This window comes from Callospermophilus lateralis, unplaced genomic scaffold, assembly GCF_048772815.1.
Source record: "Callospermophilus lateralis isolate mCalLat2 unplaced genomic scaffold, mCalLat2.hap1 Scaffold_63, whole genome shotgun sequence".
Taxonomy (NCBI): Eukaryota; Metazoa; Chordata; class Mammalia; order Rodentia; family Sciuridae; genus Callospermophilus; species Callospermophilus lateralis.
The window spans coordinates 10,194,067-10,266,155 of record NW_027514713.1 but is presented as its reverse complement, the minus strand read 5'-3'; the positions used below and the strand labels follow the sequence as shown (position 1 = coordinate 10,266,155).

Genomic DNA, 72,089 nt, shown 5'->3' with positions numbered 1-72,089 from the left:
CAGGTGTGGGCTGTCCCACAGTGAATTGGTCAGCTAAGACCTGTGGAATATGTGCACTAGGGCGACTGCAGTGTCTACACTTAGGGACACAACTTATACAGTATGGGCGTGCCTTCCAGTTCCCTGGACTGATATTCTGTCCAGGACTCTTCCTTAAAGAGCTTTTCTCCTTTGCTGTTTTATGATCTCGGATAGATAGGTCTGGGACATCTTGAATGCTATTCCAGACAGCTCACATGTGTTTCTGTGTTTGTAGGAGCCCTTCCAGTCCTGAACCCCAAGAACCCAACTATCTCAACTCACCTGACGCAGTGCAGCTACTGCCTGTATACGAAAATGGTAAAGATTCTCAAATGACCTGGGCCAAAGTAGGCATAGCATTTGAGTCAGTTTTTCGTCACTGTGACCAAAAGACCTGACAAGAACAATTTTAGAAGAGAATAATTCATTTGGTGATTGCAGTTTCAGAGGTCTCAGTCCATAGATGGCTGGCTCCATGCCTTGGGCTCAAGGTAGGCAGAAAGAACATCATGAAGAAGGGCGTGGTAGAAGACAGCAGCTCAGGACATCACATCAGGAAGCAAAGCCAAAGTCCCCTCACCAGGGACAAAATATATACCCCAATGGCACAGCTTCAATGACCCACCTCCTCCAGCCACACCTTTCTGCCTACCGTTACCACCAGTTAATACCCAGTAGAGGACTAATGCACTGGTTAGGTGAAGACTCATAACCCAGTCATTCCACCTCTAAACTTTCTTGCATTGTCTCACACATGAGCTTTTGGGGGACACCTCATACTTAAGCCATAATAAGCTAAGGAGCTGAGCCATGAGCTAACCTCTGCTGGCCAAACCAGATCCTGCTGTATCCCCACCTCCTCTACAAATAAACATTCAACAGCCTCCAGGGCTGGGACAGGCAGTAGACACACAGAGTAAACTGAATGATAGGAAGAAGGGACTTTGTCATGATGTCGAAGCCATTTATGGTCCTGCTTCCTGGGCACAGCCTAGCAGTTGGTGCTATAGAACTCTTTATGTGCTAAACTGGATAATTCGCCTGCAGACTGTACTGGAAATTATTACTAATCAAACTGCTACAGCCTTTGGCCACACAACAGACCCAAATGTGAGTGCCTATCTATCAAAACCACTTGGCATTAGATTACCTACTAGCTGAGGAAGGGGAAGTACGTGAAAAGTTTAACAGTTCAGACGGTCGCATCCAAATAGATGACCATGGACAGACACTTAAAGACATAGCCAGCAATATCAGAAAACTAGCGCAGGTGCCCATCCAAACCTGGAAAGGCATTAAAGATTGGAATCCAATCTCACTATTTGCAGGATGGTTTTCAGCCCTTGGTGGATTTAAAAGCTTAATTGGCAAAGCAGGTCTTCTGCTGTTAGCCTATTTATTACTCCCACATTTGACTTCCCTGTGCATTAAAACTATTGGGTCTACTATAAAAATAGCTGTTAAAAGAAAGAAAACAACTGAGATCATGACATTATATAAAGCTTTAAAGCCAAGAAGAAGATGATGATCTTTGATTGAAATAAAAATAATCAAAGGGGAGAATGAAGCAATCCAGAGACCTTCCCCACATCCAGAAGACCCTTGCCATAATAAAGCTTCTCCTCTTGTCAGATCAGCAGGATGCCTGCAGAGGTTACTGTGGTGGGTATTTCCTCTTTCTTGTATATGTCAGGTTTGCACACAAAAGCTGTGATAGTCAAGTCAGCAAACTTGTTGTTAAAAAAAGATATTATCTCTGTTTTCTTGGTAAGAAAAAAAAATTTGTGAAACCTGTGTCTGGTCTCGGGGATGAAACAGAGAGAACTTGTACTGTGAATCTCCAAGGACCTCCTCCCGCCACCACTGGGTATAAAGCTCAAAGAATTTCCAGCAATCTTTGCTCAGAGAAAGAATTCTTAGGCGAGAGCCACCTCTGAACCCTGAAGTCAATAAACCTGCTTCCTGAAAATTCCTTGGGTGTCCACTCTTCTGTCCTACTTCAAAGAGTCCTTTCTTCTCTTGCAGTGAATGTCATGCATGGGGATGATGTGTACTCCCTGGTCTATCATGTCCAACAGGAGCAGGAATCGGGACCAGGTGAGACTTGAGGCTGGGGATGAATTTGCCTCTGACCTTTGTCTCTCATTCTCTTGGAACCAAGAAGATAATCATTTTTTTCTTTGGATAGTAAGGTAGTCATACTAGATCGAAAAGCAAAATAATAATAATAATAGTGATGAAAATCAATCTAAGGGAAATACCCAGAAGATGAAGAAGCCTTTATTAGTGGGCATTTATTGAAAGACTCTAAATGTAAGTGGAATCTCACAGCATGCACTTTTTCTTTCACAGCTGAACACATGAGGACACAGGTGGAGAATAAGGTGAGACGGGTTCCTATTGTTCATTTCTCCATGCACATTCTCTGTTTCCCCTGAGGACAGTTCGCAAACTTCTTAAATGATAGACACTTAGAGGAAAAAAAATGTCATGATCTCTTATCTACCATCACATTGGAGGAATTTCTGTACAAGGAAGGAAGTTTTGGAGTCTTACATGTTCACTTGCTTTAGCAATAGGCATATGGGTGATTTGTAGTTCAATTGCTGCTATTTCAGCCCTGTAAACAAAAGACCTGACAAGAACAATTTTAGAGGAGGTAAAGTTTATTTGGGGCTTATGGTTTCAGAGGTCTCAGTCCATAAATGGGCTCTATTGCCCGGACCCAAGTGAGGCAGAACTTCATGGCAGAGGAAAGCAGCTCACGATATGGCCATCAGGAAGCAGAGAGAGAGCTCTGTTAACAAAATATATGCTCTGAAGGTACCCCCCTCCCCTATGACCTACCTGCTCCAGCCACACCCTCCTTCCTACAGTTAAAATTAATCCATTGAAGTGGATTAATGCAGTGATTGGGTTAATGCTCTCATGACCCAATCATTGCATCTTTAAAATGAAATTGTGTTATATCACACATGAGCTTTGGAGGAACACCTCCTATCTAAACCATACCGAATTTTTAAAAATTCTATTTATTTGAAAATATTTTTCCTAAATTACTGTTGGAATTCACACACACACACACACACACACACACACACACACACACACACACATATATATCACTTAGTGCTGTTAAGGTCAACAAAACAGTGTGCGGCAAAGTAAATTAATATTGAACAAAACTAAGCTCATAGTGATTTGTGTTATGAGATATCAATGATTTGCAAATCTCAAACAATTCAAGTTATCACTGATGACACAAAGTCACTTTCAGAACATTGTAGGGTATCCCAACTGCACAAAGAGTAGGTGCTTAGCATTTTTGTGCAGTGCACTCTGGCAGCCAGATATCTCAGGACAGAATTCAAGTCCTTGGGAAACTCTGGTGCTATGCTAAATTTAGTTTCCAATTCTGAAATCTTTAAAAATGATAGCCCATGACAGTGGCCCGTAAGGACGAGGGAAGGCCTTATCGGTTTGGATCACTTTGCAGCCCCTCTGTAAACTTCCAGTGGGCAGCAGGCCATCTGAAAATGCTCATGGGTAGTCACCATCTTCTAAGAGGCTCTTATTTACATGCTGTGTGTGCACCATGGTGGGAGGTATTCAGATGACTGGGGAGGAGGGTTGGTAGGCTTCTGTTTTTTATTGCAGAAAAATATACATAACACAAAATTGCTGTTTGTATGTTCTCCTTGTCTGTTGTCCTCTGATCCTTTCCATGTGACTTTGCTTTCAGGTCTCTGCAGACATCTATTCTAGGCTGAGGAAGGCAGACATTGCAGATGTGGACTATGACGACACTATGTAAGGTGATGGAAGACTCTGCTCTTCAAAACCCACCCCTGCCCCGAGCCTCAGATCAATAGGATCTTCACAGATTCTCAGGAGTCAGATTTCCAATCTACCTCATCCACATTATGCTTTTTTTTTCTGTGAGAAAATCCCTTCATCGTCTGTGAAGTGAAGTTGGCACAAGTCAGGAGAACCAGCATAGACCAAGGACAGGGAAGGATTCTGTTACCAGAAACTGACTCCTGTTTTTTTTTGGGGGGGAGGAGTCAAATTGTGTATTTGTCTCTTTTTTGCAAGAGGAAACAGGGTGAAATAAAAGAAGTGAGCTATTGTAGAGGAGGACAAGGACACTGAAATTGGACGCCAAGGTGAGCAATTTCGCATGACTGCTCTGTAGAGAGAGCTGGTCTGTTTTATTCTGTACAGGAGCACACAGTACCAAGCCTCCATAGTGCTGTTTGCCCCAACCGTCCTCTTTCCACCTAAAATTATTCAGTGCATTTTGAAGCACCATTATCCAATTAGAATTAAAACATTTACATAAGAATTTATTGCATTTGCACTAGATTTTAATGCCATAGTTTGTGTAACAGGCCAATCTCAACACCTCCATACTCATAATAGTCTTTGTGTCATAGTCCTGAGTTCTGTCTTTGTTGAAGTCTCTAGATGATTTATGAACACAGTGCTACTTCTTCCATCTTCACACTCTTTGAAAACATGGTAATATACCTTGGAACCTGTTTCAATTTTTGAATCAAGCATGTGCTCATCCATAAATTTAACCAATATAGAGATATACAAAGTAAAACAATAGAATACAATGAAACTTGCTCTATAAGCCAATACCACAAATGGCAAGTTGTTTTTGTTTCTTTTTATTTTTGTCTGTGGTTCTGGGGATTGAATCCAGGGCTTTGTGCATGCTAGCCAAGTGCTCAAGTCCAAGCCACATCTTCATGCCCACAAATGGCAAGATTTTTTTTTTTAAAGCTTATGTATGGGCTGGAAATGTGGCTCAAGCGGTAGCGCCCTCGCCTGGCATACGTGCGGTCTGGGGTTCGATCCTCAGCACCACATACAAACAAAGATGTTGTGTCCGCCAAAAACTAAAAAATAAATACTAAAAAATTCTCTTTCTCTCCCTCTCTCTTAAAAAAAAAGAAAAAGAAAAAGAAAAAAGCTTATGTATTTCTCCAGTTACATACATATAGATACCTAAAAGCATGTCTATTTAATAAGCTATGAAATACTTCAAAATCTGTATATAGAGATCCTTATGCCATTTTAAAAGACTTTATAGTATTCTGTTGTATAGCTAAGTCATAATGTACTTTGTTTTTTGTTTCAGAAAATATACATAACACAAAATTGATCATTTCAACAATTTTTAAGTGTATAATTCAGTGGCATTAAGTATTATAACATCATTTAATTCTTTTGCTTGATGAATATTACAGTGGTTTCCAAAATTTTATATTATAAACACAAAGCTCAAATGTCTTTATATAAGCATACTGATATACTCCTGCTAGATTATCTAAATTTGTAAATTTGGGATTACTGCATCTTAGATTATATGCATTAAATAAATATTTTTGTCTTCTTAAGTTTCTTCCAGTGAGGCTACACCAATTTACATACCAACCAACAATGTATGTGAGAATCAATTTGTGGGGAAAGGTATCATTGTTAATTCAATTTATTTTTCAAAATTATTTATGTGGTTGGAGACCATACCATAACTTCACTGTTAATTTGTAGTTCTTCAAAGGCTTTCTTGTGTTTAGTCTTTGCCCATTTTTTATGCATTGTTTCTTCTTATAGCTGTTATAGGAACTATATATCAAGGCATAATTTATGTGCAGTGAAATGCACATATTGTATGTGTATAATTTAATAGACGCACACATCTGAGACTTCCAAACCTCTATCATGATATGGAATTTTTCGTATAGAGAGTTTCCTCATTCTCACAGCCAGTCAATTTCTTCTCCTCTCAAAAACAATGACTGAATTATGTGTCTTTGGTCCATTTCCCCATTGTGTGTGATGCAAATGTTTATGTCTCAATATTCATTTTATTAGAAATATAAAAAATATACAAGGCTAGTTTTCCTACAGCTATTCTTCACAGAACTAGAAAAATCAGTCCTTGCGTTCATTTGGAAGAATAAGAGACCCAAAATAGCCAAAACAACCCTGAATAAGAAAAGTGATGCAGGAGACATTATAATACTTGATCTCAAATTATACTACTCAGCTATAGTAACAAAACAACATGGTATTGGCATCCAAGTAGACATGGAAGTCAATGGAATAGAATAGAAGACTCAAAGACAAAGCCACATAATTCCAGTCATCTGATACTTCACAAAAGTGCCAAATATATATGTTGGAGAAAAGATAGCCTTTTTTTCATTTGTTCTTTTTAGTTATACATGACAGTAGAATGTTTTTTGACTTATTATACATACATGAGTATAGCTTCCCATTCTTATGGTGGTACATGATGTGGAGTCACACTGGTCATGTATTCACATATGAACACAGAAAAGTTATGTCTGATTCATTTTATTGTCTTTCCTATTCCCAATCCTCTCCCTTCCCTTCATTCTCCTATGTCTAATCCAATGAACTTCTATTCTCCCCTCTCCCACCCCTTATTGTGTGTTAGAATCTTCATATCAGAGAGAACATTTGGCCTTGGGTTTTTTGGGATTGGCTTATTTCACTTAGCATGATAGTTTCCAATTCCATTAATTTACCAGCAAAGGCCATAATTTCATTCTTCCCTATGACTGAGTAATATTCCGTTGTGTGTATATATATCACATTTTAAACAGCCTTTTTAACAAGTGGTGGTGGGAAAACTGGGTAACTATATGTTGAAGAATGGAACTCTGTCCCTGTTTCTCACCCTGCACAAAGGGCAAATCAAAATGGATCAAAGACTTAGGAATTAGACCATAAATTTTGCAACTGCTAGAAGAAAACATAAGGTCAACACTCCATCATACAAGTATGGGCATTGACTTTTTCAACAGGATCCCTAAAGCTTAGGAAATAAAACCAAGAATCAATAAGTGGGGTGTCATCAAATAAAAAAAAAAACTTTTGCACAGGAAAGAAAATGATTAAGAGAGTGAAGGAAGAGCTACAGAATGGGAGAAAATCTTCACCAGCCACTCCTCTGCCAGGAGGTTAGTATCAAGAATACACAAAGAACTCAAAAAACTCATTGCAAAACAAAACAAAAAGAATCTAATCAATAAACGGACAAAGGAACTAAACAAAAGTTTCTCAAATAAAGAAACATAAATGGCCAACAAACAAATAAAAAAATGTTCAATATCTCTAGGAATCACAAATCAAAACTGCATTAAGATTTTGTCTCTCTCTAGTCAGAAAGGCAATTATCAGGAAGATGAATAATAATAAATGCTTGGTGAGGATGTGGGGAGGAAGGTACACTCAGAAATGATTGGTGGGACAGCAAATTAGTACGACCACTTTGCAAAGCCGTGTGGAGACTCCTCAAAAAACTAGGAATGGAACTACCATGTGACCCAGCTATCCCACTCCTTGGGGTTTATTCAAAAGAACTGAAATTGGAATACTGCAGTGATACAGCCACAATTCACAATAGCCAAATTATGGAATCAACTCAGCTGCCTGTCAATAGCTGAATGGACCAAGAAAATGTGGCATATATACACAATGGAGCTTTACTCAGCCACACTAAATATAATGCTCTAATAAAATTAAAGCATAAATGTAATGCTCTAATAAAAAAGAATAATAAAAATCTGAGTTAGGAATTGAACCATATTTTTTTCAAACATATAAATTGTCCACTATTATTTATTAAATAGTGTGGGTTTTCCCCCTTTTATTTTTATGCTTATTCATCTCATTCAAATTAAACACAAGTCTACAACACACCCTCTTACATAAAGCCCTTCAACCACATTTGCCCCAGTTTCCTAAACACATCAGTGTGGTCCCAACTCTGTACTTTCTCCCATGCTTTAAATCTTCCTCTTGATGTTCTTGATCTTTTTAATTTTCATTTCAGTTGCATTTTCTGTATTGAGTTTCTGTTTCTGGCCTATGGAAATTTTTTATTGTTCTATTTTAGGACATTTTGTCTGCCATTGCTTATGTTTGGAATTAGGGTGGAGGGGGGAAAAATCAAAGAATGAACTTGGACCATGGAGTGAGTAGAACTTTGAACATCTTTGTATGAGCATCCCTTTACCTCAGTACTTAGCATTAACCCTAAGCATAACTTTGTACATTTTGGTCTGTAGGTGAATTCCTTCTTCATGAACTTGGAACATTCTAGAAGTATTCCATAGGGCATATTACTTCCTTTGTCTAAGAAGTCCAAAAGTAGAATTTAAGATGTATAGCTTAGTTTTGTTCTCAACAGTTTTAATATTCTATGTCATGAGTTTCTGGCTTCTAAGTTGCCTTTGAGAAATCTCTTCGGTTAATTATTCCTTTGTAATTAGTTGGTCTTTTCTCTCTGGTTGCTTTTTAAGATTTTCTGTCATTGGTATTATGCAGTTTCATGTGTCTAAACCTGAATGTTTTTTTGCTTGAAGTTAGTAACTATTAAGTCTCGGGATACATTTCTTCATGTTTAGAAAATATTTGATTTTTATCTCTTTATTTTTCTGCTGTCCCAATACTGTTTTAATTCTCTCCTTCAGAAATTCATATTTCTCATTATATGCTCTTAACTCTTAATTAGTCTCCTGAGTTTTTCATTTCTTTATTTTCCTTGTAGCATCCTGGGCAATTTCTTAATCTCTATCTTGTAGTTTACTAATTCTCTTCATCTGTACATAGTTTATGCTTCAACCTATCTCTTTCCTATTCCAGAAATCACATTTTTCTTGTGTGACATATTAATAGCTAACTGATTAAATGCATGGTCTGTATAGAAGGACTGTCTGGATTCATATTTTGCCTCCACCATTTACTGGCCCTGAAGATTCAGCCAAAGAAATCAATCCTTGTTCCGTGCTGGTCATAGCAACTGTGGCTACTCTGCGCCTGGGTCTGAGAGCGAGAGGAGTAGTGGGGCCTCTACCGAGCAGTGAGCAGGGATTGGACCCAGGGGAGCTCTACCACTGAGCCACATCCCCAGCCTTTTTACTTTTATTTTGAGGGTCTCACTAAGTTGCCCAGGCTGGTTTTGAACTCCTCCTGCATGACTAAGACTACAGACATACACCACCACACCTGGCTTCTGCTCCTGTTTTTTCATTTATTCAACATAATTGATTTGAGGGTCTTCAAAAATGCATACCAGGTCATTGCTGCCTCTGATTCCCTGGGGCCAGCCTGAAGTTGCATGGGGTACCCAAAGGACTTAAAATCAGTGTACTATAGTGACCTAGCCACATCAATGTTTATAGCAGCTCAATTCACTATAGCTAGACTGTGGAACCAACCTAGGTGTTCCTCAATAGATGAATGGATAAAATAAATGTGGCATATACACTTAATGGAATATTACTCAGCTTTAAAGAAGAGTAAAATTATGATATTTGCCAGTAAATGGTTGGAGTTGGAGAATATCATGCTAAGCGAAATAAGGCAATCCCCCCAAACCAAAGACCAAATGCTTTCTCTAATATACAGATGCTAATTCACAATAAGGCAGATCTTATTCATCCTTTCTAAATGAAACTTTGTACAGTTTGATCAGTATCTCCCCATTCCCATCCTGCCCCTAATGAGGTGGGAAAGTAGATCACCCATAGACAGTCGGGATAAAGACCTCAGAGAAGGGAAAGAGGGAATGAGATGATGCCACCCTAGAAGGAGACATCAGACCTAGGTAATATCCTGTCATTGCCCTTGACAACTTCAACCATAGCACCTCCTCCTTGTTAGAATATATTGTTACTGTTACTGACAGCTTCAACCACAGGAGCTCTTCCTTAACTACCCCACCATAGCGTTAGATTAGGTAGAGGGGAGTAATAGGAAACATAATAGGATGAAACAGACATTATTACTGTATGTATATATGTGACTGCATGACCAATATGATTCTGCAATGTGCACACTCAGAAAAATGAGAAATTGTATCCCTTCTATGTATGATATATCAAAGTGCATAAATGCATTCTCCTGTCATGTATAACAATGGCTGGCAATAGCAATAGCAATGGCTGACCATCAAACCTACTTTACCTGACACTTGCCAAACCACAAAGTTGGACCCATTCTCTTAATTACATAAACAAAGGATTAAACTACACACTTCTGATTGGCTTATTAAACTCCGATATTGAAGAGCTTGATTGGTACCTGATAGTATCCCTCACCCCTAAGATGGGCAATCAGATATGCTAACAAAGGTGGGTTGTAAAATTTTATATGTGAATGTATTATTTATTCCAAATAAGTCAATGAATATAATTTTTAAAACTAGAAGTACCCTTTTTGATTATATTTTTTTTTTTGGAAAGCAATTTTAGTCTTATCCTTATTATCTAGGTTTTAATCAGGTTTAAGAAATCAGCATATTTTAAAATTATATTTTATATTTTTCTTCATTGGATTACACCAATATTCTCTTTCTAGTACTTCTAGTTTTATTTCTCATAATATAATTTTTCACAGGATTTACATACATTTCCTTCTTTCTGTTCTAGATATTGAGGAAAATTCTACATTATCCTATAGATCAATATTATTGGTGTTTGTGTTCACTATAGGATATAGCATTTTCTGTTGAGTTTGATTTGGGAAGCAAATTTCTAAGACTTGTATTCTATTCATGTTTTTTTTTTTTAATTAGTCTGATCATGTTTTATATACAATTCATATTTTCTATGTTTTTTCTTCCAGGATCATTTCTCTTTGTTCATCATTGCCATTTCAGTAGATTTTATTTCTTTAATTTTTTAAGTTGTAGTTGGACACAATACCTTTATTATATTTATTTAGTTTTATGTGGTGGTGAGGATCAAACCCAGTGCCTCTCACATGCTAGATGAGCATTCTAGTACTAAGTCAAAACTCCAGACCCTTCAATAGATTTTAAAGAAAGAAAATTAGGAAATAGTTGTTCTTGTTTCCTACTATACTGAAACATGAATATAAATCTCATATAGAAAACTTATATAAAATATTCACTAGGGCTATAAGAACAATTCATTATGAGTTACAGATGATCTTGCCTTTCAGAACAACATTTAGAAAATATTTTTAACCCATTACCACTTCAAATAAGAATATGACATAAAGACCCATGACAAGAATTCAGGAAAGCATATGTTCAATGGACAGATTATATAATTAAGTCTCAGCAAGCTTTTCTGTATAGAGTTATACCAAATAACTGGATTTTAAATTTCTTTAACAATTTCCTTGGGAGTTAATTCAAACCATATGCTTAAAAAACTCTAAAAACCATCTTGCAAAATAAAAATAAAGAACTAACAAGAACTAAATAATGGACCATAAATAATCAAAAAGCTGAAGAGTTTGAGAGCACTTTCCTAACCTGCAGCTCCAAGGTTGTCATTCTGGCAAGAGTCAAATCTAGGGCCAGAGCAGCGTGGGACCAATCATGACAACGACCAATAATATAGGTGAATTAGAGATAAAACAGTCCTCTAAATAATCTGTTACAAACTTTGTATTACCTAATGGACCACAAAAATATCCAGCTATGAACACAGATTGATTATAGTGGTTCCATTAGGTACCTGCCACAGGCAATCAAAAATCTTTCTAGAGAATGATAAGAGAAACCTACATCTCAAAAAATACAATAGCATCTATGAAACATTTTAAATGAAATTTTATGAATATTTTGCCAAATAAGCACTATAGTATTCTTACATTACACTAAAAAGCATTATGTTTTTAAAATTACCTTTTGTGTTTGTAGAAATGTTTGGGCTTTTGGAAAAAAATCTACATAAATATAGAACATTATCTTGGTAAGCTCAAACTTTTTGCAGTGTGGTGTATGAAGTCTTCAAAACATGTCTTTTCTTACTACTCCCTCAGCACTACAAATAAGCAACCTTTAAACTTTACTGGCCATGTTCACAAAACTAAACAGCAAAGGCTTTATTTTTTAATATTCCTTACTTTAGCAAAGAAGGGACCTCCTTCATGTAATATGCTGAAATAAAAATACAAAAAATCCATCATTTTATAATAAGCTATATATAATAGAGTATATACATGAAACTTAACATTCTTTTAAACTAACTGAGTTAATTTCCTAAAATTTAATTTTATTTTCCTGAAATAGAAAAAGTTTTCAAACACTGTCTTAAAATTCTTATTACTTATATAGTACTTTGATAATTTCTTTAATTTGTGTTACCAAAATGGATCAAAAATAACCCTTTAAATATCTAGGTTGCTATAAATAATCATCAATATCTTCTTTCTCCTCTCATACCCATAGTATCTGGAAGGTCTAGCAGTTCATTGTGCTGCAAGTCAAGGTTGGTTATGTGTGTGCAGTTTCCAATCTCCTTTGGAAGGTTTTTAAGTTGATTATGAGCTACATCCTGCATAATGAGGATACATAATTCACCTGTAAATAATTGACCAACATAGTGATTTAATAAGCATTATTAAATAATATCTCAGGTAATGCTAGGATGCAAGGGAGTAATTTTTATGATTTTGAAACATAACTAGAAATGTAATATTATTATATAGGCAACATTTTTTAAATGGAAAATCAATGAACATACTTGGATTGTAAGTACAAAACCTAGTTTTCTCCAACATATTTAATTCTTTCTGAAAATATTAAAATTGAACTCAAAATTTGAATCTATTATTTCAAAATTACATCTAATAACATGAAAATATTGCTTGTAAAAGATTACTTTACTAATCTGTGTCATATGGGGTTTTCTTCTTTTGTCCTGATGATTGAATTCAGGGTCTCACACCTACTAAGAACATATTTTACCACTAGCTACATCCAGGGCTCCATGTCATATATTCAAGTAGCAAATTTAACCACAAATGCTGGATGACATAGTTCAGATTTAAAAAGCTGACAAATTTAGCACAATTATATCAAATACAACTTGAGTTCAGATGGAGACATCCCTTACACCTCAAAATATACATGCTTAATACAGGCATATAATCTGATGTTACATAAATACATAGTTTTTTAATAAATAAAAATAACTTCTCAATTTAATAGAACTTTAAAACAATAGACAATGAAGACAAAGCTGGCATGGCTATAATTTCAGACAAAGCAAACTTCAAAGCAAGAAAAATCATCTGGAATACAGAAAACATTACATAATAATAAATGAACAGAATAATTCTCTCTAAGACATAGCAATACTTAGAGCATAAGTACTTCCTCGTCTTCACTGTGTCTGTTTGGTGCTTAGTGCAAAGCATTATATTAATTGAAAGAATAAAGACAATTAAGGAAATTTTAGATACTTCTACTCTTCATTTCAGAATAAAACTTAAGATCTGTCATCATCTTTTCAAAGACATAATAACTGAAGATATTTCAATTCCATGATTTGTTTTTAGAATTAGAAATTTAGGAATAAAAGACAAAAGTTAGGTAGCTGCAAATATGAATCATTTAATGGCATAAAATATGACAATTTAAAAAGTTATGTTCAGGGGCTGGGATTGTGGCTCAGTGGTGGAGCTCTCGCCTAGCAGGGGCTGGGTCCAGGTTCTACCCTCAGCACCACATAAAAATAAAGGTATTGTGTGTGTACATCTACATTTAAAAAAGAAATATTTTTTAAAAATTAAATTATGCTCAATTTTTAGTAAAAATGCTGCTTGTATACTCTTAAGAACAAAGTGAAGTTAAAATTAAAATCCTGTTAAATAATTCCTCATTCAACAATAGTATATTAATGTCTTGGTAATTTGATAGCAATGCTATAGAAAGAAATCCTTATAGAATGACTTGTGAATTTAAGTCAAACTTTGTAGGACTAAGTGTACAGAAAAACAAAACAACATTAACAAAGAAAAGCAATAATATCTCACATTTCTATACAAAAATTCAGCAGTTGGCTGAGCTTGGTGGCACATGCCTGTAATACCAGTATCTCAGGAGGCTGAGACAAGATGACAAAGAGTTCAAAGCCAGCTTCAGCAAGGGTGTGGCATTATGCAATTCAGTGAGACCCTGGGTCTAAATAAAATTCAAAATGTGGTGTGGGTGTATCTTACTGGTCATGTGTCCCTGAACAAAAAATTCAGTATTTGTTTTTCCAAGTCTATACTTCTATACTTCTATAATCTATATTTCTATAGAATCTCCAATTTCTTGGAGATTCCAAGCTGTATGCATCAACATTCCAGGTCTTTTTAATCCCCAGGTGCATTCCATGGTATGAAAATATTACCATCTGTTTAACCATCCACCTGTTGGAAGATACTCAGACAAGTTTCTGTTTGGGGCAAATAAGGTGCTATGACCATGAATTTATAATTGGTGAGTTTTTCTTGGGTGATTTTTTTCTTTAAAAAGTTCCAAATTGAACAAAACTCCTTTCTATGATGGATGCTTGTCTTTTCTATTTTCAGGAAATGAATAATTTTATGATGAACATCATCTTCATTAAAAACTCATGTCTCCTTCAAATCTTTCCATAGACACAGTTTGTTAGATATGTTAAATAACTGGGTATTGGGGATTTGGAATTTAACACCTACTTCCATTTTTTTTTTCCTGAGAACTGCTTATTATTTACTCCATCACAAGCACAGTACTGTGAAAGATGAGGATCCTGTTCCTCACACAGATGTGGAGAGCTCAGAAAGGAAGAAAGGGGTTTGATATCCATGGCTCCCATCCCTTGATCTCTGTGACAGGGCTGCTGGGCCCATCAATCTCATCTGCTGATGGGAAGTGGATCCTAAGTGTGGGGGCAGAGAGAATGCTTGAGAAGGTGCCTGGCTGCCTTCACAGCTGGGGAATGGAGACTGCATGCTTCCAGTTTCAGGGCCCAGGACAGTTCAAAGCTTTAATCTCACATCTGTTTTTCTGAGTATTGAATTGATTTTAAAATGTCTTAATTTTCATTGAAATAACACTCTGTTCCCTTTCCCAACTTTCAGCCTTCTGGAGCTAAACATTCCCCACCCTGCCATGCAGCTTGAAGTTGGCACATGGTTAGGGGTGTTCAGGGAGCCCGTTTCCTGTATACAAAGCTTGAAGAGCCCAGTGGGTACCTGTGCCTCTGTCTTGCCCCACACTCTCAACCTGCAGCTGAGAAGTGAGTTACTCCCCCGGTTTCATTGTTAAGTCTAACAGACCAGCCTTGGGGACAACCTAAAGAACTGAAATTAGGAGCAGCATGGGGGACAACAGATCTATACTAGCACAGGGACAAATAATGTGTCCAGGTTGGTGGGGCACCCAGGAGTGACAGCCATAATGAGCATGTCTGACCCACACCCTGTGGCTTCACCATGTACACAGCTCTGGGGCAGGTGTGTTGGATATCAGGAAAGCAATCTTGGAAAATCCACTAATGGCCCTCTGGAGAATCTGCAGGTTGGTTGAGAAGATAAGACTTCACTTGCAGAAGGTGCAGACAGGACACAAGGCATGCCATCCACTGTGAGGTCATCCACTGTGCCAGTGTAGCTTCGAGCCAGTGGGTGCACAGGCATGGTGGAATCTGCTGGCCCTATGGAAAAGGGCACTGCAGGTGGAAGGACAGCAGGATGAGGAGTTGCCTGCACAGGGTGATGGTGGAGGGGCAGTGGAGGAGGCACCTCTGACTTGGTAGTGAGTTACAGATGGAGTGTGTTACAGATGCTCTGACAGGCACATCTCTGTGGAGAGAGAGAGGCACAGACAGCTGGAGTGGCAGGTATGGGCAGAGACAGGGAGACGTGAGCCAATGGCTGGCCTCTGGGAATGCACGGCTTCACCCTTATACACTGATCTGGATGCCCACAAGTTGTCTTACTTAATGTAGGAGCACCACGATGTCCAGAATAAAGTTGACTCCCCCAGTCACCTGGGAACTAGACAACAATCAGGACCCTAAGCAGAGCTCAGGATGAGCTCAGCTCCACAGCCAGAGATCGGGTCTGAGCCCCGAGTGCTGGCCCTCACTAGAATGGGGTGTCAGCAGCCCCCAGCCCTCTGTGCCTCAGTTTTCTGCTCTGTGAAAGAGGGTGGTGTTAGCTCCTAGAGTAGTGAGTTTTCTATAGAAAACCTAAAATTTTGCCCTTAAAATAATGCAAACTTCTCAATGAAGTGTGCTACAGATACTCATAGATACTAAATAGCTGTTTTTTCTGCAGAGATATTTAATAATTACCACAGATGATGCCTAGTAAGGCCATCATACACACACACACACACACACACACACACACCCCACAGCCTTTTATCTCTGGCTTTTCAGGTAATGTGATTTCCACTGTCTGTCCTTGGTTAATGTCGCCTATTAAGTTGGGTGGTACATTCTCAGAATGAGGTTTGAATCTTGCTGTGGCTGCAGGTGTGCCTGATTAAATAAAGCTCCTGTCAGGCCCACCAACCTCGGAGATGCTGCTTCCATGAAGAAAACACACAAGGGAAATCCCAAGTGGTTTCATCATTGGGCACAAACAGAGTGCCAATGTGCACTCGGGTTTAAGAGATTCTTGCATTCCCTGAAGCGGAAACTCAGCCCCTGATTTTCATGTAATGAGCATATGCTGGGGATTAATCAGTGTGATCAATGCAAAGTTTATTAATTCATGCATTAGCATCTGTGCTGGGTGGAGGCTCATGTAGAGTGGGGCAGTGCTCATCTCAACCTGGCCTCAAACAGTAAATCAAGGCCAGAACAACCAAGCCTTTGGGGCTGGGATCATCTTACACATGTAAGACTGCTTCAAAGCATCTGTGACCTTGTTTATCAGACCAGGATTGATCCCTGGCAACAGAGGCCCTGGGTTCCCAGGAGACTCGGCATCTCGGGTCCTGTGGTCAGTCATTTCCACCCAAGGTGGCTGAAGGTGGCTGCTTCTGCTGCAGCACCAGCCTAGATCCTGCAGGTGCAGAGGAGCCCAGGAGGAGAGGATGGTGTACCAGGTGCTGTCACACCAGTGTCACAGGACCTCCAGGTAAATTAATGGCCACAGGCACATCTCTGCAGCCAGTGAAATCCAGCTCTCTTTCTGGTCATGTCCCGGCTCTGGGTCAGCTCTGCCAGGAAAGGGAGCTGGATTCAGGGCTGAGTGCTGGGCATACCACCTCCTTAGAGCAGGGGCAGGTTACAAATTCTGTCTCCACACATGGTACAGAGGATGTGTCTGTGTGTACCTGGGGAGAATGACACCTGTGCCCCGTGCAGTGATGTGAGTGGCCCTTGGTGACAGTGGGATGAAGTATGGTGAAGGTAACAGATGGGGTAATGAGATGGAGAGATGTGGTGGGTGACAGGGCTGCCTGAGACAGTAGGGGCAGGGCAGGCTCCCCTGGGACAGCGTGGGCACACTTTCCTCTGAGGAGTAAAGATGCCTGGGAGCCCAGCCAGGCAGATGCCAAGATGGGACCCTGAGACAGGAGTGGGTGTGGCTGGATTCAAGAATAGAGGCACCCAGGGTCACCCAACAGAGTGCTGACCAGCTTGTCATGTGCCAGCAGGACCCCATGATGTGGCTTTGCAGCAACTATCTAAACCAGCTGAGTGGCAGCAATGTAATTTGTACTCATTTATGATAAGTAGCTCATTGTGGCTCTAGTTTTCATCTCCTTTATTAGCAAGTTCATCTGCTTCTATGATAGAGGCCCCCTTTGTGTGCGTGTGTCTATTTGCCTGTGGAGATGACCAGGAGTGTGACTGGTAATGAAAAGTGGTTTTGATGGGGTGCAGGCAGCAGGGCATGAGGCCGAGTGGTACCCCAGGATATTGACACACCAGCCAGAGAAGCAGGTATGAATTGTGCAAAGTCTCCCAAATCTTTGATTTGAACATGTGCATTTTGTCTGCTTGGAAGGCAGGGAATTCTTATATTAGAGGCCTCAGGAAGCTAAGACACCCAGTGTAATGGAATTCCTTGATCTGTGGTTTTGTTGGGAGAGTTAGATGAGCAGTAAATGTAATGCTCAGTGCTGGGCACAGGGTGAGGAGTGAATGGAGTGCTTCACCTGTGGATAAATCTTCCTTCATGGAGAAGGTATGTTTGCCAGGGGCTGTTGAGTATGAGCAAACTAGGACAAAGAGAGACAGAGAGAGAGAGAGAGAGAGAGAGAGAGAGAGAGAGAGAGAGAGAGAGGGCACACAAGTGCAGACTGAGGTGGGGTGGGTGGGGGGGATAAAATGCATGACTTTTTTGCTACTTGTTCAGGAATGTTGTGCATATTCCCACCCTCCTGCTGCCAGGTTCCTACCTCCTTGTCAATCACACTGGATCCACTGACCCTGGACAACCCTCTTACCTGCATTTCTATTAAACATGCTGGTTAAAGATGGGTCTTCTGAAAGTCCACTGTGGAAGTCAGGGCCGATGAGCATTGGTTCCTCACCATGTGGCATTGGATCTCTCTCATCCAAGAGGCTGTATCCTTCACTGTCTTGCATTTTGCTTGATGGTGTTTTCTTTATGGCTGGATTTGCCAGTCCTCAAACCAGTTCAGGTAACAAGCTTCCTGGAATCTTGGTGGTTGTTACACAGTGCTAACTAATTAGCCTGCACTAAATGGAAACAAGAACAAAACAATAGCCAAGTTCATTGCTTGTGCTAAATAAAATACTGTATTAAGTGACAATATAGACAAAGCTTATAGATAACAGAAATATAGTGAATAAACATAGATTTTTCTTTCCTGGGATGTGGAAATAATACTAGTGTTATTCCTCACTGCTCAGTGGGATTATCCTAAGACCTGTGTTGGAAAAAAAAGCTTCAAACCCAGTTCCTGGTGCCAATGGAGGGTTTAGTAGTGATTGTAGAAGGCACCATTACCTGTAGTGCAGTTTTCCCATCTTGATTCTTGGATGGAGGTTGGTTAATAACATAGCTCCCAGAATCCTGTGGGGTTTTTCAGGTTGGCCTCTCATGTTCTACGTATGGCAGCGTGAAGGACTCCTGCTACAATGTCCAGGGACTGGGAAGCTCCCACAGCTGGCAAGTATCTGGGAGCTTCCCCTCCTGCTGGCCCTGTGGGCAGAGGGGGAACATGGGCCTGCTATAACTTCACCCCACAGAACTTAGTCTGTAAGAAAAGGGACTAGATCTCCCTGATAAGTCTGCTCAGCACTATCAGTTCAAATACAGAGAACTAATTTTTGGAATGTAGCTTCTAATTGGGCCAGCCCATGCAGAAATGGTTATTATTAGATTTTGACATAAAAGCCATATTTCACAAAGGTCTAAACATGTCGTGTAAGAGCTTTAGATTTAGATGACCTTGATTATAACCTGATTTTGAATGCTGTACCATTATTAAATGACTATATTAAGGTTCAGATTTTCTGTCTGTGAAACCAGGTGGTCATTTCCAACTCATATGGCTGCATCCCTGGTACAAGTCCAATCCCCAGCACTGCACTCACCTGCCACACCCAGGAGCTTGAAACCAACAGCTCTGATTCTCCTGTTCCACAGCATCAGCCAGAGCTTGCCTTCCAGCTCCAGAGATTACAGGGCCTTCTGGGAGACAGAGGCAGCATGATGGCCGCCTTCAAACCCTGATTCTCATTATCAAGTCAGAAAGATTGCAGATATGTTTCTCAGAGTAAAACTCAAGAGTTCATTAGATGGAACAGGAAAAGGAAAAAAGGACACTTTCAAGGGGGACAATGAGTCCCCTCCAAGAGAAGAGGGACATCATGCTTCTCCTGCCCTCTATCTTTACTGGAAGCCAGGGAAATTTGCAGAGGGTCTTACTCAGGTTTAGCTCTTGACTTTTGACTGACAGCAGGATGACATCCGATTTTTAAGTCTCCACTGCTATAACAGGAAATTATCCTTATCTTCCTGAGTTCCAGGATCTGAGTGGTATAAGGGTCCCAAAAGTTGCTGCCTTTCAGGGTAACTAGTATTCTCCATATTAGCATTTCAGAGCCTACATTTATTCTGCAGATAACAGGTAGTTTGCTGAGGAATGGGACACAGTCTGTGGACTTTGGCAGGCAAGTAAATTGCTTTTCAACAGTGAAAGCATGTGGGGGTCAGCAGGGTGGGCCAGGTGGATTAAATAATTCCCCATTTTAATGTTTCCACCACCCATGTGTCTTTCCTCTATCCCAGGAATGGCCTTGTTTATCTGAGATAGCACTGCCAATACATCTACTCTTGGTGAACATGATCTCATTCTTTGCTCAGAAGTGTAAACTCCAGCATTAAGTAGTCACAAATCCAACTGGTCTGGGTTTTCATGTATGTGTGATCAACATTGCTTCTCCATTCCCTGAAGGAAGGTGTTTCCTACAGGTTTACAGGGCTCTCCTTGTTTGTAACTCAATTTGAAATTACTACTGTGGTCTGTGGACTCGTGGCCTCTGTTTCTGCTAAGGGGCAAGAGACACTCCTAGTTTGCTTCTCTAAACTGAGGGCTGGGGCTCTGTCCTCTGCTCTTTCTCCATTAATCTTGCTGATTGGAGCCAAGATATCAGTCAGGCCTCTTCAGTGCCGAAGAGGATGAGGGGTAATTCTTTATATATATTTGTCAGTAGATGCATAATACTCATTTTCTTTTCCTGTTTAAAAATGCTTCCTGCAAATGATTTTTGCAATGGCTTCTATCTAAAGCCCTGTTATTTTTATAATGGTGTTATCAAGGTATATTTATGTAGATATCTTGTCCTTGGTTCTTCAGAGTGACCTTGGGGTGACATTGGGCTTGCACCTGAAATGCTTATTCTTCAGCCTGAGGCTAGGGTTGTGCATATGGCCCCTTTGCACTAATGACTTTCTCACACTCTTGGGAAAATTCTAAAAGGCCACAATGCCGCCCCCCATGTGATCTGTACTCTTCATCATGTAGATATGGCTAGAAACTACACTATTTTTTTCCTTTTCAAAATATAAATTACCTTCATCAATATAAAATGATACTAATCATAGGAACTTTACCCAAAGTGAAGAAAACAACATACAGCAAAATAAAGGAAAATATCCAAATAAAAGTGAAGCTTATGAATATGTGAGACTAGTTTTTTTTCTCTTTTTTTCTGTACATTCTTATATTTTCTCTTGAATATATTTTATGTACTATTTTGTATTCTGTTTTTTCACCCAACTATAAACATAAATATTTAACATATTAGTCCAAATTCTTCTTAAACATCATCTAATGCCTGCAAAATATTTACTTTTTATGTGTGGCTTTGATTTAATTAATGCCCTATTTTGCAAATTCGCAAAGCACTGAATGTGCTTTTTGTAGTATTTATAGCAGAACTAGCTGTGATGGCTAGCCTGATGGAACAATCACCTGGGCCAGAGCTGGGCTAAGTGTGGTACAGTCTTTATTTCTAGAAACCTCACAAGTATGGGAGGGAGGGTCTATCATGGTCACCCCAGACTCAGAAGCTCACAGAGACTAACCAGACTTAGTCCTGCTGGAGCGCATTTCAGGGCCACTGTGACCATGGAAGGGAGTCCAGGATGTGCTCTGTGTTTGGATTCACCCCTGGAGGAAAAAAGTAGCATCCCCTTGTGCTCCAGTGCCACCATCAGGAACCTCTCTGGGTAGTGCACACTGGTGACTGCAGCTCAATGATGGCCCACTGGCCTCTGAGGACAAGGGCCCAAGCCCCTCTGACTTCTCTGCTGCCACCTGTGGTCCTGTGGTGCTTCATTATCACCTTCCCTGAGTGCTTCCACTTTGTCCTTTACCTCTGGGAACCCTGGGGCCACTGGTTGCTCTGCATCTATTCTTAGACCTTTCAGAATCTGTTGAAGGGAGGTCTTTGGCTCATGGTGGAGTTTGGTTTAACTCTCTGGATTTCTTGATTTGGGCACAACAATTCTGGGAGTAGCTCTGTCTTATTAATCCTTTGTCACCCACCACTCACTCTGTGACTCACATCACATCAGAGTCCTCCTTGGCCCCACAACATCAAGGCCTCCATGCTCCCCTGATCCTCTGGGGAAAGTGAGGCTTGGAGATGTTAAGTAAGAAGCTGTTGGTTACACAACCAGCAAGGGGCAGAGCTGGGTTCAAGCCCAGATCCATCTGAACCCACAGCCAGGACTCTGGATCCTTTGTTATGTTGTTTGTTTATCTACTTCCTTGTTCACTTGGCTATTTCTGGGGCAGTTTGAAGTTCTGAATTCTTAGTATTTAAGCTATTATGCATGTTACTGTGGGGTAAATAGCTCCATTTTAAATTCATTTTTCAGTTGAAACTGACTTTGCAATGTGAGCTTTTATAAGAAACACAATAGTACGAAAGAAAAGGGTGTGCAGAGTGCATGTTCTAGGAAAGCAGAGAAAAGCACAGGTTTGGGTATTGGATGGCTGCTGATGCCCCTCTCAGTGCTACCTCTTTCTGGTTTGTTACCACTGGTAATTTATTAAGATCCATAAGCTCTTGCTCTTTGTCTAATAGGGACAATCTATTAACAAGATGGACATGGAAAGTATAGAAAACAATGGATGCAGACCCTGAGCCCCATGTTGGTGTGGGTGAATGGCTGGGCACACAAATGTATGGTGATAGTTGCAGAACATCCCTTTTCAACCCAGGGATATTTCTTCTATGTGGGATCTAGTGGGTTTCCCAAAAGTGATGGTCAGGACATACAAATTAATGAAAAGTGCATCACTGACAACTCAGGAGTGAGAACAAATGACGGCTTTGGGAACACAAGTCAGGAGGGGAAACAAGGGAGGACACACAAACACATCATCTGCACAAAGTCATTCACTGCATGAGCAAAGATGCCAGAACCAGTGGGTGGGTGGCCCAGGATGTCTCACTCTGAAATGTGTAATATTGTAGGGAAGCTTGTCTTGGAGGTTTCATGGACTCACCAACGCAGGGAGATGATGGTATGTCCTACTGACCTGATCTAAGGACCTAGATTCAAGCTCCAGAATTTCTAAAGAATTCCAGCCAATGCTTCTCTTTTATAGCTTTAAAAAGAGATAAACTTAAAACTTTAAACTCCTCACACTGACACAAGACCCACAGGGAAAGACTGTCATACCTCCAACATATACCCAGCATTTGAAAAAAGCCTACTACATGGTCAACACCCAAGAATATGTATCAAGTAGACTGCTGGGAAGTAGGAGACTGAGCTTAGTCTGAGTTCTCTGAGAATATGGGAGAGTTGGGCTGAGGATAAATAAACACCAAGTCCTGACTTTGACAAAGCTGCAAACATTTATGAACCCAATAATTTAAATTTTCTTTAAAGAGCACAAATTTGTGATTTCTCTGACTCTCTTCCTCCAGTGTCTCTTTTCTCTTGTCTTCCTTAGAGTCGTGTTCAGCAATCATCACCTCCTGGCCACACTGAATCTAGAACTCCAGTGTTCTCAGAATGTGGCTGTCTTAGTGGGGCTCCCTAGAAGCAGGGCATGGACTGGGGTGCACATGTTAATCTGGTTGAAGGATAGACCCATCAGAGGGCAGACTCATGGAACAAGAAGAGAAAGGGAGGCAGACAAACCACTGACCATCTCAGACCTGGGGCTTAGACCCACTGTAAATCAGACATGAGGAAGCTGAGCCCACAGTCCACAAGTCTGGAAGCCATGGACTGTGACTCCCTTTCATCAATTCCCTAGCATTTGATCCCCAACATGCCCTGCCAGACAGACAGACAGAGCAATGTAAGTGGGCAGCTCTCAGGTGAAGTGTAGAGGCGGCAGGTGCTGGGGGTTACCAGGACCCTGAGAGGGTCGACATGGGGCAGCAGAGCAGGGTTGACAGAACTGTCCATGGAACTGGCACTTTGAAATTGGGTTTTGGTTCCTGGTTCAGAGCAGAATGGTCAACAGTGCTCCCTTTCTTTCACAGAGCAAAGCTCTCAAACATACCCCAGAGATCTGGGGCAGGTCAAGTCACCCTGGAATTCTCTAAAGGACACCTTCTGTAATCTGACCCAAGATAACCACAACCCAATGAAAATGGCTTTACTCACAATTCATGAGGACATGTTATACATCTCATTCTTCATAGAATGAGAAACCAAGGTCCAGACTAATCAAAGATAGTACTAATTTTACTAGCAATAGACAGAGAAAGTTGTGTTATATCCATCAGGACACATGAGAAAGTAGTTAAATTATGGCCATAGAGCTGTCCTGATTGCATAATAACTCATTATATCAATTAATAATCACATAAAGTATTGTAGTGATGTGTTCAGTTCCCATTTTCCCTAGCTCTCCATCTCTCTCTTTGACCTTCTCTCTTTCTCTGTGTTCCTCTTTCCACCTAAATTGTACACCATCTCCTGCTGTTGATCTGGCTTGCAGCACATGGTCCAGGATACACGGCTGGTGGTGGACTTTTGAGCTGTTGATTCCTGTCCCTTAGGAATGGGATCCATTTTGTTAATTGGTGTGTCTTTGAGCATCTAGGTTCTCCTGCAGTGGTGCACACTGTTGTTGTTTGTTCAGATATAATGGTAAATAGTAGGTGCCCTTAGATTGCTGGACCCCCTTGTTTATATATCCTAGTAAAGCAACGTGTTCCTGATCCTGAGAAGTGCACTATGCTTAGCAACTCTAAGAGCAGCTTATGAACCCAAAATACCCAGCCCCTTCAATTGCCAAATATACATCCTTTCTGTTGCTGCTGTGACCCATTCTAGCAAGTTCTCAGAGTCTACAAAATTGTGGAGCCCTGCTATATAAATCCTTTGGATTGCTAAATGTTACAGCTGGGATGAGTCACCAGGGGTCTCTGTAATTCCATTATTTCTGCAAACTACCCAGACCTCCAACTAATCTAGTGCACTGAGCATGGAATAAACATAACAGACAGGAGGACTTGAGCTCTAATCTGTTGCAGAAAACTGTCTCATGTTCTGGCTATGCTGGCTGGAAAATGAGAAGAAGCATTTTCCCATTTATGTGGCTAGAGGCATAAAGTGAGAAGTGAGGGAGAGTCTCAGAGAGTTGGGGCCAGCTCCCTACATCACTTTGTTCAACCCAATTACTTCTATTACATCAGCTCAGGATGTCTACTTTCCTTGATAGCCATGGATTTTAGAAGTTGATGTAACGGGGTGAATTAAGCCACTACAGTGGCTTGGGGAATGGTGACAGAAGACTCCAGGTGGCCCACACTCCAGGTGCAGCTCAATGTGACTTCCAGAGTTACTTATAGACATTTACACACCTCCTGTGCCCAGACAAGAACCTTGAGCCATGCCCATGTCTGTAATGTGTGGCCCATTGTTAAAGCTGCAAGAGGGAATGAGAATGCTAATATGCTGATGGTTAAATATCATGCCCTTCAAGCTTAACCACCGAGGGCTTGTGGACCATGTTCTCAAAGGCAGAAGATAGCATTTTAACCAGTAGCTCAATTGTTCCATTGAATGAAGACTCTCAAATCTCCATCCCCAAATGGGAAGACCCCTTTGTAATTCCATTTGCAATCACTTTTTTCCTTCTTTTCCTTCCTTCTTTCCTTCCTTTGTTTTTGCTGAGGTCTATTATTTACAACTTCTCCCTTTCTCTAATTTATAAATTAGAGGTTTGAGTCATAATTAAAATTATTTTAGTCACTTATAACTATAAAAAGTGAGTACATTAAAAGGAGATAGACAACTTCCACTTGAGAGTGATAGAATAGATGTACTTCCTTATTGCTCTTACTTAAACATCCTGGAAAGTTAGAAAAGTGAATGTAGAAAAACACAAAGAGAAGAAAACAGAAGATAAGGGAGACAAGCTAAGGATTGGGAGACCAAGGAATAGCATGAGGTGAGTTTCTGGGTTTTCTCTTTGCCTTCTATATGTTTAATTGTGTGCTGGAGAAACTAGCAGCATGGAAATACTAACAGACATAAAGAAAGAAAATTCCCTATAGCCCACTCCATCCCACCAAAGAACAGGAAGAGGAGGCTTAACAAGACAAAACTTTTCAACTCTGGTCACTAGAAAGTAAACTGTGGCCCTACCAGAAAAATATGAGCAGGGAGCCTAGACTTCTGCTCTCATGATTCCATGGTGAAGTAGCCCAATTGTGTTGTCCATGGCTAAGTCATAGAAGACTAGCAGGGAAACTAGGGCTTTCATCCTATTTAGTGGTAACAAGACCCTGAAATCCCAGTGTCAACAGAGACCACCTGGGTGTCTGGACTTTCCCCCTGTCTGGAGGTAACAAGGCACTTTTCCCTTTCCAGTGAGTTGCTGCCAGACACAGCTAGTGGGGCAGGAACAATATATCCCCACTCAGAAATAACAATACCATCCCACTGCACAGCACCACTGGGGACGTGTGAAGCTAAAATGAGGCACTTCGGCCCCTCAGTTGAGGGTGTTTCTAGTGGAAATGCAGTGTGCAGCTTGAATTCCACCCAAGTCTATCAGTGATGAGCTTGCAATGAGAGAGCTGGACTTCCTCCTCAATTGGGTGAAAATGGAATGTGCCTCTCATCTCCCAAAGGAGTGGTACCAATGCAACCAATGGAAATAGAGAAAGTTGGTGCCTGCATCTTCATGATGGAGTGTTAACCCTCTGTTTTCTTCTAGAAGTTGCAAGGTTTCTATTCTAATTCCCAAGTTTTGGTTTATTTAGACTTGACTTTTCTGCAGGGTGAGAGACAGGGGCCTAGTTTCATTCTTCTACATATGCACATCCAGTTTTCCCAGCACCATTTATTCACGTGGACACAGAGGAATGGGCATGAGGGCTCACTGAAAGTGGAGTCCTCAGGGAATGAGGCCCAGAGACAGCCCAGCCTCTGGAAGCACAGGCTGTACCTATAGCTTCAGGTGGGCACTGTACAGTGAGCCAGGAAGGATGGAAAGAACAAACCTGTCACTGAGGGGCTTTCATGGATCCTTATCCTGAAGAGCAAATCATGTATGAAATTTTGCAGAAAACCCTTATGTATATGGTCAATATTATTATGTGCTGAGGCATGGCCAAGAATGAATGGGCATGTGAGAACAGAAAAGAATGGAGTCAGACTGCCTACATCACTTCATATGCACACACACACACACACACACACACACACACACACATACATACACACACACACACACACACATACACCTTCAAAATATTTCACAGAACTCAATACAAAATTAAAATTACAGACTCCTAAAAAAATAGGAATACATTAGTTTGGCCTTACATTTAGAAGTGGTTACTTATTTAAGGCACCAGCTAAGCAACAAAAGAAGTAATAAGTAAATTAAATTTATTGAAAATTATAACTTTTGAGCAACAAAGAATGCACTAAAAAATGAATTGACATCTCACAGAATGGAAGAAAATATTTGCAAATCATAGATTATAACTCAGAAGTGATTGTTATCCCAAATATAGAAAGAACTGTTAAAACTAAACAACAAAGAAAATCCAATAAAAAAGTATCCAAAATCTTGAATATGCACTTCTGTAAAGATCATTCTGTTTGAAAAGCAGTCATCATTTATCATTTATCATTAAGGAATTGCAAATCAAAGTCAAAACAAGAGACCACTTTATGAGTAGAAGGATGGCTACAATCAATGACATGGACAATAGCATACGTTCTCAGGGACAAGGATACACTGTGACCTGGTGAAGAAATGTAAAGGATGTGCCTGCTTTCTAGCACAGTCTGGCAACTCATCCCATGTTAGACACAGACTTACTAAATGACCCAGCAATACCACTCCTAGATGTACATCCAAGAGAAACAAAGTTATATGAGTGTTCACAGCAGCATTATTCAAATAGCCAAAAAGTACAAGTGACTAAGTCAACTAACAAAATAGTTTAATAAATAAGACATATTCATATAATGGAATGTTGTTCTGCAATAGAAAGGAATGGAGTACTGATGACATACTATGACATGAATGAACCTTGAAAATATTATGCCAACTCAAAGAAGCCAGTCACAAAAGACAGGGTCTCACTAAGTTGCTTGAGGCACTGATTTTATCCTTGATGAAGGAAGGGTCACTTGGCACTGTGTCTCCCATGCAGACAGCCACACACCTCTTCTGGCACAGTTAGAAACTTGCTTACTGAAATGTTCCTAGGAGAAGCCAGGTTTCACAGCATGCTTTGCATGGATTCTGTCCCAAGTTCCTTGATGCCACAATTTCTTTCAACACTTGTTTATCTACTAGGACCTCCAGACAGAAGGCAGCATCTCCTGGAATATTCCTTATCATGCTATGCCATTACCCTGCCCAGACTTCTCCATTCCTGCCTTCCTCTTGACCTCACCAGAGAGCCACTTTCAAGGTTCCTCAGGGCAGATTGCACTACTCTCAGGGAGCATGCCCTGCAGCCTCAGAAGATGCTCTCCCTAGAGGCATGGAAGAAAGGGGACAGGAAAAAGTGCATCATGTAATTTATATAACAGAATTTTCCTATGGATATGTATATTATATTCATATGAACAGAGGTTTACATGTTCCAAAGGAAATTGTCATTTCTTATTTCCAGGAATCTGTCACTTTAAAACTCTAACAATAAGAGGCCACGTTTGTCATATTTTTGACCTTCATAAAGTTGTATGTTGAAAAAAAAAGTTGTATGTTGTCCTTTGACCCAATATTAATATACCAGTGCAATAATGACCCATTCAACCAAAAATTCAGGCAAGGATTTATGAACGGCATGCCATCACCAACCAAGCCTTCCCAAATGAATCCTCAAATGGACACCTCACCAGGCTGGATATCCACGGATGTGTAACCATATAAAACACCTAGTTTCATTCCCTTGCACTATATTTTTCCACATAAGTCATATAAAAAGACTATTTCTTTAATTATGACAGCTCAAATATCAAGAAGAGGATTCTTCTTAGTTGTGGGAATTTTGATTTTTATAATAACAGCCCAATTATTTAGGTAAAGTACATATAAGTATGTATTGTATATATTTTTGAGATGCTCCATAAGTGTTTCCTGGAGGACGTGGAGGAAGAAAAGGTCCTCTTCTCATGAACGGACTTCGTGGATCCACAGAAAACAATGGACCTCTGATTGAAGGGTAAGAAAAGCCAGAGCCAGTTGTTTGGTTTTCAGCAGGGAGAGATGAATCAGGTACATTGGAATCACATTGATCAATTTTGGTATCATTTTTACTAGATTCCATTTCTGAATATGTAGGCCCATCCATTTTATCTAAAGACAGCATAATTAAATTTCTGAGTACTGCTGATCCAGACAATCTACCATATTTAGAATTACATCCATCTTTCCTTTGTAGAGGAAGATGTGGATCTGAATATGGTTGGCCTGGTGAAGGGATCATTATCCTATGGGCCTGTTCCCATGGATGTTCCAGGTGCCCTATGTCAGGAGGTGCTCTCTGTGGATAAGTTGACCTATCACAGTTTGATTCTCTTCTTTCATTGCTAGTTGGATGGTCCAGAGGATTCTCTGGGCCCCTTAAACCTCTTTCTCCTCCTACTTGCACCAAAGATGAGAGTATAAATGTACCCTTTTTCCAAATGAGAAGGTCTTATTCCACATGAAGGTTGACCCAATGGTGAGGGACCATTTGGAGAATTCTCTTTGCCAAAGGCTGTATTTGAAGCATCAAGCACAGAAGGATCTTTTTCTACAAGCTTAAATTGTGACTCTATTTCAGTTAATTTTTGTCTAGTGTGAGCATTTTTTTCCTTAAATTATTGAGGTATCTTTCAGCACTCCAAACTGCCAATTCATTACCATGAGCTTTTTTCTCATAGTAAATAATGTGCCCCTGATAAAAAACAAATGGTTCTCTCCAATTCTTCTTCAAGATCTTTGGCTCAGGGGCTGGGGATGTGGCTCAAGCGGTAGCGTGCTCGCTTGGCATGCGTGCGACCCGGGTTCGATCCTCAGCACCACATACAAGCAAGGATGTTGTATCCGTCGATAACTAAAAAATAAATATTAAAAATTCTCTCTCTCTCTCTCTCTCTCTCTCTCTCTCTCTCTCTCTCTCTCTCTCCCCTCCCCTCTCACTCTCTCTTTAAAAAAAAAGATCTTTGGCTCACTTTCTTTTGGTCTCCAGCAGTTTAGTTTTACAGCTGATCTTTTCTTCCTCTTTGTAAAGTTTTTCTTATTGCTCTACCTGGTAATTTTCCTCTCCTATTAATTTTCTTTGGAGTTTCATTACATTTTCTTGATATAATTCCATCATAAATTTAAGTTTCTGCTGAAGATTCTGATTCTTACTTTCAAACTGTGTATTTTCTGCTTGCAAAGATGCTTGTTTTGTCTTAAGATTTTAATATGTTCTATCAGGTCTTCCTTTGTTTCAATTACTTCAGATAATAAAGTATAAATTTGATTTTTATCTCTTTCTAAGATTTTTAAAGAGGCCTTTAACTTAGTATCATAAACCAGTTTCTTCCAAGACCCTTTTGGCTGATATTCTCAGTGAGCACCAATTTCTGATTCACTTTTCAATTCCAATTCCAAGTAACCATCATCTCTTAGGACTTTTTCAAGAACAGGAGCCCAATCTTTTATTGGCAGTAAGTGTTCAGTCAGAGACATAATGAGATTTTTTTGTCTCTTAGAACTTGTTCTGCATGTACTTTGGAGTGTTCAAATGTAATTTTCTGTTTAGTAAGGCCATTCACTTTTTCTTTCCATACTTCAACTTCTTGTAAAAGCTTTTTATGACTTTCCTGAAGTCATTCAAAGCCTCTTTTATTGCTACTGTAATTCTTTCTTTATTCATTTGAAATATTCTCAAGGTTGTTTTAGCTTCAGGTATTTGTGATTTAATGGATTTTGATTCATCTTCTAGGGACTTAATCCTTTTTGATATACCCACCATCAATTCATCCTGTTGAGGATATTTAGTTTTTCCTTCTTTTAGCTTTTTTTCTAGAAAGAGTATTTCATCCTCAAGTTTAGATATGAACCTCTCCAGGATTTCATATATTGCCTCCAAGTTTTCTGCTTTTCCTTACTCCTTCACCAAAATGACATCCTTTAAAGGTGACTCTAAGCCTTCATACTCTTTTTGAACAAAACTAACATTTTCAAGTAGTTGACATTTTTCTTGAATTAGTCCAAAAAAGTTTAGAGCAAGTTTTTTTCTCTCTTCTAAGGTAATGCCTGCTTCTCACAGATTGATAACTTCTCCACAAAAATAAGAGAACAACAAAAATCTAATAGCTGTACATAACACCAATTCCCATGGACATCCATAAGGACTAGGGTGTGTTTCCACGTCTTCAGGCAAGGTAGACCACAACCCTACTTACTTCTTCCAGGACCACCCCCAAGTATGTCTGAGATACAGCTCTTGCCCCTCCATCATGCTAAGGCTACTTTGGCTATTCCCTCCACAACCATACCATGCCCAGCCATGAAAAAACAGGGTGTGAACACTCAGGCCTTTGGTCAGAAAAAAACCTGCACCAGGCAATGGAGCAGACCATTTTGAACCAGTGAGTGGTGGAGAGGAGCTGTGGGAATGGGCATGGGCAGCCCTGGTTGTGGAATCTCAGGGGCCTAGCACACTACACTGCCTGCCAGGGAAGTCTTGGTCCCTTCACTATGCTATAAATTCTGAACCAGGAAAGGTTCAAGACTGTCTCAATCAAACCAGAGAGAAGTCCTCTCCAGGTCATCCACCAATTGATTTGGTTTAGGCCAGGCTAAGGCAGAACTTATTATGTGCCATTCTATACAGTCATAATATCACCCAGTTAGATGTAACTAAAATTCTACAGCTCAGTAAATTTTCAAAGAGCTAGTACACCATATATTTATATTTGTACCACTTGCCCTTTTGTTTTAATGACTCATTCCTTTCCCTCCCCTTCTCTCCCCTCTCTTTTTCCTTCCTTCCTTTCTTCTTTCTCCTTTTTCTTTTCTTTCAGTGTTGGGGGTTAAACTTCAGAGCCTTGTACATGCTGGGCAAGCTCTCTACCACTGAGCTACATCTTCAGCCAGGTTGACACTTTCTATAGAAGTCATCTGAATTATTTCCATAGAAAACCTCTTGTGTTAGACATTTGAAAAATAATTTGAGAAGAGTTGTGAACATGGGCATAAATCAGTTTTGATAAGTTATTTTTAAATAGCATACAATATGTAATGTTTCTAAAAAGAAGTTGAGTTGGTTTTCATGTCAGTTTTTGTAGACAACTATTTATTTAAGAGTTCTTTGAAATCTTTTTGCAGATATTCTTTTCACTTCTCATAGGATATAAACACTTCTAAGCAAGCTGGTCATTAAAAATATATAGCAAAGAGAAGGATAAGATAAGAGAAGGAAAAAACAAAATTAAATGTTGCATGGGATTCTCACACAGACAGGAAACACCAGGGTATTTAACAGGAAGCAGTGTTTATTTGTGTGCATCTAGCCTCAGTGCATTCTTATCTGAAGGCTGAACATTTAGTGTAGAAAGTGATCTCTTATATATTCTAGTTAGTTTCCTTTTACATACTAGTCTTTTTCTTCATATGAGGTAATACACATTCCTGATGGACATTCTATTTCTATACTACAAAGTAGCAAGAATGTTCAAGATTGATTGCTGGAGGGCTCACAATGATACAGATGGCATCGTGTTCTTTTTCTTCTGAGATATCTCTACCATAAAATGTAGCTCAGTGGTAAAGAATCCCTGGCTTCTATTCCAAACCAAACCAAAGCAAACCAAATAAATGGCAGATGCACTTCATTTAGGGCAGAGAATTTAGCATTATAGTGAGTTATAGTGAGCAAAGTTTACCCTAGGACACTTAGAAGAGCAGCTGTGTATCTTTGACTGGTTTAAGGCCTTTTCTAAAGAGCAGTTTCTGAAACAAAGAAATAACTTCAAGTAAAGTTAGCCGTGAGCAACTCTCTGCCTGCAATCACAAGTGTTCCTAAGTTCCTGCCTGGCAGCTGAACACTTTGTAGGCCATTTCCTAGTGGGGAGAAAAGTCTGAAGGGGGAGAAAACTTGAATTCTTGGGTGATTCCTTTCTTCTTTGGCTATTCTAATCAACTTTCTGTCAGTATCCCCAGTATCTAAGATGCAGAGAAGTTGAATGGCCTCCAAATCTGGATCTTTGAGACCTGATCCTGACCCTCACCTCACTCCACATTCCTTGGTTGATTTCTCAAACACCTCAATGCCCGGGTTTTGGAGGATTTCACTTCCTTCCACCTCTATTGCCTCCAGTTCACTGAGGGCTTTGATTTCAGTACCTGAAATTGGGAAGGAGTTTCTCCAGGCAGGAGATTCAGCCATCCTAGCAGGCTGTCTTGACCTTGAACCTACATAAGGCAGTCCCCTTAGGGCTACCCAGTAGACCACATTTGGGCTATTACTTATGGGGTTGAGTGTTAGCAATTGTTGCCAGAAAGGCATTTCTCCCTTGTTTCCAGGATCTCCCTCTCTGAGATAGTACTTACTCTTTGATGGAGGATGAAGGCTATCTAGGTGCCAGACACTCACTTTTCTCACCTCCTTTGCCCACTGGTATCAGAATCAGCTTTCTCTCACACAGCCCATTGCCCAAGGCCCAGAAGACCCAGGAGGCTTTAAAGGCTAGTTCTGTAGGAGTGGGTGAAGCCACTCTGCATTCTGTAAAGAGACATCTTTGTTCTGAGAGGCTGTAGTGATAGGAATCACCTGCATGTTTTCTTCTAGAACACCTTGACAGTGGGGTTGTGATGGATGCAGTCAGGTCTCCTTTAAAGCAGCAGTTATTTATGGCTGGAGACATACCCAGAAGTCTGTAGTCCTGGACTAGAGAGGAGAAAGCACATTGGTTTCTTCTATACAATTTCAGCACAAATTTTCATTTCTCTGGTTGTACCTGATGTAACAATGCACTATATGTGAATTCATATATGTACCTAGGTTAATGATGTCCATCTCTTTCCACCATCTTTTCTCTCTGCATGCTTCCTTTCATCCCTTCCTTCCCTTTTCCCCATCAAAGTTCCTCCATTTTTTCCACCTCCCTATTATCGATCAGCATTCTGTTATCAGAGAGAACACTGAGCCTTTGTTGTTGTTGTTGTTGTTGTTGTTTGAATTGGCTTATTTCACTTAGAATGATATTCTCCAGATCCATCCATTTACCTACAAATGCCATAATTTTATTCTCTTTTAAGGCTGAATAATATTCCATTGTGTATATATACCAAAGTTTCATTATCAATTCATCTATTGAAGGGCATATACGATGCTTCCATAGCTTAATCATTGTAAATTGAGCTGCTATAAACATTGGCTGCATTACTAAGCCATGATCCCAGCCCATATTTACCATTTTTAAGTGCTCATAGAATTCAGAAGTGCTCAGTTCATTCACTATCACCACCATCTATTGCTAGACTTCATCTTCATAACAGAAACTCTGCACTCATGAAATATTGACAACCCATTGCCCATCATCCAGTCCCCTGCTTTCTGTTTCTGTGATTTTGATGTCTCTATATACATCATCTAAGCAGAACTACATAGTCAGTGTCCTTTTGTGATTGTGTGACTACACTTAACATAATGTGGGATGAATTATATCCCATTGTGTGGATGTACAACATGTTTATCCATTCCTCATCAATGGATACTTACATTGCTTCCATTCTTCAGTTTTGGGGAACTCCTACTTGGCATTTCTGGAAGCTTGAGCACTAGAGGAGATGGGGAATCTACAGGAAATGAGCTATGGTTGGGACCTCATGGGTCCATGATTTCCACCTTGATGTAATCTGTAGGCAAGAGGAGACATGAGCTGATCCAGGATTGCAGCTTGGCTACCTATTATATAGAAAGATGATGGTAAAAGGGAAGTCTGGGGACCTACCTTCATCCTAGGGGTCATCCCCACATTTCTGTAATATTAGATTCCCTGCTTTCTTGCTTCTACATCTCCCTCATTTTGGAATCATTCTTCATTATTTGATCTATTGACGTATTTTAATAGTATGTACGTTTTATATCCCAAGAAAAAGAATCTCAAGTTTTTCCCTCCTGTGTGTTTTTGTCTGGCTTCTTCATGGTCTGTGATGCCAGCTGAGATTTTCAATACAATGAAATGATGGAATGGGAGGAGATTATTCTGCCATTTTTCTATGTCTTTGTATATCAAATCTGGGGTTGATCATCCAGCTCTGTGGTCATCACTTATTTCAAATTTGTCATCCCAGTTAGGAGCCATGTGATGAATTTGAAGCACAACCTAACGTACCTGGCATTTGCCACTTTTTTTAAAATTTGTTTTGGTACTGGGGATTGAACTCAGGAGCACTCAACCACTGAGCCACATCCCCAGCCCTATTTTGTACTTTATTTAGAGACAGGGTCTCACTGAGTTGCTTAGTACCTCACTTTTGCTGAGGCTGGCTTTGAACTCATGATCCCCCTTCCTCAACCTCCTGAGTGGATAGGATTACTCATGTGTGCCACCATGCACAGCTCCCTTTTGGTATTTTTGATGCCTTTGAGAGCATCAGGCAGGACATTCATGCACACCATTATGTTGTCATGGAAAGATGACAGGAAGAATCTCAATCTTCATTTTAACAGATCAGATCCTGCAACAGCTTCTGGAGAGGGCTGCATGAAAGTATATTTCTTGAAAACCTTTCCATCTGAACAGGTCTTTGTCTTATTCTCACACTTTATTGGTCATTTGAGTATAAAATTCTAAGTTGCAAACCATTTACTGTAAAACATTAAAGGCCACTGATCCATTATATTCTAGCTTCCAGTGTGTGGTTGAGGAGTTTGATGCTATTCTGATTCATACACTTGCTTTTCTTTGGGAACCTTTAGGGCCGCTTTGTAAAGTATACTAAAATTTCACCAAAATGTGCCCTGTTATTTGTCTTTTTTATCTAGTGTGCTTATTATGCCCTCTAATTTCACAAACATTTGTCCTTTCACTAAGAGGAATGTTGTTGAATTATTTCATTAATATTTTTTTACTCTCTCTTGTCTTTGTTTTTTCCCCTCCATTGTATTACTTTAATTCATATATTGGGCCTCTTGGAGTCTTCTTTTATTTATTTTCCATTTCTTTGTAGTTTTTTCTGTTTGCCATCAACTACACACACACACACACACACACACACACACACACACACACACACACACATTTCAGTACTGGAAATTGAATCATTGAATTCAATGGCACTTTACTACTAAGCTATATCCCCAATCATCTTTATTTTATATTTTGAGACAGAATCTCACTCAATTGCCCAGGCTGGCCTCAATCCTGTGATCCTCCTCCTTAGCCTCCTGGGTAGCTGGCATTACAGTTGTGCACCCTTGAGCTCATAATTTATTTAATTTTGCTTTTATCATATCATGTTGACAATTTGTTAATTCTCCTCTCTTTTCTCTGTGACTGCCTCCTGTTTTCCTTCTATGGATTCCTGTAGATTCTGATATTGCTAAAGCATTTTCTATCCTGTCTATCAGGACTGTCTATGCAGCAGAATAATATTTTCTGCACTGCAAACATCAGATTTGGACACATCACTTGCTTTGGTCCATGAAATATGAGTGGAAGAGATATGTTCTACTTTTGAGCAGAAGCATTGAGAGTCACTGTGCAAGGCCTCCATCTTGCTTTCCCATCTGCTAGGAGCCTGAGGATACCTAAGATGGAAGCTGCTTCTTTGGTTTGGATCCTGAGGGAAGACAACAGAACAGACATGCAGATAATATATGGCATGAGCAAAAGGTCACACTTTGTTGCTGCAAGCCATGGAGATGTCATAGTTGTTTGTGTTGAGTTTTCTTCTGTTCCCTGCTTTGTGTCTACTTCCTCTGAATTAAATTTTCCATCTGTCTTAGCCTTCCACATTAAAGGACTTCCTCAAATGTCTTGTCATCCTTGACCATCCACTCATTTCTAAGAGTGAAAAACTGAAAGTTTATTGGAATTCTGTATGCAGACTGTAGGGGTTTTCAACTGCACACAGCAGAGTGAGTTTCCTGGACTTTTGTTAGTTTTGATTTTGGGGGGTACTGGAAATTGAACCCAGGTGTACTCTACTGCTGAGCTACAACCAGAACCCTTTTTATTCTATTTTTTTTTTTTAATTTTGATACCGGTCTCACTAAGTTACTGAGGCTGGCCTTGAACTTGTGATCCTCCTGCCTCAAGCTTCCTAGTAGCCAGGATTACATATGTGTGCTACCAGGCACAGCTAGAATTTCCTGGACTTTTTAGGGGACTCCCAAATATTATTCCCCAGAGAGGAAGACTGCAGTCTCTGTCAGGGGAACAGAGTGTCACAGCTGCATATGTTCCTGGATCTGAGTGGGGCATGAACACCTTGCTGTGTAGCATGTGGATCATCATTTTCTTCTGCTGCAGTGATCTCTGCAATGTGCTTGGTATCTCTGTGTCCAGCCTTTCTGGGACAAAAATCTCCATTGTTCTGTCCATCTGGGAGAAGAAGTTTGGAAGTCTAATTTTTCTCATACAAACTTTGAACCACACCACTTGTCTTCAGGCCAAATACACTCCTGCTCTCAGAGATAACTGGTGTGCCTCCTTCCTGAATGTTTCTGAGGCTTGTTGAATAAATTGGTCTGCTTCTGAGCTCCCTCCACTGCCAACTTTGGTTTCCTCTTTCTCCAGTTTTTGTACCTTTTTTTCAGCTCCCAGTCATATACAATTATATGTATATAAAATTATATATTATATATTTAATCATAGATGGAACTTTATTTATTTATTCTTATGTGGTGCTGAGCATCGAACCCAGGGCCTCACACATGTTAGGCAAGCACTCCACCACTGAGCCACAACCCCAGTCCCAGCTGCCAGTCTTCTGTTGCACTTGTCTCTATGCTTCTGCCTTAGTCTTTTAACTGAAGGACCTTTCAAAACTTCTGTGCTGCCATTTCAGTGGGACATTGAGGGAAGAAACAGCACGAGCTACATTTGCAATATTTATCTCTCTGCTGTGTTTGAACTAGAAGGAATGAGATGTGCAATGAAACCACAGGGAGATGCTATTTCTTCCCTCTCTTATTTGCACTGTGCTTGATTCAACTTTGCAAGACCTTCCCCAGGTTACCTTAATAATGGCTTATGATGTACCTCTAGATGATAAAGAAGGAAAATGGGCTATCCAGGGTCTGAGTCAATCAATCTACCCTTCTCTTGAGCTAGAGGAAAAGTTAAGCTTCCACAGCAGACTACAAAGATGAGAGGGATAGGGTCTGCAGAGAATTCGGGTATAGCTTAATAAAGGAGATTTGGAATGTTTTAAGATGAAGAGGAGTTTTCATTGAATGGAATGAGGATTTCAAAGTAATCAGAAGGCTAGTGGATAGCCCTGGAAGAATCAGCAGGCAGGAGGGCAAAGAGATTGGGAAGACTTGCAGTTGAATGGGAATGAAGCTTCTAGAAGAGCTGGAAAGGTTGTGGCAAAAGAGCAAAGTGAAAAGCTAGTGCTTCTGGTTTTCTAGAACTGAGATGGGCCAAAGCTTTGTACTCCATTTATCCCCAAATCAGGAACTCTATCCATTTCCTGGGGCTTGCATCTCTTCTCTTAAATAAAATGAGAGTGATTCTTCCCAAGTGGGTTCATTTTTTGATATGGCCAAAAATTAAGAATACTAATGTTTATACTCACATTCAGCCAGGCAGAGAGAGGAAGGGACCAGATACACCTGCATGTGTGTTCTGAGCCAACATTCCGCTCTCCTCTTCCCACCTTCAGTCCAAGTCCTTGGCCCTTTATTTAGACAGTTAATGCCTTCATTCATTCATTCATTCATCATTCATTCATTCATTCATTCATTCAATAAGTGACAAGTGAGCACCAAACATTGTTGTAGGCACTGGAGATATAGCAGATAACACAACACAAAGATCTTCAGGACTAAGAAGGATATTTCTATAGTGACACATACTGTATGCCTTATTCTTACTAAAACAAAGTGACTGCATTAGCTTATTTGGGATGTGATGAAGAATCCGGATCTAACAGGTTAGAGCAAAAAGGGACTATGGTAGCAATTGCTTCTCTCAATTTCCCTGCCACTCTGGTTGAAGCCAACATTATCTCTCATATGGATGACTGTTGTAGCTTCCTAGTCAATCCCCAGCTTCTCTCTTTGACCCTTCTCCTTTCAGCCTATATGCATGTCATCTGACAAAGTGATCCTGTTCAAACCTAAGCAAGTGGTTGTCATTTCTCTACTGAAAACCCTTTCCTGTCTCCCCATTTCATTCAGGGTAAAAGCCAAAACCTCACCAGAGCTTGCAAATCCTACCCCCTTTAATTTTCATTTCTTCTCCAAATTCATCTAGTGCTCTACTTCACTAATCCTATTGACTATTTGGCATCTATTCTATACTTCATTCAGCCCATCAAACACCCCTCCTGCCCAGGGCTGTTGTAATTGCTGTTTCCTCTGGTTGGACTACTCTTTCTCCATGGCGTCTTCCTAGAACTGCTTCAAGAGTTGACTTCAAATTTTCTTGACTTTTTTTGGTTTTCCTTCTTCTTTCTTTTTTTTATTTTATTTTATTTTTTGGTACTGGGAATTGAATCCAGGGGTGCTTAACCACTGAGCTGCATCCCGAGCCCTTTTTAATTTTTATTTTGAGAAAAGATCTCACTAAATTGCTTAGGGCCTTGCTAAGTTGCTGATGTTGGCTTTGAACTTGGGATCCTCCTGCCTCAGCCTCCCAAGCTTTGGGATTACAGGAGTGCACCACCACACTGGGTTTTCCTCTACTTTTAATGGCACACCCCACCCCCAAATCCCATATTCACTCTTCTCTCTTTCTGTTTGATTTTTCTGTATAGTTCTCATCATCTAGTAGACTTTTCATACAATCTGTCTCATGAATTAATTGTGTATCTTCACTAAAACACAAGCTCCAAGACAACCAACGTTTTTGTCTATTTATTGAACACTTACTCTTTGTCTGCAGGACAACAGTCTCAACACATAGTCCAGGCACAGAGCACATGCTCAAAAAATACCTGTTGAGTGAATCAATCAATGAGCAGAAGAACATGGAAGGGCTCATTGGCCAGTGGTTTTCAAATTGTTTTAACAGCAAATGCCAGCCTGCTGAACACCACAGACCTGGTGGGATATGTCTGACCCTCCAGGCCCTATTGCTCCCCACCCAAGCCCTGCTTCTTGGCAGAGAGAAGGATGGAAGAGGATAAAATGTTTGGCCCACTCCCAAAGGAGCAGAGAGATCCTCCTTTGAAGGCCCAGCCATTCCAGGTTCATGACTGCTTCCTAGCCTGACATTCTAAACCTTTAATTTTTTCCCCAAAAATGGAAATTGTTTTACTGCTTGTTTTCTTCTCATTACAAAAGTAATGAATGTCCACAGTAAACAATTTTATGTGCTCCATAAATAAGATGGAGTTCCCCTCCCCAACCTTGTCTCTCCAGTATCTCCTCTCTCAAACTCTACTCACCTGCTTTTATTCTCTTAACAACTAACTATATCAGGAATCTCTTTCTGAATCAATATTTTTAAAACAGTGACATTGTTGTTTTTAATGGCTGCTGTGTATGAATTCACCATGATTCATTAAAGCAAACTGCTATTTTTTACTATAATAAACAGCCTGGAAATGACATCTGGTACATACATCTTTGCTCTCTTGACCCATTATTTCCTTAGGATGAATTCCCAGGAGTGCAATTGCTGGATCACACGAGCTTCTGGTTGGAAGACTCCTGATACTATTGTCCAAATGTGGGAGGACTCCAATTCTAAGGGAATTGGAGTGACCCTCTGCCCTGTATTTTCCTCACATGGTTTTTTTGCCTTGCTCATGCTCTTTCTTCTAAGGAGATCTATGAAGGACAGAAGAAAAATACTCATTTCATGCTTCTTAGCAATGGGTTATTGTATACCAGGCACTGTTCTAGATGTCTTATACATATTGATTTGTTTACTCATAACAATGTTAAGAATGTACTGTGTGTGTGTCTGTGTGTATGTGTGTGTGTGTGTGTACAGGGGACTTAAACCAAGGGGTACTTTATCACTGAGCCATGTCCTAAGTCCTATTTGTTTTTTATTTTGCCAAAGGGTCTAACTAAGTTGCCCAGGTTGGCCTTGAACTTGCAATCCCCTGCCTCAGCCTCCCAGGCTCTGAGATTACAAATATGCACCATTGGGCCTGGCTTGAAGGTAATTCTATTGTTAGCTCCACTTTACAGATGAGAAATTGAGGCTGAGAGATAAAGTCACTTGCTTAAGATCATACAGCTGGCAGGGAAAAGGTAGTAGACACAAAGCCAGGCAGTCTTAGAGCAAAGCCTGGACTTGTGGCCCCTCACTTTGCAAAATCACTTCTAAAGCCAGGATTCGGAGTATGACAGAACTGTATTTGCTGATTACTTGCCTCTGGAGCTGCATGATGCTTGGCAAATCACTTCACCTCTCTGAGCCTCAGTTTCCTCGGTGTAAATATGAATCACTGTTCCCTCACCTGGTTTTCAGAAAGAATCGATGTGCTAATGTGTGGCAAGAGGCACAAAATAGAATTGGCACTTGGTAAATGTGACTTCCCTGCTCCCCGCATGACCTGACCCTTTCACACTCCCTCTCCTCACCCCCAGGACTGGAGATCCTGTGGGAAAGAAAATGGTTTGACTCTTCCCTGAGGTTTCCGAGCCTTGTGTTCCTGCCTCTTTCTCACGCCATCTCCCTCTGAAATCATAGCTCCCATCCACGGACTGGGCCCTAGGCCAGCTCCTCCAGCCCCAGGCTCCCAGCAGAGTCTTGGCCTTTGCCCCCTGAAGACTACTCATTGTCCTGTCGGCTTGGCCCTCTTCCTCTGAATTATTGTACAGAAATAGCCCCAGGCCCAGCTTCCCCTCCCCTCTCCACCCTACCCGGTGCCCTGCCCTGAGCTTCTCCACCACTGGACTCTGATCTCTCCTCCAGCAGCGCTTTCCTCCTCCTCCCTCTTCTCTCCTCTCTCTTGCTCTTTGTGGCTGAGACTTGACCTCTACCTTCTGGAGCCAAGCACAAACTAGATGTGGCTGACAGAGCAGGGGAGCAGCCTCCTAGTCCTCCTCCCCAAAGGGCCTAGGGGAGAGAGATTGAGGGAAGGGCAGTGGTGGGTACAAAGGGCCCTTCTGGATGGCCAAGTGCACAGAGGGCTCCCACCCACGCGTGGAGCCATTGAACTTGGCCACTGGAAGCCCCCAACTTCCTTCTTTTGGAGATGTGCTGCCACTCCCCAGTCTCAACACAGGGCATGATGGAAATTGAGTCTGTCCTCTTTACAGCAGGCTCTCTGGAGAGGTCTGGGAGGCATTCCGGCAGGTGTGAGGACCTCCAACCAGCAACCAGCAGAATCCAGGGATAGGTGATGCCAGACAGTCATGGGACAGCTATGGAGGGGGTAGTAGCTGGAAATCTGTCTGCAGGCAGCAGAACCCAAGTAGGGGCTGGAGAACTAGGACTCTAGTCCTGAAGAGGCCCAGACAAGGTAAACCCCAATCCCCAGGGTTTCCTGGAGCTGGAAGGGCCCCAAGGCACTGGAAAGGTCACCAGTGACCAGAGTAGAGGTGGATAAGATTAGTACTGGAACACTATTATCAGTCAGAGCCTAGAAACAAGACAGGAGAGAAGGGCCAGAACACAGAAGCAGGGGTAAGACTATAGGGAAGACAGGAATAGAGGCAGATGCTGCACTAGCAGAGTGGGCCTTGGCTTGCCCAGTGTCATAATGGATGGCAGGAATGGGGCTGGACCTAAAGGTGGGGTCGTAGAAATGATGTCAAGCTAAGTGAATGTTTCTTATGCATCAGGCATCACTTTAAGTGCTTTCTGTGACTTATTTCATCCCCCCAAAAAAAGCCTAATAAGATGGATGCACTACTGTTTGTTTTGAAAGTGAGGAAACTGAGGCATAGGATGCTAAGGAGGTTGCCCAAGTCACATAGTAAGTAGAAGAGTCTAGTCTTGAACCTAGGAAATGTGGCTCATCAGCATGTATTTAAACCCCCTCCCAGAGGCAGGGGAGGCACACATCCTTGAAGGCCGAGCTGAGCAAGTTTCCCTGAATTTTTTATGTACCTGACCCCTAAGCCCCATCCCCAGCCCTATTTTGTATTTTATTTAGAGACAGGATCTCACTGAGTTTCTTAGCACCTCACTTTTGCTGAGGCTGGCTTTGAACTTGATATCCAATGGAATGGCTCCAGCAATGTTGCATAAGAATGTACCTTTACCCTGCTGTCCCCAAAGTAGCCCTCAGCTCAGTCCCACATTACTGAGTCCCAACTAACCTGATTCTGGGAGCTCCTTTGTGGGGTCCCCTCTCAATCCTGCTGAGCTCCTGGCAAGAATTGTCCTATCATGGCAGCCATCACAGGCTGACAGGACTAAGGAATGTAAGGTTAGCAAGGGTGGATTTAGAGTTGAGGACAGTGGCTTGGGGCCTTTGGGGAGGCCTCCCTACACCCCAAACCTGCCCTGAGTGTAGATGAGGAAATATCTTGTTTCCCTCAATCCTTTCAGTAATTTCTCAAATTCATCATTCCTTGCTAACAAGAAGGAGCCAGACCACAGTGGTTTGGGGCCTTGTCCAACACTCACTACAATCTGAGGGGCTTCACCCAAGTCTGGAGCATGATCCTCCTTCCCCAGGACAGCCCCCTGTTTCATCCCCTCTCTGCCCTGGATCTTCAAGCCAGAGAGTTTTCCTTCCTGGATCCCCAGCCCCAGGCCTTGCCTCTCTAGATCTTTCCGATGGAGAGCCCTGGTCCCAACCCCCATTGCCTTCTTGGAACCAGCAAAGAGGAAGAGGTAAAGTGAGGAGGGAGGGCAGGTGGGTCAGGGTGGTGGGGGAAAGTAATGGAAGGAGAGTCCTAGGAAGAGGGGCTCCTGTCCTCTTCTCTCTTTCCCCAGCACCACCAGTCAAGGGATGTTGGTTATGTGACTCTGAGTTCATGGTTAAATTGCCCACAGTCAAAACAGGAGTATGTTTCTCAGTGGGTTCAAATCCCAGCTCTGCTTCTTCCTAGCTACATACAGTGGGTAGGGAACTCAAGGTTTCTGGGTGGGAGCTGCCTCATCTCTGACATGGGCATACTGCTGGCACATACCTCACTTGTTTGTCATGTCCTTTAAATGAGATAATACACAGAAAGTATCTAGAACAGTGCCTGCATACAGAAAAGTTCAATAGCTGGGTACAGTGGTGCAAAAGCATGTAATCCCAAGTGTTCTGGAAGCTGAGGCAGGAGGATTGCAAATTTGAAGCCAGCCTCAGCAATTTAGTGACGCTGTAAGCACCCTAGTGAGACTCTGTCTCAAAATTAAAATTACAAAGGGCTGGGGATAGGGCTCAATGATTAAGCACCCTTAGGTTCAATCCTGGTAACAAATAAAAAAGTTTTATAAATGATAGCTATGGCTGTTGCTGTGGTTGGTACCAGGTCTTCTGAAATCTGGAGCTACTAATATTTTCTGTTTAAAGTATGATTAGAGATGGTGATCCATAGGCCCTCTGCATATACTGGTAGACTAAATGATGGATGACCCATGAGCCTTCATATCCCTGTGGCCTGAGGAGCACAGAGCTAGGGTCCTGCAGCATGCATAAGCCAAGTAACTCTGGCTTCTTCCTCTCCCAGGACTTGGTACAGCCCTGTGCTTCCCATCCCTGCCCTCCCTAGAATGAGGGAGTAGGGTGGATTGGCCAGGGGAAAAGGGATCTGATAGGGGAGATGGATTTGATAGAAAAACTAGCCTGAACTGCTCAAGTCCAGTCTCCATGCCACTGGCCCTGACTCCCAGGGTCTACATGACCTATTGCTGTATGAGAAGGCAACTCATATGATGATCAGGAGGCAAAGAGAGAGACTCCACTCACCAGATACAAAATATATACCCCAGAGCAATCCACCTCCTCCAGCCACACCCTACATACCTTCAGTTACTATCCATGTTAATCCTGTCAGGGGATTAATTCACTGATTGTTTTAAGACTCCCAAAACCCAATCATTTCTCCTCTGAACCTTCTTGCATTGTCTCACACATGAGCTTTTGGGGGACATCTCACATCCAAACCATAACATTTCACCCCAGGGGGCTAACTTCAGTTTCCATCTAGCCCCAAGAGAAGAGCAAACTATGATTCCAATACACAAATCAGCCTGCTCTTCCCCAGACTAGACATGCTGCTTCTTTTGCCCTAGTCTCCTTCAACTGTATTTTGGTCCATTTCCAGCCCTATAGATGGGTTCTCTCTAACTCTCAGTATTTCTGTGTCAGAGTGTTCTCCCTATGCTGTGCAGCCCCCTGGGATTGTGTGTCCAGGAGCACATCCTGTTGGATCCATAGGCCCCATTGGACTTTGACCTCCTGGAAGGACAGGCCCTGGCTCAGTAGCCTCTGTGCTTACTCTAGGATTTGGCACACACACCTTGGTCCATGGCTTCTTGTCCCCCATGGCCACCTCATATTCTTTCGCTCTGATCTCCAACCATATCTAGATACCACCCACCTGCTCCAAGTCCTCATTCTCCCCAGCCTGGATCACTACAGTGTGTTCCCAGTGCCCTGGAACTTCAGCACCTAGAAAGAGTGTCTTAACACAATTCAATCAGATCTCATTCCTCTTCCTCCTCTAAATCCTGCCATCTCACTCAAAACATAAGCTAAACTCCTTTGAATGACTTATGTGGCCCTATAGGGTCCCTCCTCCCCTTTATCTCTCAGTCTTTATCTCCTCCCACCCTTCCTATGGCTCTCTGCAGCCATACTGGCTGTTTATCAAGTACAGCAGCATGTGCTCACCTCAGGGCCTTGACCTGAAGTGTTCTTCCCCTGGGTATATACTCAAGTTACTCCCTCACGTCCTTTGAGTCTTTGCTTAAATGTTACCTTCATGAGACCCTCCTGACCCTCTGTTACCCTTGCCTTACTTACCCATGCCCCTTCTTAATTCCATTTTTGCTGTCTGATACTATTTCCTACTTAGCCATTTGGTTGACTCTCTGTCCTCCCTGTCTTGAAAGTCAGCAACATGAGACAGAGATATGTGCTTATTCATTTGCAACTATGTTTCCAGTGTCTATCACTGTACCTGGAACATAGCATCCAAGGAAAGAAGACAGTTTAGGTCACTCTGGAGCCCTGCTGGGGAAAGCAAAGCCAGAGAAGGCTCTGGACTCAGACCTTGGCACTCAGCCTTGAACTATCCTTGCTTCCTTTGTCTGTAGCCTAAACAGGGCCCTTCTTGCGGGGTTCTTTCTGGAGGGTTCCATTGCAGGATGGTATGTTTGAGGACTCTGGTATGTAATCAGGATTCTGTCCCTTAATTCCCTCAATTATCTGGTCCCACACCATGTAGCAAGTGGGGAGGGATATTTAACTCAAGGATGTATCTGCACCTGACATTGTGCTTGACCTTCCCTAGTCCCTCCAGAAAACAGCAGAAAGTCTCCAATACTCTTTTGGAGTTGGTGCCACCACTCTTGCCTTGATTACAGTTTAAAGGTCTGGGAAGTGATGCCTGGCTCCAGGGCCTTTGCTCATGTGACTGGCAAGCACTGTCTGGCCAACCAGGGACCCCAAATTACAGCCCAGAGCTGGCAAAAACCCCTGCCCACTCACCCCAGGCAGAAAAAGCAGAGCCAGACTGGACCTAGTGCTCTGTAGGTAAGGCCCATGCATAGTGTGAGAGGCAAAGATGGGGGACAAGAGCGGGGAAGGCCAAAGACAGGAAGGCAGAAGGGAGGGGAGATGAGCAAGAAATATGGGTATGTGTTAAGAGCAAAAAAAGTCACCTATTGTTAGATTGCTCGAACTGACAACAGCAGTGTGTGTGTGTGTGTGTGTGTGTGTGTGTGTGTGTGTGTGTGTGTAGCAGGGATTAAACTCAGGGACACTTGACCACTGAGTCACATCCCCAAAGCCTCACAATCCTCCTGCCTCAGCCTTCCCAGTTGCTGGGATTACAGGCATGTGCCTCCACACCTGGCCAACCCCAGTGGCTTTAAAACTCCATTCCTTGGAGTGCTTCAGGAGGTTTCCAAGGCCTCTGAAGCACAAGTGGGAGCCCAGTAGGTGGGACTGTTGAGTCCCATTGCTTCCCAACCAGAATGACACCTGGAGACCTGATTGAACATTGAGCTTTCAATGGGGTTTTACTTTATGGAAAGTTTCTGTGGCTAAAATGGGAAGGAAGAGATGGAGAGGAGAAGAAAGAGGGAGGAAGGAAGGGAGTGAGGGGGAATTGGGGTCCTCCCAAACAGGGAGATCAGTGAGGGAGCTGAAGGGGCTCTAGGCTGTGCTCCCTTCTGTGCCATGGCCTCTCCTACAGCCCTGTGGTCCTCCAGGGGCACAGGCATCAAACAATAAGATGCATTGCTTTGACAGGGAAGGGATATTGGGGAGGGCTGCTAAAGGTGGGGGGTGGTGATCTAATTTTCTGAGGATTTAGAAGGTCTATGGATGTGCTTTGGGGTTCCATAAATAATGAAATATTCTCTACCAAATTATGAATACAGAAACACTCTGAGAAACTTTTTGATTTTTGCTCTTTTTAACTTCCTGGGGGCCTGATGAAGAACTATGTTTTCCAAAAGGGAGAGAAAACTAACAAAAGCTAGAAAGCTCTAGCTCTGGACTGCTCAGGAGAGGCAGCACCCAGTCCTCCTCAGAGGCTTTAGGGCCTGGGGAGCTGGGCATTGGACTTGGCAGGACATCAATCCCTGCAGAGGGCACAGTGTGCATGGGTTTGTGGGGCCGGGTGGGGGTGAGTGGGCTGGGTGCAGGAGCATTCTGGATGGAGTGGGGGCTGGCTGATGTTGGAGGTGGTTGAGGAATCCAGGCTGGCTCTAGAAGGGAGGTTTCCTAGCCCTGCGGCACTTGCTCGTGCTGGCCGCCAGGCCTGACCCCTCAAGCATTGCCATAGTGCTCTGTGCATCTTCCCAGCAGCCTGCCAGTTGGAATGTGGCCTGGACGGTTTCCCAAGTAATGCAATCAAGATGTAAATGGGGGGCCGGGAGGAGCTGGTCCATAGGGTTGTCCCCTCCTCTGGCCTGTATGGGGTTGGCTTGGACTGGCCTAACCAGGACAGTCTCCTGGTTGGGCTCTGCTCTGGGGCAGAGTGGTTGTGGAGAGCCAGTTTCCCCTCCTGGTAGGTCCTGAGACAGGGGACATGCCCAATGGAACAGAGTCTGGGGGTTCCTCACAGGCCCTCTTGCCCACCTTTTCCCCTGCACCCGATTGGGAAGATGTGTTTTTGGGTGTGTGAGCTGGGTTGGGGACATCTGGAAGAGATTTGCAGGGACTTCAGGACAATTCTGCCTTATTGGTGGAGCTCAAAGAAAAATTCCCAGGAGGCCCAGCGCTCATTGTTTAGAAGCAAAGCAAGGGTTGCCTCAACTAGGACAGCCACCTTGGGTCCATCTGTCTAAATCCTCCGAGACCAAGGTACTGGACCATTCACTCTGCTTGATGCAAGGGAAGTGAGGCACACACAGGTGCCCTTTCCCCATCTGAGTGGCACTGCAGTGACTCCTGACATGCCTTCTCTGCCCCCCTCTGAGCTTCCGCTTTTTGATGAAACTGTAGGAGCCATCTTGAGTTTAAGATGTCAGCATCCAAGAGGAGTGCTTCCCTTCACCCCAGCTCCTAGGACGGCACGGTGTCAGGGTCAAGGTTATGCAGCACGAAAGTTCCAGGACCATCCCAAATCCCAACATGTGGTCTCTTTACTCCATGAAAAAAAAAAAAAAAAACACCAAAATGAGCCTCAAGTACCAACATTTTGGTATGCAAATGTCGAAGGCTTTCTTGGCACCTGTGAACTCACACTATGGGGTCAGTGTCTGAGATATTTCTATGTTCCAGTCTCTGTTGTTTCAATTAATAGGCTTATAGCCCTGACAAATGAAATCCTCTCCCTTCTTAGGTTCTGTTTGCCTCATCTTTTGAATGAGGAACTGGATTAGGAACAAATCACCCTTGAGGCTCCTTCTGTCCATGACATCCCTGTGAGACATAACCTGGGGACTTCCAGGCATGGGACATCTTCTCCTCTGACTCCTTAGCCTTTTCTCTGAAGGAGATAGTGGATTGCAGCCATGAACTCTGTTAGTGGACAGATCTTGGCTGAAGTCCCTGATCTACTGCTTCCTGCATGCGTGACTCTGTGAAAGTCACTTTTCTTCTTAGAGAATCACTCCTCGAGTCTGCAATAAAACTGCTGGATTGGGGGTGTAGTTCAATGGCAGAGTCCTTACCTATCATGTGCAAGACCCTGGGTTCCATCCCCAGCACTGTTAGAAAATTAATAAATTATGATATGGCTTTCTTTGCAGTACTAAAGATTGAACCCCAGGGCATTTTACCACTGACCCACATTCCCAGCCTTTTATTTTTATTTTGAGACAGGGTATCACTAATTTACCAAGGCTGACCTTGAACTTGTGACCCTCCTACCTCACTCAGCCTCTAACGTAGCTGGGATTACAGGATGCCCACTACATCTGGTTACTTGTGATAGACTTTTAAAAACAAAATAAAATAATATATATGAAGCTCCTGAGACCTTCTTTGTTAGTGATTCTGAGAAGGAAACAAGGCCTGTATGCAGGGTGTCTCTATCAATGCCTGGCCTGGGAAATAGGTGTGGCAAGAAGAAAAGACTACAAGGTACTCAAAGAAACCAAGAACTGCCCGTCACTGAATGCTCTGCATACCCTAGAGACACGAATTTAAGAGCTGGTTGCTGGCAGTTTTCAGTATCCTGAAGGGAAGGGGCGACACAGGGCCAGGGCTGGAAGAGCTTCTTCCAGAATGAACTGAAAAAGTATTAAGGTCTACCACAGGCAGCAGTGTGTCCACCTCCTGCTGCTGACCAGAGAACCAGTGCCTGCACTCAGGTGACCACCAGCCAGTGCCCACTGCACTGGCTCACCAGGCCTGAGAAAATAGAGCAATAAATTGGCTCTAAGCCTCAGATTCCTGGTCCCCTCATTTTGCTCTCCATGCAGATGGGCCCATGGTTGAATAGAAGTCACCTCTGATGTATTTATGCAGCCTCGCTCTAGCATTACCAGAGTGGACACAGCCTGAGAAGGTGCCAGAAGGAAGCACCATACACCAACTCTTCCTATTTCTTCTCTCTCTTTCCTCTTCTCTCCAACTACTTATTCTTTCTTCTCCCTGCACCAGTCTTTCTTTCTTCTCTACTCTCTGCATGACCTGATTCCTGAAATTTCTCTCTCTCTCTCTCTCTCTCTCTCTCTCTCTCTCTCTCTTTCTTTTTTTGAACCCAGGGGTGCTTAACCACTGAGCCACATCCCTGGTACTTTTTAATATCTTCTCTAGAGACAGGGTCTTGCTAAGGTGCTTGGGGCCTCACTATGTTGCTGAGGCTGGCTTTGAACTTGTGATCCTCCTGCCTCAGCTTCCCAAGCAGCTGAGATTATAGGCATGCACCACTCCACCCCCAGCTGCTCCCTGGAATTTCTGTCTCAACTTTTGTTGATTTAGGTTCATTTCAGCCTCTGGATTTCCATGTCTGTACTTGATTTTCCCTTGGAGGAAATACATGGGAAGTTGTAACCAGTACTGTTCTGGGATATCAGGACCAGTACTAGACTCCCTGTAGCTGGTCTGGGACAGCAGGAATTTTAGTGACACACAGACTCCAAATAGCAATTTGAGAATAGCACACACTAACATTCTTTCAGACACACAGTAGACACCCTAGAAGTGTTCCAATTACAGATTGACATGATAGCCCCATGCCTCTAATTCCAACTACTCAGGAGGCTGAGGCAGTAGGATGACACACTTGAGGCTATCCTGGGCAATTAGTGAAGCTCTATCTCACAATAAAATGATAAAAACAGCTTAGGATGCATCTCAATGGTGGTGCACTTGCCCAGCATGTTTAAGGCCCAGGCTTTAATTCCCAGAACCACAAAAAATAAGTTCTATTCCTATCTTTCATTGGAAATCTTCCTTTTTTAGGGAACCAGACTGGGGCTTAGTAAAATAAGGACTCACTTTTAGTACAAAAATCTAAGCTCTAAGCCAAGATGAGTAATACAGATGCCCTTACTGTCTCTCTTCCAAACTCCTTGGTCTTCTTTTACATGTAGCTATCACCTGAACACTGGGCCCCAGCTTCTGCCTTGCCTATCCTTAATCTCCTCCTTCAAAAATGTTGTCCTCTGCTGAGGGTGTAAGACATATGTTAGAAGGTTCATCAATCCAGGGCTGGGATGTAGCTCAGTTGTAGAATGCTTGCCTAGCAGGTGCAAGGCCCTGGTTTTGATGCCCAGAATCAGAAAGCAAGCAAATGCATCAATCGAGGACATAGAGAGCATCTACTATGTGCTGGGCCCTATGGGCAGAAATCAACATGGCCTCATAAAGTTTCCAGGGGAGTGTGGAAGACAGACTGAACACAAAATTAAGGCTAGGGCAGCACTATTAGACCAAGCTTGGAGGGCTTTCTTCTGAGCAGTCTAATGTAGGCAGGGCTTCAGGGTGGCTTTCTAGAGGAAGTGCTGTTCAAACTCTAGCTGTAAGAGTCCATGGAAGACAGATAGGTGTGTTCTAAAATCAGTTCTGTGTCTTAACCATTATAAGGAGGTGCCATGTCCCATTTTAATAGTAGCTCATTTAATATTTGAAATCACCTTAAGACCAGTGTCTATTATTAGCCTCATTCTCAAATGAGGACACTGAGACTCAAAGAAGTAAAGAGATTTGCCCACAGTCCCAGTACAAATTCACAGTAGTAAGCAGGATACAGTTGGGCTCCAGAGCCTGACCCCTGTGCTCACCGCTCTTCTGAAACACTGGGAAACTAGATACCAAGGAAGCATCAAGGGTTTAAGCAGGGGAGAAATCCCCTGGGTAACAAGCTTACAGAAGCACTAGATGCCCTTCAATAGATGAATGCATAAGGAAACTGTGGCATATATTCACAATGGAATGTGACTCAGCATTAAAAGAGAATAAAATCATGGCATGTGGAGGTAAATAGATAAAGTTGGAGAATATCATGCTCAGCAAAATAAGGCAATCTCAAAAAACCAGGTGCTGAATATTTTCTCTGATAAGTGAATGCTAATTCATATGGGGGGGGATGGGATGAGTGGAGGAACTTTGGATGGGGCAAAGGGCAGGGGGTAGAGGGCAAAGGGCTAGGAAAGATGGTGGAATGAGAAGGACATCATTGCCCTAGGTACATGTATGACTGCACAAATGGTGGGACTCTACATCATGCACAACCAGAAAAGTGAAAAATTCTACTCCATTTGTGTACAAAGAATTGAAGAGTTTTCTACTGTCACATATAACTGATTAGAACTAATATTTTTTTCTAAAAAAAAAGCACATCATGGCAGGGTGGACAGAGATCCGTAGTGGGGCAAAGGTGCAAACATGGATCCAGATGAGACAAGATGGTGGCTTGGGCTAAAGTAGCAGCAGTGGAATGGGGTATAGGGAATGAATATGGGTGTTAATTTGGTGGCAGAGTGGACAGGACTATTGGTCATGTTTGCATAGAAATTTCCAAGTATACTCCACAGGCAATATCGAATTGGATGTACTCAAGAACCAGGTCAAGTGGCTAAAGCAAGGGTCAATGTTATATTTGTTGTACAAGTAAGAAAACTGAACTCCAAGAGGAGCAGCAAGTTGTTGAAGATCACAATTAGAAATATATATGTTCAGCGGGGCATGGTGGCTCATGCCTGTAATCCCAGCAGCTCAGAAGGCTGAGGCAGGAGAATTGCAAGTTCTAAGCCAGCCTCAGCAACTTGGCAAGGCCCTAAGAAACTCAGAGAGACTCTGTCTGTAAATAAAATATAAAAAGGGCTTGGGATGTGCCTCAGTGGTTAAGCACCCCTGGATTTAATCCCAAATGCCAAAAATATATTTGTGTGTGTGTGTGTGTGTGTGTGTGTGTGTTCCAGCTAGTGTATGTGTTCCTGAGCAATAATGCATGGATTCATATGCATGATGCATGCAGGGATGTGAGTGCACCTGTGCATACAGGTATGTGCAGATGTGTGTAGGTAGATTCATGAATGCTTTGTGAAAATGCATGCTTGCATCCTCTGTGTGTGCTACCTCAGGTGGGCTCTTGGGCTTCAAATTGGGCCATTGTTGGAGGGTGAGAATGAGGAGGAATTGTAGAGTGCTAGTCATGCTCGCTGATGAAGACACAAGACCGTGGAGGAGGTTGTGAGTATGGCAGCCATTCCTTTTGGAAGCTGAACTGAGTCTGGGGGTCTCTTGGGTCGGTGGGTTCAGTGTAGTGAAAATAACACTTCAATTATTAAGCATTTATTGTGTGTCAGGCCCACATGCAGTACATCAAACCATCCTTCCAATCCTATAAGGTAGCAATACTTATCTCTATTTTTAGATGAGACAGAGGGTCAGGGATGGTATATAGCATTCTCAGGTCATACAGCTGGTAAGTTGTGGAGCCAGATGTGGACATTTCTTCCTTGTCCTTCTTTTTCTTTTTTTTCAGTACTTAGGATTGAACCTAGTGGTGCTCCAACACTAAGCTACATCTCCAGCCCCCCACACAAACTCTTTTCAAGACAGGGCCTCACTAAGTTGCTGAGGCTGGCCTCAAAATTGTGATTCTCCTGCCTTAGCCTCCTGAGTCACTGGGATTACAGGCATGCACCCCATGCCTGGCTTGGACACTCATTCTTAACTGCTCAGCTTCTCCAATGCATATACAGACACACATAAACTTGAGTGCCCACAATAACAGAAAAATGCAGAGCAACACAGGGAGCTGGCTCTCCTTGGTAACCTCCAGAGCAGGGTGCCATTCTCACTCCAGCTGCTGGGGGCATAGTGCTGCATCTCAAAAGATTGGGCAGCCCAAGGTATCCTCCTCCCACTGAGGCCTGAACCCTGACCCTGCTGATCCTGAGATTGGCTGTCTCGGGGCTTGCTCAGGTTTCCGGCCTTTGGCCTCCAGGCTCTGGGATTCAGGCAACCAGTGAAAATTGATGGCTTAAGAAAGTTATTGCAAGTCCAATCCTCACAACCCCCTCTCCGACCTTGCATGGTTTATCAAGATATGGGGCTCTCCCTCCTCCTCCTCCTCCTGCTGCTGCTGTAGGCTCCCATCCCTAGCCCTTTATCTGTGGTCACAGCTACCCCCTCTCCTGCTCCCTCCTCCTGTTGACCTTGCCCACCACACAGCACAGCCTCCAATTGCAGATGACATTCCTTCTCTTTTCTTCCCCCTCATCTGGCCATGGAAGCAGAAGAAGGAGTGCACATATGAGATGCACATGCTTGTGTGTTCCTGGGATGAGGGGGTGGCCCCTGGGAGTCCAAAGCTGTGGTCTAGTGGGAAGAGGAGCACCACACATACATGGAGGATGCACCTTTTCACGTTCATGGGAGTAGCACAGGGCCAGGGTCACTGAGCATGAGCAATAACACTTACAGCATGAATGTGCACAATGTGTGCATCTGTACGTGTACATTTCCTAACTGAAGAAAAAACCTGTAAGCTCTAGTCAGAGAGATATGTATTTTTTAAGAGTATCTGAGAGCATTGCCTTTGTGCCAGACTGTCATTTACTAGCCATATGTCCTTGAACTAATCACTTCACCATACTATGCTTCAGTGTTCTCATCTGGAAAATGGGGATAATCATAGTGACTACTTTAAAGAATTGTGAGAAATATACAAATAAAATTGCATAAAGCAGTGCATGATACATAGTAGGTGATCAGTGGATATTGGCTATAACTATGTGGATAAAGGAGGGAAAATTTACATTGACTGAATCTTGCCAAATACCTGGCATAGGACTTAGCACTTTATATATATTATCTCATTTCATTCTACAATGAAATAGTGCCTGGCCCACAGTAAATTTTTTATACATATTTGCTTAATGGATGAATGAAATCTCATAAAGTCCTAATTTAGTGAAAGTTTTTACAGACAGGGAAAATAAGAATGCCTAAATTCCACATAGAGTCTGCCTGATGACTGTGAATTTGGGCCCCAGGTATGTGTTTACCACCATTTTGGGGAAACCACGTGGATGGACAAAGGTCAAGACATATTAGCACTTTCATTCTCCATTTACAGAAGTGGATGAGGGTGAGAGGCACACTGGGGTATGAGTGTGAGCATGTGTGGTGCATACACACCCTTAAGAGGTCCAGGATCCCCCAGAAGTGAGGACTGTATAGGCGGGTTGAGGACGGGTAGAAAACTGGAAAGTGATATCAGCATGGCTGCAGGTCCCTCTTAAAGAAGGGCAAAAGACTCAGGCTCAGCATTCTCCCCAGACATAGGTAAAGAAAGCCAGACATGGAATGCAACTTCCAACTCTGGGAATTTCACAATTAGAGGGGCCCTTGAAGCTCAACACAGTTCTACTCCCTCTAGTCAGATTATTGACAAGAAAATTGGGGCTCAAGGAGGACACCAGGGGTACATCTGGGGCACTTGCACTGGGCTAGAGTCATCCAGATCCAGAAGATCAACCATTTATCTTTCAGCCAGGTGTGATGGCAAACTCCTGTTATCCTGCTTACTGGGGAGGCTGAGGTAGGAAGATCACAATTCAAGGCCAGCCTGGTCAATTTAGGGAGACTCTGTCTTAAAAATAATAATGCAAAAAACTGGAAAAATAACTCATAGGTAGAGTACTTCTGGGTTCCATCCCCAGTACTGGAAGGAAGGTAGGAAGAAAGGAAGTGAGAAAGGAAGGAAAGAAGGAAGGAAGGAAAGATGGAAGACTGGAAGACAGGAAGACATTGCTCAAGTCTTGGCTTGAAGGCCATATGAGGGAGAGAAGGTAAGGAATGGTTCCTATTTTAGTTAACTTTCTTTGTTGCTGTGACAGAAAGACCCAATCAGAACAGTTGTAAAAGAGGAAAAGTTGATTTGAGACCTCACAGTTTTGTAGGTCTCAATCCATAAACAGAAGACTCCATTCCTTGGGGCTCAAGCAGGACATAATGATGGAATAGTGTGATGAAGGGAACTAGCTCACATGATGAACAGGAAGCTGAAAGAAAGAAGCTCCACTCTCCAGATATAAAATATGATTCCCATAGCCACACCTCCAATGCCCCTCCCCTCCTCCAGCCACAGCTCACCTGCTTCCAGTCACTACTCAGTTAATCCCATCAGGGATTAATTCACTGATGAGGCTCATGCTCTCATTACCCAATTATTTCTCCTCCAAACCTTCTTGCATTGTCTTACACATAGCTTTTGGGAACATGTCACATCCAAATCACAACAGGCCCTGTCTACCTACACTGGCTGGAAATAGGCCTCCTCAGCAGGCCTGGCTCATAAAACAAGGGGAGACTCCAGTTTTGGTTTCCATGACAATTCAGAACAGTTCTGAAAAGACAGAAGTGTAAAGATGGAGAGGTAAGAGGCCTCAGTTGCTGACCAGAATACACTTAGGCTACCTGGGGTCCCCAGGTAGCTCTGACTGGCCCTGGGAGCTTGCACAGAGCTGAGGCTACCCTGTCCCTGTGTGGTGACTCTTGCTCCTGCCCAGGGGAAGCTGTTCTGGATGCAGACACAAGACACTGATGGGTCACTGGTTGTCTCTTCCTCCCATTCCATTGCAACATGCCTACCAACAGGATGGCTTCCTGCTCAGCCCTGGCTTCACCTGCAAGATCCCTGTGGTAACTCATTCATCAGAGGGTCTGGCACCGGGCTCTGGTTGCATTGCCCCCTGCTGGGGTGTCAAAGCTGGAGACTTTGGTGCCCCCAACTCTCTCTCTCCTCAATCTTTTCACACACATGAAGTGGTCAAGCTGGGAGTTACTTTGGTGGTCATTGTCACAGCCACCTCAGCCCCAACTTCACATGATAGACAGGACCAGAGACTCAGCTAAGTCAAGATGGAGTCTCTGGATCTTTGGGGATGACAGCCAAGCCCCTCAACACTGACCACATCCTTCCTACTCTTAGACCCAACTACTTGTGCTAAAGTCCTGATTCTTGGCTTCAATGCCTGGGCCAATCTAAACTCCTGTGACCCTAGTCCCCCAGGCCCACTGCAGAGCACAGAAGGAGTCCCAGGGTCTCCTGCAGTCATCGCCCAGCCCCCTTTGGGGATCTGGGCTGCTCTGAAAGCATTGGATCTGGACTGGGCTTAATGGGTTGGGATGATGGGGAAGCAATGGAGGTAGGAGCAGTACTAATGGCCTGATGTATTGAGCATCTACCATGTGCCAGGAACAGCCTTAACTACTCTGAACACATAATCTCATATCAAGACTTCTAGAGACCAAATGGCATGACCAAATAAGCTGGACAGGGGAGTCTCATCAGGTCTGCCTAACTCCTGGTCTAGTATTCCTTTTATCATAAATATTCTGATGAGTCTTACTGGTGGGAGATTTGAAGTGTCAAGTAATGCATGATCCTGACTTAGGGACACAGAGCCTGGGCGCTGCCAGCAATCTGCCAGGGACCAGATTGCTGCTGTTTCCAGACATTTCTTGTGAGGAATTGCTGTCCTGGTGGGAATCTCCCAGGATCCAGACAATCCTCAGTCTTTAGAAAACTCACATTCTGAGACAAACCATCCCGGAAATAGAAGGTGAGTGTCAAATGCCAACTAAATCCTCGTGGGTCATTTTTGACTATGAGGAGAGCTCCTTACAGATAGATAATAATGCTTTTTTTTTAAGAGAGAGAGGGAGAGAGAGAGAGAGAGAGAGAGAGAGAGAGAATTTTTAATACTTATTTTTTAGTTTTCGGCAGACATAACATCTTTATTTTATTTTTATGTGGTGCTGAGGATCAAACCCAGTACCCTGTGCATGCCAGGTGAGCACGCTACCACTTGAGCCACATCCCCAGCCCTGATAATGCTTTTAAAACAATTTACCTTCTGGCCTCTTAATTTCCAGGATGGGTTAGAGGAAGGGAGAATGGAACTTAGTTAAATGGAAGTGAGAAGCTATTTCAGATTTAGGGAATAAATAAAGAGAAAAAGGAAGTGTCACCATTACAAATGGGCTGCTTCCCAAAGCATATTTTGAGCAAAATTGCTCCTGTCTATAAGACAAGGGAGAGGGCAAAACTGAGTGTGGTTGAGGGCCTCCTCTGGAGTAGAAGGTAACTGTAGTGCTCAGGAAGGTGGGGAGAATGTTAAGGCAGAGGCTTGGGCCTGTCAATGGAGGTCTTACAGCCAAAGTGATGTTTCATGTGAAACCATTGGTACCCATCCTCAATGTGTTCTGTAGAGAGAACAAAACCTTTGATGGGGTAGGGGAAATTCAAGGGGACAAAGGGAAGGCAAGGGAAGGAGCTGAAGAGAGTGAGGCAGTCCTGGTGGTACTCAGAACAGGGCTCAACCTCTAGTAACAGCCCAGGAAACTGATATCCTATCCAAGTCCCTGGTGAGAAGATGTTGCCAAATGTCATGGCAGCTTAAGTGTAGTACAGCAGTAACTTCTGGGATATCTTGTGGTCCCCAATCCATCCCATCCACACCTTTTTTTCCAGTGATAGGAAATGAACACAGGGGCTAGGCAAATACTGTACCACGGAGCTACATCTCTAACCTATTTTTTATTTTATTTGGTGATAGGGTCTTGCAAAGTGGCCCAGACTGGCTTCTAATCTGCAGTCCTCCTGCCTCAGCCTCCCAAGTAGCTAGAATTTTAGTGGTGCACCACCACACCCAGTGCAGCTCCATTTTGATTCAATATTCTCACATTTATGAGAATTATCAAAATGTGTTAGTTTGACTAAGCCTTGCAACAATCTCATGAGTTCATTACTATGGTCATGTGCTACATAACAATGCTGCAAGCAACTATGGAACAATAAGGGTTTCATAAAGATTAGAATGGACTTGAAAAATTTTTGTTCCAGGGATTCACTGCCAGTCATTGGTCATGTGAGAAGTGCCGCTAGGCCTCCTGCCTTGCTCTGAAGGCCTACCTCGTGGCAATTCTTAGAATGGAAGGCAGAAGTAAGTCAGAGAACAGGGGCAGGGCTGGCACAAGTTGGACTGAAGAAGCATTCGGGGTCAGGCCACTGAGAGCTGGTGGGCTGCCTGGGTACCCCTAAGGGATTTCTAGGGTTTCTGCTCCTTGATCCCAATGGAAGTGATTGGAAGGAAACTGCAAGAAGGTACTGACTCAACAGTCATCCCTTCTTAATCAATAGCAAATTCCATTTTAAGAAACATGAGGGTAGTCAGCTGTGGTGGCATACACCTGAAATCCCAGCAGCTTGCGAGGCTGAGGCAAGAAGTTTGAGTTCAAAGCCAACCTCGGCAAAAGTGAGGTGCTAAGCAACTCAATGAGACCCTGTCTCTAAATAAAATACAAGATAGGGCTGGGGATGTGGCTCAGTGGTCGAGTGACCCTGAGCTCAATCTCTGGTAAAATCCTCCCCATTTTTTTTTTAAATAAATTAAAAGAGTGGGAGATGTAGATCAGGGGTCACGGGCCCTTGCAGTTCAATACCAGCACCAAAAATTAAAAATAAATAAATAAATGGAACATAAGGGCAGCTGGCTGTTGTTGTGATCAGCTCTGGTTCCTTCTGTTAGTGTTAGACCAGGGAAAGACTGGGGAATTACACAGCCACCTGAGTGTCAGGATATGGGATGGAGCATGTGAAATATCTTGAGAAATATCTCCCAGGCCAGAAGTGGGCCAAGCCTCAGCCCTTAACCCCACAGGGCTCCTTTCTAGTTCCTGAGCACAAAGAGTAGGAAGTGTCAGGTCCCATTGGGTGCCAAATCCTTCTAAAACCTCTGTCAGGTAAGGATTACTTTACTGTTGAAAAAGCGAAACTTTGAAATGTTTGGTTACTTGTCCAGAGTTGCACCATTGAAAAAATGGCAGGGCCAGGACTTTGGCTCAAGTCAGTCTGATGACCTCACCTGCGCTCCCCCCCCCCCCCCCCCCCCCCCTCGGTCCACACTGTCTGCCCTCAAGGAGTTTCAAGGCTACACAGGAACATATGCATTGTAACTCAGTGAGAAGGTGAGGCTGGCCATGCAGCTACTAGAAAGAATGGATTCAAGTCCTGGTGAAATGCAGCGGAGCCTTTCTGAACAGGGTATCCCGGAACAGCTGAGAGCCTTGAAAGCTGGGTAGGACTTGGACTTACAGAGAGGGACAGAGAGGACACTGCAGGCCAAGGGAACCTGGTAGGCAGAAGCCTGAGATGAGTGCAGATGCATCAGGCCCACATATTTGTTGTTGTGTCTGCTCACCAAACACCATTGTGGCCCTTGCTCCATGACAGGCACTCTGCCAAGGGATTTACATACAGCAACTAATTTAATCCTCACAACAACTCTCTGGAGCTGGAAATCCATCTCTGATGAGTCCAGTTTGGCTGAGACATAAGATTTATAAGCAGAAAAATAGAGTTAAAGCTGCAAAAGTAGATTGAAGCTTTATGTAGATGACCCTGGATGGCACAGAAGTTTGGGACTCATTAAGCAGGCACAGGAAGCCGTTGAGGGTCTTTAAGCAAGGAAGCAAGAGGATCAAAAGTTTTCCCTTGGAAGATTCATCTGGATCTGATCTGCCCCAGCTGAGCCACCAGCATGAGGGCAGTAGGAGGGAACTTGACCCCAGGAAGGCATGGAGTAGGTGGAGAGTTGACACTGGTGGGTTGACAGCATATTTAGGAGACACAATCAACACAGTGAGGGAGGTGTTCAAGGGGAGGAGATATTGTACCAACCCAATGGACCTGGGTAACCCAGAATAGTTAGAAATACACTGTATGACCTTGGGCATGTCCCTGGTCCTCTGTGAGTCTCAATCTCCCCACCTGCACCATCAGAAGGCTGAGTATGTTTATCCCCAATGGCTCCATCACATCTGCTGGCCTGTGCCTGTGACTCTCTTGCCCTTGGGCAATAGCTTCACAGTCAAGTTTGGTTTGGCTTAACTTTCAGTCAGTAAACTGCTCTGCAGATTAGATCCTATTCTGTCAGCTGAGATTGGTAAGAACAATTCATGTTCTATGGGGTTCTAGTGAGAACTCGATGAGATAAGGCACATGATTAAGTCCAGCAGTTGCTTGATTATAGGGTGGATTCTGCCTCCTCTAGTTGGTTGGTGGAAATACAAGATATGATAACCAGTCTCCAAAGTGCTCAGATTCTAGAACCACCAGGAGCCTATGGCATGACTTTCCAGTCTCAAGTCCCAGCTGCCAAGCACAGTACTTCACAGTGTACAAAACTCTTTTCCACCCCAACAAGTCTAAAGTCTAGGAGGTTGCAATGATTATCTCCATTTTACAAATGAGGTCTGGATGGGTTGTCAGGGAGCATCTTCCCACAGACTTGCTCCCCACTAAGTCATGCGACATCAGGACAAGCGTTTTCAGAGCACCAGAGCTTTGAGAGTCCTTTTATGGTACAGCTGGGGAAACTGAGGCCTGAGACAATATCCTCTTGGCCATTCCCTATTCCAGTAGGGATACTAGAACATGGACAAGAACAGGTGCCATCTGGAGCCTAGGCCTTGCTTTCTTTTGTCACTGGGCTGGGCGCCATGCAGCTTGCCCAGGGCCATGATTCAGGTCCAAATTGGGGTGTTTGGTTCCTTTTTTTATGTTTCCTCTTGTAACTCCAGCTTAACACTCTCCAGATGGCCATTGCTGCCAGCTCCCTGCCCACGCTGATATTCAGACAGGAAAGCAATCACTTCGCAGCCCCATTGATTGAAGACTAATTGCTGATTGGAAACACATTGACTGGGCCCTGTTGTGGGCCCTCTGGCCCAGGTGAAGGCCTGGCCCTAACGAGACTCTGGCTCCCAGTGGCTTGCTCACTCACTGCGGCAGCAGAATTGGACCTGGACTTAGGTTAATGAGCTGACAGCTGACTATTAGAATCACATGGATCGGGGGAGGCTGGCAACTGGACCAGATAGGAGCTGTCACATGCAGCAGCCATTAGCTCTGAAGTTGCAGTGCTTCCAATAAGAGCTCCCTGGGCGCCCTGTCTGCCCAATCCTTTCCCAGACAGTAGAGAAAAGTTCATCTTCCAGCTCAGCCCCCCTTCCAAGAAGCCTAGTGGCCCCTGACCCAGGACACTCCCAATCACTCATTCAACCTGCAAATAAATGGCTTCTTTGAACCAGGTCTTGGGCTATAGAAATGAATGAGCATAGCTACGTTTATTGAGTATGTACTACAAGATGGTGCTCCTCTGAGTGCTTCATATGGACTTTTCTGTCTCACAAAAGCCTTCCGGGAGGCTGAAGTTCTCCTTATCCACATTTCACACAAAGAAACTGAGGCCTAGTGGGGCAGAGGGACTTAGTTAAGTGTACACACCTGCCACATGGCAGTGCCAGGTTTCAAAGTCAAACAGTAAGAGACCAAAGTCTGTGCTCATAACTGCTGCCATCTACTGCCCCCCAGCCCTGCCTGTCCGCTTGGGGAGACCACTGAGGAATGTGTTGCAGTAGCAGGCATCTGGGGAAAGGGCCAGGGTGGGACAGAGCCCAGGAGCTCTGGGAGCACCAGGGAGGGCAACAAAACCAAATGTGGGAGAAGGAGAGAAGTCAGAACCCAAGTAGTGAGCCGAACAGTGCAGGCCAGTGCAGGCAGGGGACTATGGAAGGATGACATCCAGCTGGCTGAGAGTATTTGGGGGGTGAGTACCAGGGATTGAACTCAGGGGCACTCGACCACGGAGCCACATCCCAACCCTATTTTGTATTTTATTTAGAGACAGAGTCTCACTGAGTAGCTTAGTGCCTCACCATTGCTGAGGCTGGCTTTGAACTCGTGATCCTCTGCCTCAGCCTCAGCCTCAGCCTCCTGAGCTGCTGGTATGACAGGTGCAAGCCAATGTGCCTGGCCCTGAACTCTTTATTTATGGGCAATGAAACTGTGTGAGTTCCTGGCTTATGTCCTTTGCCTCTAGGGTGTAGGGAGACAGGCCTGGAGAAGTGAGCAGGTGGATTATTGAATAGAGTGACTCATAGGAAAAGCCTATGTGGTATGGACATCTTCCTAGACCTCCAGAGTTTCTCTTGGGATCACTTTGTTCCAGGGATCACCAGCCCAGATGCCCATTAAGGGATGGAGCCAGGTGTGGTGGCCCATGCCTGTCATCCCAGCAGCTCAGGAGGCTGAGGCAGGAGGATGGTGACTTCAATGCCAGCCTCAGCAAAAGCAAGATGCTAAGCTCCTCAGTGAGAACCTGTCTCTAAATAAAATGTCAGGTGCAGATACATCCTTGAGTTAAATATCCCTCCCCACTTGCTACATGGTGTGGGACCAGATAATTGAGGTAATTAAGGGACAGAATCCTGATTACATACCAGAGTCCTCAAACATACCATCCTGCAATAGAACCCTCCAGAAAGAACCCCGCAAGAAGGGCCCTGTTTAGGCTACAGACAAAGGAAGCAAGGATAGTTCAAGGCTGAGTGCCAAGGTCTGAGTCCAGAGCCTTCTCTGGCTTTGCTTTCCCTAGCAGGGCTCCAGAGTGACCTAAACTGTCTTCTTTCCTTGGATGCTATGTTCCAGGTACATTGATAGACACTGGAAACATAGTTGCAAATGAATAAGCACATATCTCTGTCTCATGTTGCTGACTTTCAGAACAGGGAGGACAGAGAGTCAACAAAATGGCTAAGTAGAAAATACTATCAGACAGTGAAAATAGAATTTACAAGGGGCATGAAAAATATGGTTATCACATGTCAAAAACTTCATATTTCTTGTGTTATGATCCACCTACCATAAAAAGTATATTTGAAAGGCTTCGCAATTTTGATTCTCCAAAAGAATATCCAAAATTTTGTGGGACATTTGCTATATTGCACATACGGGATGTTACCACTGGATATGACAGCAGCCAGCCTAATAAAAAATCAGTGCTGCCTGTGAGTAAAAACAGTCAAATGATTACTTTTACTTTTCAAAATGAATGTGTTGCTACTCTTCGGACAAGCGGGACAGAACCAAAAATAAAGTATTATGCAGAGATGTGTGCATCACCTGACCAGAGTGATACTGCGTTGCTAGAAGAAGAACTGAAGAAACTCATTGAAGCTCTGATAGAGAATTTTCTTGAGCCTAGTAAGAACGGACTGATCTGGCGTTCTGTGTAGGGCACCTCAGCATGTCATGACTTTGCACTGGCATATGGAACAGACAACCCAAGACTCCATGTGTTGAACCTCGTGTCAGCCTTCTCTATCTCATCTGGCCAAGTATCTTTTTCCTTTTTTTATTTTTTCTTTTCTTTTTCATTTGTTCAGCTGACTAAATAAAAAGTATCAATTTGAAAGTAAAATGTATGGAGAAAAATGAAATTCAAGTTTTTCATAATCTTGAATGAAAATCATAATGTTAAAATATTATAGTGATATATCATTATTGTTTAAAACTAATATCGTGCTGACTTTATAGCAAAACAACAATATAAAAGTGAGTTTTCTTATTGTAATGTGATTAAGCTTAGTTCTGTATCTTGTAACTGTGTATAGCATGGTTTAAAAAATGGGGTAAATATATAAATGTTATGTAATTACACTGGTAGCTAAGGTAATTAATTACTAAAATTGGCAAGAAAATAATCCTCTTCCTAGAGCATTATGGAAAGGTGTCATTGTTGTATCATGAGTATTAACATAAATTAAAGTATTTGAAATAGGGTATTTAGTACTTCTAGTTTAGGGCAGATGTTACAATATGTGGGTTTGCACCTCTGCTTCAGGTGCCCTTTTGGTGCAGTATAAATTTACTGTATATATTAAAAACTTTGATGTTTACTAAACATAGAACAATAGTGGCAACACTCCTAGTGGCTTTGTTCTTGTCAAATTTCTCAGTGCCTTCTCAAGAGAATGGTATGAACTCAAACAATGTTCCTGCATTGAATATCATTTTATCAGTCAATTTTCTGATAGTTAAGAAAAAAATCTTCCAGACTTTATGGGTGCTTCCTCTATATCAAATGGGTTTGTTGATTTAAAAAATCCTATGATTTTTTTTTCTTGGTGGTGGTGGTTGGGGAGGTGCTGGGGATAGAACCCAGGGCCTTTTGCATGCAAGGTAAACACTCTGCCAACTTAGCTATACTCCCAGCCCTATCAGAGAAGCTCTTAATAAAATAAGGCTTAATATAACTATAGTCAAGAGTTTTCAAGTTAGAATTACATCAGTTATCCTAATCTTTAGGTAAAAGGAAAAAAGGAGAACTATAAATGAGCTCTCAGTTTGACAGTCTAACATTTGAATAACCTGTTTGTAAGTAAATTTATTCTTTAGCTCATGAAATAATGTTAATTTTACTAAAAAATAAAGCGCCCAGATTTTAAGTATTAATGAAACCCTAAAATTACTGTTTAAAACTAACATCATGCTGACTTCTAGGGAATTTTTGATTACATGAGGACTATTTATCTTTTTTAATATGGAAAGCAGTTGTTTAGGAAAGTCATTTTTGGTTGATTTGTGACACCCAAGTCTCTAAGCACACCCACGTCACACTGGCAGCTATGGGACATGTGTCCACCACAGTGCTCTCCTACAACGGGGGTAGCAGCAGACCTACTCTCTCTCTCTCTCTCTCTCTCACACACACACACACACACACTATTCCCAAAGCATGAACACACTGCATGACTCCAGTTTGCTGTCACACAGCACATACCAAAAGTGCGTTACAGTGACAGTGCAGCAGACACCCTTGTGGCACCCAGCAGTTTCCAACGAGGGAATGACAGACACGTCACCACCTCCTCTCTGCCTGCTCCCTGGCCACATGCACGCACACACATGCACGCACACACATGCACGCACATGGGAAAGATCTCCCTCCCCCCGCTCCTGGATGTCACCTCCCTGTGCTTCTCCGGGGCTGGGCCAGGCCAGGCTGGCTGTGGGACCCTGACTCCAGAGCTGGCTGAGCTGGGGATGCCCTTTCCTGGAAGGGTGTGGGTTCGGCCTCAGCTGATCAAACCCATGCTCGGAGGTCCCCATTGGAATGGCAGCTCAAGGGGTGGCTGGGTTGTGGTCCCCAGCAGCAGCTGGCTGAGGTGGAATACCCCACTGGGGAGGGCTTTTGGGATGGACTTGGGTGGGTGGGGACCTGGCAGGGCTCAAGCTGAGTTAGGGTGAGGGGGCATCCAGGGTCCAGGCTGCTGGGGTGGGGAGGGGAAGCCTCTGAAGGCCTTGCCAGCAGGGACCCGAGACAGAAGCTGAGTCATGAGGTGAGGGGAGTGTTGTGGCGGGAAGGTTGGTGGACAGAGGGACAAGGTGGAAGGAGACGCTGCAGGCTCCACGAGGCTCTCACCTGAGGAAGATGAAAGTGACAGGGATTGGGAGACGAGACAGGGTGAGCCAGGGCTGTGAGGTGGCCCAGGACAAGGTTTTCAAATGAGACTTTCAGGGAGAGGCTGGGACAGCAGACAAAGAAACGCACTCAGAGGCGAAGTGGTGACACCCAGCACATCCCCACCACACACCAGCAGTGGACACCCAAGTCTCCAAGTACACTCGCATCACACTGCAGCTATGGGACATGTCCCCACCACACTACTCTCCTATAAAACGGGCACATTATAGACACAAAGGGGGCACCCTGGTTGGCCAGATGATGCAGTGGAGAATTAGACATTAGTCAGGAAAAAGAAGATCCACTGATAAGAAATGAAGGTGTGAAGCAGTTGGCCATCTGGGGACAGTAGCCAGGCTTCAGACACAGGGCCTTTGTGCATCCTGCAGGCGGAGGATGTCAGAAAGATATGCAGCTCTTCCAAACTCCCAACTCAGACAAAACCCTCCTCTGACTCTGTGTCATCCAGAAGGACGGGATCCACAGTGCCCTGTGATGGGTGGGGAAGAATCAGCCTGGTCAAATCAAGTTCAGGTCTCAGTAGGACCAAAAGGTGGGAGGACAAGAAGGAGGGGGTATTTTGGCCTTTTGGGTCATCACCTGGTTCAAGATGTCTCCAGGAAGTTGACTCAAACCCCATAATTGACATACATACATGTGACACAGGCCAAGGGACATAAATGAACTCTCCTGTCCCACTCCTCACAAGCAGAACACATATGGTCTCAGAACTGAGGTTTAAATTTCGGTCCCCAGCCACCCCTGAACCACCAAATACTTTGACAATGTTATCTCCAAGAGGCAATCCCCAGAGTTGGGTGTTGACACAGTCTCCAAGAACTGAGCCTCACCTCCCTCACTCTCTCCCTCTCTCCCTCTCACCCACACATATCCAGCATTTTCCAGTTCCCAAAGCATGATCTCATTCAAGTCCAATAATAACCCTGTGAGGATGGCAGAGCAGGGAGTATTAACCTTATTTTCAGATGAGGAAACGGAGTCCCAGAAAAGCAAAGCGATTACCAAGGTCATACCACCTGCAAGTCCACCCACCACTTCCAAATCCAGCATCTGGGTAACAAGGATGCCTGGGCACCTTAATCATAGAATGTGGACTTTTTCAGACTCAGTGGGAAGAGACTCAGATGTCATCATAAGGTAAGAAGCATCCCCTCCTGGGAAGGTTCCTGGTAGGGGATTCAGGCATGTTTGCTCTCTTCTGAAAGGGATAGGAATATGGGAACAAAGACAAATGCTTCTCGAACATCTGTCTACCAGGGGCCAAGTAGTGTACTAGGTACCTTGTGTATATTATCTCATTTAATCCTGATAAAATCAGTAAGATAGTCTCTCATTTTACAGAGGAAGAAACTGAGGTTCAGAGAGTGACATTTCTAGGCCTGAAGTCACACAGTGAGTAAGTATTGGAATTAGGACTTGGCTCTGTTTATGATTTTAAAAGCCATGTTTTGAGGCAAGATTCTGTGTCCCCTACTCTTGCCATGTGACCAGTTGCCTAGGTACCCTTCCACTTGGTACAGAAAGTTTGTCCCTACAAAGACTTTAGTGAGTGGCCTTCAGAACTGAGGTTGTTAGGGTCGGGCAAATGTCGGAGGAAGAGACCACCAAGAGACTTGTCTCATGCAAAAGCAAAGGGTTTATTGGAGGGGAACCAGCATGCTGAGGCTCAGAGTTCTCCTGAGAGAAGCTGGGCACTGAATGCAGCTTAAGCAGAGTTTTTATGCAGTGTTTAAACAGGGAAGTTCATATGGCAGTTAGGGTGTGAGGGTGGGATTGTTACAAAATAACCATTACAGAATAATCATGCGTTTTGTCAGGGGGTGTTGGGTCAGGGTACATTTTGACATAAGTAACTATTTTTAACATAAGTTTCGGGTTCCAGGAAAACAGAACTTAAACTTACAGAAAAGCAAAACTTAAACTGAACAGGAGAGAAAAACTTAAATTTAACCTTTACAAGGTGAGGGCCTAGAAAGGGGAACTGCAGGGAAGGCAAGAGCTCTGAGAGTTTGTGGGAGAAATCAGATTCCTCCGGGGAATTTTCAGCAGGGTCCCTTCTGTCTTTCCTTCCTCTTCCCCTCCTTCTGATGACAGCCTGCCAGGGGAAGGGAAACAATATCCCTGGAGGGCATCCTCTTGGCAGATGCAGGGCCAGAGGCAGCGCCACAGAGGCCCACATCCCAGGTCGCCTCCCACTCAGAAACACAAGAAATCTGTACAAGAACTCCAGCATTTCTCCAAACCACGAGGCTGTGTTGCCTGTTGGCTGCCCTGACCTACTCTTCTCATTTCCTTCCTGTTGGCCTTGGAGATGGTTCCCAGGTTTTCTTAAATATTTTTTTTTAGTTGTAGATGGACAGAATATTTATTTATTTTTTTATGTGGTGCTGAGAATTGAACCCAGGGCCTCATGTGTGCAAGGCAAGTGCTCTACCACTGAGCCACCACCCCAGCCCACATCCCAAGGTTTTACTAGACAAATCTACTTCCTGTCCCTGCCTGGCAAGGTAAAGGTTCAGACTCCCAAAGCCATTCATCATCCTTCCTTGACACCAGTGGGGGCCTTCTTTTGTTCTGAGCCATCTCAAAGGCAAGATATTTCATTGCCTTCCTGACATCACCTTCCAGTGTGGCCTGCCCCACCATCGTGACACTCTTCATAACCCCCAACTTGAGTCCCTGATGCAAATTCTTCTCCATTTCACTTTAGTGGAAATGGGGGACACTACTTCCTATATTCACACACCCCCAATAACAAATGAGATCAGGGGAACCCAGCTTCAATTTTGAAAACCAACAGCTGCACAGTAGCTTTATTTATTTGTCCCATTTTCTAATTCCACAGAGATGGTGAAACATGGAAAGTAAAGTCAAAGTAAGATAGAGGGTATAACAAAAATCATTGGAGGAAGAGGAAGAGGGATGATAAGAGGTGTAGGAAGTAGACCTCTTAGATCCTCGGTTATCAGATCATCACCATCATTGCCCTCTGTAATTGCTCTACTTGTCATCACCACTGCCACTACCATCTCTCTCCTCAACGCCATTTGTATTGCTATCACAACCATTAGCATTGTCATTATCACCTCCAATTCCACTATCCTGACACTGTCTCATTCACTGCTCTCAATGTCCCAGACATCTGTGTCAGTCAGCACCATCAGCACTGCTACGACAACAAGCACCACAGCCGCCATCATCACCATCTTCATTGACACCATCACCACATCTGCACTCTTATCCCCATGTCTGCCATCACCACCGTTGTTACTATCTCAATCATCCTTTTCACCCTCGTCCTTTCCCTTGCTGCCATTTCTACCTCTAACATCACCGTCATCACCTCCACCACCATCATCCCTTCTACCTTCATCACCTCCACCAGCATTGTCCCTTTTACCTTCATCATCTCCACCAACATCATCTCCACCAACATCACCTCCACCATCACCTCCACCATCACCTCCACCATCATCACTACCTCTGTCAACATTACCAAGTCCATTAACACCATTACCATCAGCACACTAATCACCACTCTCATCATCTCCATCACCAACTTTGTTGTTATCCTCACCATGACCTTCATCACCACCGCCACCATCAATGCCATTGTTACTGACACTTTCATCTCTACCATTGACACTTTCAGCATGTTTATTGGTGGTAATCACCATCATTCCTGAGAATGACAAAAGTCATCACTATTTTTATCATTAATGAGATAGATCAATTTGGTCCCTGCATTCAAAGGCCTAGAGAAAATTGATAGGTTCTAAGACAGAAAATAAAGACAGTGAGGATCAATACCCAGAGTGGGGGAGTATGGAGGCCTCTGATGTCCACATCAACTATGGTCAAGGAAGGCATCCTTTGCTGGAGTGCAGGTCTATCCTGGAGAGTGCATGGAAGTGGGACAGGACTGCAAACAGTGAGGGCAGTGGCCTACCATCCAGATGACCCTCAGCAGAGCCTCAGAAATGATGAGGGCCCATAGTCAGGATAATGATGGTGCCCTGAGACATGGAAGCCCCAGGAGAGGGCCTGACAGTGGGACAGTGTCCTGGAGGAGAATTGGGGCTAGAACTAGGTTGTCTGGCTCCCGGATTCTGTTCTGGATTAAGGATCATGTCTCCCACATATTCTGGTACCCCCGAGTCACCCTGCAGTTCTGGTTACCCTCCATGTTCTCAGCCGCAGCCCAGGCATTGGAGGTGGCCCGTAAGACGGCCCTGTGGCTCTGAGGGGCTCTAAGGGAAGCCTATAGGGGACAGCAGCAGGTGAAGGGGGAGGGGGAGGGGTCCTTTCTCTTCCCTTCTGACTTCTCCCCACCCCCTGCTCTCTGCTGCTCCTTGTTGCTCTTTAGCCTCTTGCAGTCTCTCCTCCCCGCAGCCCTGCAAACTCTCCACCTTTGCCAGCCCGTGCTGCAGCCTGCCTGCCCACCCTCTCTGGCTCTCCTTCCCTCTCCAGGATAAGCCAAGGTTTGATGTGCTCGGGTGAGAGCCACAGAGATCCTTGGGAGAAACTCAGGCTGCCCTGCCGTATGCTGCTTCTTGAGTCTCCAGCTCAACAGTCCTCTGCCCACTCCACCCCATTCCTTCTGCTGCTCAGGGGGAAGACAGTCAGTGAACCACCAGCTGCTGCTGGACACAGTGGCACACACTTGTGATCCCACCATCTTGGAAAGGCTGAGGCAGGAAGATGACAAGTTTGGGGGCAGCTTCAGCCACTCAGTGAGACCCTATCTTCAAACTAAAAGGTACTGGGGGCATGGCTCATTGGTAAAGTGTCTCTGGGATTAAGTCACAGTATTTTTTTTTAAAGAGAGAGTGAGAGAGGAGAGAGAGAGAGAGAGAGAGAGAGAGAGAGAGAGAGAGAGAGAATTTTAATATTTATTTTTTAGTATTTGGCGGACACAACATCTTTGTTTGTATGTGGTGCTGAGGATCAAACCCGGGCCGCACGCATGCCAGGTGAGTGCGCTACCACTTGAGCAACATCCCCAGCCCTAAGTCACAGTATTAAAAAAAAAAGGTCAACAGACACTTCTAGCAAAGTTTCAGCAGCTCCCAGATCACCCTGTGCCTGAAGCTACCTGTGCCCCTGCTCTTTGAGTTTTCCTTACCAAGGGGCATCCCCAGGGGCTACCCAATCCTTCTAGACTCATAATCATACAACATTCCACAACAGCAAGCACCTGCACATGCTTGCACTCCCACTCAGGCACCACCGTGTGCCCCTGACCGGCAAGATGCTCCACACCCTAATGATCATTCTCAGCATCAGCCACTATCCCCTACAGGGCACTCAGCATGTGTTGTTCACATAGTAGGAGTTTGATCGACACTGGAGCATTTAAAGCTCCCTACATCCCTGTGAGTTTGGTATTTGAAATGTGTTTCCCTTTTTGACAGAAAGCAAAGCTAGGACTTCCATTGATTGAGGGACCAAGGTGACACCATGAGAAAGTGCAGAGCTGGGACTCAAGTCTGGGTCACTCTGACTTCTGAGTATGCGCCCCAGATTCTGAATGACTGTGCTTTCCTGCCTGCACCCAACCCCCTGGGGACAAACAGAGCAGCATGTCATGCACACTGCTGCCCACATGTAACACATACAATACACACACTCCATGCCCAAGGTGCAGCCATTTCACACACACGCACACACATGCACATGTAGACATGCAAGAAGACACTTTTAGGAAGAACACACTTCCTCAATCTACTCATTTAATAAATATCTACTGTGTGCTGATCTGACTAGTTCTGCTGAACCTTAGGCACGATGGTCACCCAAGAGAGGCAGGA

At 43.2% G+C, this 72,089-nt stretch overlaps 1 protein-coding gene and 1 pseudogene across 1 annotated transcript in view; one reads left to right on the top strand and one right to left on the bottom strand.

Moving 5' to 3' along the window:
* The window catches only part of LOC143389697 (Fc receptor-like protein 1), a 10,614-nt gene extending 6,779 nt beyond the window's left edge, over nucleotides 1-3,835 (top strand). Inside the window, exons 8-10 of the mRNA XM_077108378.1 lie at nucleotides 2,047-2,118; nucleotides 2,374-2,405; nucleotides 3,764-3,835. Of these exons, the coding sequence (XP_076964493.1) occupies nucleotides 2,047-2,118; nucleotides 2,374-2,405; nucleotides 3,764-3,835 (176 nt within the window). The remainder of the gene's footprint in view (nucleotides 1-2,046; nucleotides 2,119-2,373; nucleotides 2,406-3,763) is intronic.
* Nucleotides 3,836-28,817: 24,982 nt separating this feature from the next.
* Nucleotides 28,818-69,476, bottom strand: LOC143389698 (melanoma inhibitory activity protein 2-like; annotated as a pseudogene).
* Between the last annotated feature and the right edge of the window lie 2,613 nt (nucleotides 69,477-72,089).